Genomic DNA, 72,089 nt, shown 5'->3' with positions numbered 1-72,089 from the left:
TATGTGCATTCAATGCATTCCTGTCCATGATTGAACCTGAGAAAATCAATGAAGTTATGCAAGATGCAGATTGGATAATTACAATGGAAGAAGAACTCGAGTAGTTTGAGAGAATTAGAGTATGGCACTTGGTACCTAGACCAACAAACATGACCATCATTAGCACAAATGGGTCTTTAATAATAAGTTAGACAAACATGGAACCATCTCAAGGAAAAAGGCAAAGTTGGTAGTGCAAGGATACAATCAAGAAGAAGGTATAGACTATGACGAAACATTTGCTCATGTGGCTAAATTGGAGGCAATCAGATCCCTCATTGCATTTGCTGCCTATATGGAGTTCACACAGTATCAAATGGATGTGAAGAGTGCATTTCTCAATGGGTTGCTCAAGGAAGAAGTATTTGTTAAATAACCTCCCGGGTTTGAAAATAGTGACTATCCTGACTTAAGCAATTACCTAGAGCATGGTATGAAAAGTTGTCAAAATGTCTCCTTAGTCATGGATATACAAGAGGCAAAATCGACAACATTTTATTTCTCAAATATAATGGGAAGACCTGCTCATTATCCAGATCTATGTCGACGACATCATTTTTGGACCCACTAGCTAGATACTCACAAAGGAATTTCCTACTGATGAACACGGAATTTGAAATGAGCATGATGGGAGAACTCAACTTCTTCTTAGGACTTCAAATCAATCAAACACCTTCTGAAACACTGATTCATCAGTAGAAATATGTAAAAGATCTATTCAAAAGGTTCAAAATGGAAGAGGCAAAAGCAATTGACACTCCAATTGCTATAGCCACGAAGTTAGATCTGGAAGGAACAGGTAAAGTTGTGGAGCAGAAATTGTACAGGGGAATGATTCTCTCTCTTTTATATCTTACCTCTAGCAAGCCTAATATTGTATTCAGCATGGGGTTATGTGGACGATTTCAAGATAATTCTAAGGAATCTCACTTGAATGCTGCCAAATGAATCATCTAATACTTAAAAGTCACCACTGATCTCGGCTTGTGGTATCCTAAAGGAAGCAATTTTGACGTTGTAGGATATGCTGATGCTGACTATGCAGGCTATTTGGTGGATAGAAAGAGCATGACTGGTATGACTCACTTCTTAGGATTGTGTCTAATCTCATGGGGAACAAATAAACAAAACTTTGTGGCCCTATCTACTGTGGAAGTTGAATATGTTGTTGCTGCCTCATGCTGTATAGAACTATTATGGATCAAACAACAACTTCAACACTTTGGAGTAAACACTAAGTGCGTACAATATTTTATGAAAATACAAGTAAAATCAACATAGCAAAAAAATCCGGTCCAACACAAGCGAATAAAGCATATTGACATCAAACACCACTTGCTGAGAGACAAAGTAGAAAAGGGACTGATTTCAGTGAATTTTTGTACCACTGGTAAGCAAATCCTGATATCTTTACCAAAGCACTAGCAAGAGATCACTTTGAAAGGAATAGATTGGAGTTGGGATGATTAAAATCACATAAGTATCCTCCAATGATTGACTAACGCACATTGTTTGGAAAAGTATCTGTAATGACCTTGAGGGTGATTTTCAAAAATTTGTACAAAACACGCGTGAACAGTAACACGCGTGAACAGTAACTTTTTGGGCAGAAAATGCCCCTTTCTTCCCATTTCAATATTTTTCATCATTTGTTTGAGTTCTTGAACTCCTTGAGGTGATTTGAGAAGAGATTTTTGAGGCAAAGTGTTGGGTAAGTGATTTTTGACCTAAAACCTTCCTTTTTCATTAAGTTTTTGACGATTTTAACTCTTAAATTTTAGTTTCAAACCCCAAAAATCTTTGTTTCTTCCCTAATCCGAATTTAAGGAAAATTGTGATTTCCAACTCGTTTTGAGCTCTATTTTTATGGGTTTTTCAACCATGAGTTCCTTATTACCAATAGAATGGGATTGTTCAATAAATTTCCAGATTTGACCCTTTTCGAAAATAGTTAATTTTTGGACCATTTTACCCCCGGTTCCGAAACCTATCAATATGGGTGTCATTGGACTCCTTGTGACGTGTATGTTTCATTGTTGATAGTGGGTTGTTATTCCGGGCGCTGAATTCGAGAGTTGCTTGTCCGGTGGAGGTATTCGAGTGCGGCTTCGGCAATTGAGGTAGGTTTGGCTATCTTTCTTTGAGATTGAGATGGGGTAATTAGTCATTCATATGTTATAGACTTTGAGATGGGGTTGTAGTATGAGTTGAGAATGTTATATATATTGTGATGTCCGTGTGGAGGCTTATTTATTAATGTGTTGCCGTGACGGGGTTTATTTGTATTACATAGCCCGTGTGGGGGCCTTATTTGCTATCTTATTTGCTTTGAGAGCATGTGAATTATGATTTGCCTAAGAGAGAGGCTTGAGTATATTATTTGACTTGTGATGCCGCCTGAGAGATTGAGTTGGGGGTTTTGAGCATACTTGAGTATTGAAATATTGTTGAGAAAGGGGTGAATATTTAAATGAAAGTGTGTTCTTCCCGTTACTATTTATTGAGGGTGAATATCATGTGTAGGTTAAGTTTTGAGAACTTTGAACCTTATACCACATGTGAGTTGATTATTACTTCCATGCATATGTGTTTTGATGCATTCATCCTCATTCATCATATCATGAAACATGGGAAGTTAAGAAATATGGAAATTCTTTTTGAGAAAGAAAATGAAACACCTTTAAACCTTTGTATCTTGAGTCCTTGACCGAGGCAGTTTTCCGGCAGGGTAGTGGATGCATTGTGATCCCAACCTTTGTATCTTGAGTCCCTGACCGAGGCAGTTTTCCGGCAGGGTAGTGGATACATTGTGATCCCAACCTTTGTATCTTGAGTCCCTGACCGAGGCAGTTTTCCGGCAGGGTAGTGGATGCATTGTGATCCTAACCTTTGTATCTTGAGTCCCTGACCGAGGCAGTTTTCCGGCAGGGTAGTGGATGCATTGTGATCCCTTGACCACGAGGAGGTGGCAAGGATAATGAGATATTGTGATTGAGGTATATGGTCTGCGAGACCCCCATGGGTCCTGCTTGGTAGCACAGCTCGGCAGGTGTATACGACAGGCTGTGCGATAGTCTTGATTCCACCGTACCACCACATCATTGCATCATCATATTGCATTGCATTGCATTGATATCTGTGCTGATTGAATTATCTGATTAATTGTGATTATGAGCTGTTATTATGGGTTTACTTTACTCGCGCCAATATATATATAAACTGGCAGCACCGATGCCGAAGTGGGACTTTTCTGTATGCAGGTGGAAGCGTTCCTTAGTTTATTTCATAGGTTTGATTAATTCCTTATACTCAGTCAGCTAAAACCTACTGAGTACATGTGAATTGTACTCACCCCTACTTCTGTGTCCCTTTTTGATGCAGATACTAGTCGGGGTACCCCACGTGGCAGTTAATATTCTAGCGGATTGTGTATTCTCAGATTAGTGGTGAGGTCCTAGAATTCGGATCGTCACTAGTCTATCTTTATTTTTCAGTCTTTTGTATCATTCAGAGACTTATGTTGTATCTTCAGATTCGAACCTTGTATTAGATGCTCTTTATACTTATGACACCAGGTTTTGGGATAATTTCTTTATTTTTTTTTTCTTTTTATTTAAATCGTGGCATCACTTTCCCCTTTGGGAGTCTTGTATGAGTTTTATTTTTAGGGTTACACATCAGATTGGGTTTTGAGATGTGTGCCATCATGACCTCAATTTTTGGGTCGTGACAATTGGTATCAGAGCACTAGGTTCACCGATCTTATAAGTTAAAGAGTAGGGTGTCTAGTAGAGTCTTGCGGATCGGTACGTAGACGTCCGTACTTATCTTCGAGAGGCTACAAGATACTTAATAGAAGAAACTCTTTCCTTTGATTCCTTTCGTGCGAATTATTCATATTAAGTGTTGTATACCTCTAATCTATTCCTTCCGCATTAAAAGTAACTGTCGGGTTCGAAATAGCGGCTCTTGCTTAAGGATGATTTAGTGATGCCTATTCGAGCCTGATTATGAGTATGAAGATGTGGAGCAACAAAAAAAAGTATGGAAGATGGTCGGTTAGACTTTGATAGTTAGATTTCAAATTTTAGATATCTAATTAGCCCACTTTGGATTCCTTTGAGATCTGTGGTTCCACCTATGTCTTCTAGCGTTGCTATGTTTACTTAGGAGCAAAAGAGATTTGGAGAGATTCGTCAGGGTATTGTCTCCCAAGTTTGAGGTTATCACTGTTGAGAAGGCTTATATCTTTTTGACTAAGTGTCAGGACAGGTTGTTCAAAATTGGGTATCTTGAAGGCACATGGAATGTCTTATTTCTTTTTATAATTGCGGGAATGGCTAAGAAGTGATAGAGGTCTGTTCTTGCTCATAGACCTGTCGGTCCTCCTATGATGAGTTGGGAGTAGTTTACTTAGGTTGTTTTGTGATGGTGAGTTTGAATAAGGGGCAAATATGTGATTCTTCTTCTATTTAGCCAGGGTCACAAGTTGTCTACAATACACCAGTTTTAGTTGTTTGAGGTGCTTTATGGAGTACTCGAGGTGGTGGTTGTAGTAGTTCACAAGCTAAGGGTGACCATTAATTATGCTATGCTATACTAGGTAAATTTGAGGCAGAGGCCTCTGATGTGGTTATTACATGTATTGTTCTAGTTTGCCATCATTTTACGTCAGTATTATTTGACCCAGGGTCTACCTATTCTTATGTGTCGATTTATTTCGATGTGGGTATTGATTATGTGAGTGAGTCCCTTATTGTGCCTATTACTATTTCTACCCCAATAGGTGAATCTTTAGTAGTGGATCGGGTATACAAGGGGTGTTTGGTGATATTTTCGGGTAGAGAGACCCGTGCAGACTTGATTTTACTAGACATGCTTGATTTTGATGTGATATTGGGTATGGACTGGTTATCTCCTTATCATGCTATATTAGATTGTTATGCAAAGACCGTGACCTTAGCTTATCCCGATTTACCTAGCTTAGTATGGAAGGGTAATCCGAGTTCGTATCCTAAGGGGGTGATATCTTATATTCGTACTCGTCGCTTGATGGATAAGGGTTGTTTGTCTTATTTGGCTCATGTACGTGATCTCACCACGGAGTCATCTCATATAGAGACTACGAGGGTGGTGAGAGAGTTTATGGATGTATTTCCTACAGACTTGCCGGGAGTTCTTCCTGACCGTGATATCGATTTTGTGATTGATTTGGAGCATGACACTAAACCCATCTCTATTTCTTCTTATCGGATGGCTCCGGCAGAATTGAAAGAGTTGAAAGAACAATTGGAAGATTTGTTGAAGAAAGGGTTTATTAGACCTAGTGTATCACCGTGGGGTGCACCGGTTTTATTTGTGAAGAAGAAAGATGGTACTATGAGGATGTGTATTGACTATCGACAGTTGAACAAAGTCACTATCAAGAACAAGTATCCTCTCCCTCACATTGATGATTTATTTGACCAGCTTCAAGGTGCATCGGTGTTATCAAAGATTGATTTGAGGTCGGGTTACCATCAGTTGAGAGTTCGGGAATCTGATATCCCGAAGACTGCATTCAGGACTCGTTATGGGCATTATGAGTTTGTGGTTATGTCCTTCGGGTTGACTAATGCCCCGGCTGCTTTTATGGAGTTGATGAACCGGGTATTTCGACCTTATTTGGACTCGTTTGTGATCGTGTTTATTGATGACATCTTGGTTTATTCCAAGAATGAGGCGGATCATGTTAGGCACTTGAGGACAGTCCTTCAGAGATTGAGAGAGGAGAAGTTGTATGCAAAATTCTCCAAATGTGAGTTTTGGCTTGAGTCCGTGACATTCTTGGGTCATATAGTGACCAAGGATGGTATTATGGTTGATCCAGCCAAAGTTGCAGCGGTTCGTGATTGGGTTAGGCCTACTTCGGTTACCAAGATTCAGAATTTTATTGGGTTGGCAGGCTACTATCGTCGGTTTGTTCAAGGATTCTCTTCTATTGCAGCTCCATTGACTAGGCTAACTCAAAAGACCGTGGCATTTCAGTGGACTGATGAGTGTGAGGCGAGCTTTCAAAAGCTCAAGGAATTATTGTCTTCAGCACCTATTCTAGCCTTACCCGAGGAGGGCGTGGCATTTATTGTGTTTTGTGATGCTTCGGGAGTCGGCTTGGGTGGTGTATTGATGCAAAAAGGTAGAGTTATAGCTTATGCTTCTCGACAGTTGAAGGTACATGAGAAGAACTATCCTACCCACGACTTAGAATTAGCAGCGGTGGTGTTTGTTCTGAAGTTGTGGAGGCATTATCTCTATGGAGTGCATTGCGAGGTCTATACTGACCATCGTAGCCTTAAGTATATCTTTTCTCAACCGAATCTGAACATGCGGCAGCGTAGGTGGTTAGAGTTATTGAAAGACTATGACATTACCATACTTTATCATCCGGGCAAAGCTAATGTGGTAGCGGATGCCCTGAGTCGCAAAGCATCTAGCATGGGTAGTTTGGCCTTTCTTAAGGCTGTGGAGAGGCCTTTGGCATTGGAGGTTCAGTCATTGGCTAGACAGTTGGTCCGACTTGATATTTCTACACATCATGGTATTTTGGCCTTTGTGGAGGCTAGGTCTACTTTGATGGACCAGATTCGTACACACCAGTTTGAAGATGAAAAGTTGAGGGTCATTCGAGACAAAGTGTTAAGTGGTGAAGCAAAATCAGCCTCTCTTAATTCGGAAGAAGTTTTGAGGATTAATGGTCGCATTTGTGTGCCCAAGGTTAGTGAATGGGTACGTATGATATTGGAGGAGGCTCATTGTTCCAAATATTCGATTCACCCGGGAGTGGCAAAGATGTTTCATGACTTGAAACAACACTATTGGTGGTGTGGCATGAAGAGAGACATTATTGATTTTGTGGCTAAGTGTTTAAATTGCCAACAAGTGAAGTATGAGCATCAGAAACCGGGTGGTCCTATGCAAATGATGCCCATTCCTGAGTGGAAATGGGAGCGTATCACTATGGACTTCGTGTCTGGATTACCCATGGCATTGGGTAAGTATGACTCTGTCTGGGTGATTGTGGATCGATTGACCAAATCAGCCCATTTCCTTCCGGTGAAGACTAGCTACAATGCGGATCAGTTAGCTAGGATCTATCTTCGTGAGATTGTTAGGCTGCATGGGGTGCCTATCTCTATTGTATCGGATCGGGGTTCAGTGTTCACCTCTCACTTTTGGAAGGCATTACAGCGTGGTTTGGGTATGCGGCTAGAGATGAGTTCAGCATTTCATCCCCAAACCGATGGTCAGTCCAAGCGGACTATTCAGGTGTTGGAGGATATGCTTAGGGCCTGTGTGATTGATTTTGGTGCCCGATGGGACCAACACTTGCCCTTAGCAGAGTTTGCCTATAATAACAGTTATCACTCCAGCATTCAAATGGCACCATTTGAGGCATTGTATGGTCGTAGGTGTCGATCACCCATTGGATGGTTTGATTCTGTTGCGGTTGATGCATTGGATACTAACTTACTTAGGGATGCTGTGGAGCGGGTACGTTTGATTCAGGGTCGACTATTGACAGCTCAGAGTCGTCAGAAGAGTTATGCTGATAGGAGGGTTCGTCCCTTAGAGTTCATGGTGGGTGATTGCATGTGGCTTAAAATATCGCCCATGAAGGGTGTGATGAGGTTCGGAAAGAAGGGCAAGCTTAGCCCAAGGTTTGTTGGCCCGTTTGAAATCCTGAGGAGAGTAGGTGGAATGGCGTATAAGTTGGCCTTACCCCCTAAATTGTCAGCTGTCCATCCGGTGTTTCATGTTTCCATGCTTCGCAAGTACATACCGGATGAGTCTCATGTGATTTCTTATGATGCGGTAGAGTTGAGTCCGGATTTGACTCATGAGGAGGAGCCAACAGTTATTCTAGATAGGCGGCTTCGTAGACTCAGGACCAAGGAGGTCGTTTCGGTCAAGGTGCAGTGGCAGCATCGGCCTGCTGAGGAGGTGACTAGGGAGTTAGAGTCTGATATGCAGGCTCGGTACCCTCAGCTTTTTGAGACCCCAGGTACTTTATTTTATCTTATGTTCGAGGACGAACATCTTTTTTAGTGGTGGATATTGTAATGACCTTGAGGGTGATTTTCAAAAATTTGTACAAAACACGCGTGAACAGTAACACGCATGAACAGTAACTTTTTGGGCAGAAAATGCCCCTTTCTTCCCATTTCAATATTTTTCATCATTTGTTTGAGTTCTTGAACTCCTTGAGGTGATTTGAGAAGAGATTTTTGAGGCAAAGTGTTGGGTAAGTGATTTTTGACCTAAAACCTTCCTTTTTCATTAAGTTTTTGACGATTTTAACTCTTAAATTTTAGTTTCAAACCCCAAAAATCTTTGTTTCTTCCCTAATCCAAATTTAAGGAAAATTGTGATTTCCAACTCGTTTTGAGCTCTATTTTTATGGGTTTTTCAACCATGAGTTCCTTATTACCAATAGAATGGGATTGTTCAATAAATTTCCAGATTTGACCCTTTTCGAAAATAGTTAATTTTTGGACCATTTTACCCCCGGTTCCGAAACCTATCAATATGGGTGTCATTGGACTCCTTGTGACGTGTATGTTTCATTGTTGATAGTGGGTTGTCATTTCGGGCGCTGAATTCGAGAGTTGCTTGTGCGGTGGAGGTATTCGAGTGCGGCTTCGGCAATTGAGGTAGGTTTGGCTATCTTTCTTTGAGATTGAGATGGGGTAATTAGTCATTCATATGTTATAGACTTTGAGATGGGGTTGTAGTATGAGTTGAGAATGTTATATATATTGTGATGTCCGTGTGGAGGCTTATTTATTAATGTGTTGCCGTGACGGGGTTTATTTGTATTACATAGCCCGTGTGGGGGCCTTATTTGTTATCTTATTTGCTTTGAGAGCATGTGAATTATGATTTGCCTAAGAGAGAGGCTTGAGTATATTATTTGACTTGTGATGCCGCCTGAGAGATTGAGTTGGGGGTTTTGAGCATACTTGAGTATTGAAATATTGTTGAGAAAGGGGTGAATATTAAAATGAAAGTGTGTTCTTCCCGTTACTATTTATTGAGGGTGAATATCATGTGTAGGTTAAGTTTTGAGAACTTTGAACCTTATACCACATGTGAGTTGATTATTACTTCCATGCATATGTGTTTTGATGCATTCATCCTCATTCATCATATCATGAAACATGGGAAGTTGAGAAATATGGAAATTCTTTTTGAGAAAGAAAATGAAACACCTTTAAACCTTTGTATCTTGAGTCCTTGACCGAGGCAGTTTTCCGGCAGGGTAGTGGATGCATTGTGATCCCAACCTTTGTATCTTGAGTCCCTGACCGAGGCAGTTTTCCGGCAGGGTAGTGGATACATTGTGATCCCAACCTTTGTATATTGAGTCCCTGACCGAGGCAGTTTTCCGGCAGGGTAGTGGATGCATTGTGATCCTAACCTTTGTATCTTGAGTCCCTGACCGAGGCAGTTTTCCGGCAGGGTAGTGGATGCATTGTGATCCCTTGACCACGAGGAGGTGGCAAGGATAATGAGATATTGTGATTGAGGTATATGGTCTGCGAGACCCCCATGGGTCCTGCTTGGTAGCACAGCTCGGCAGGTGTATACGACAGGCTGTGCGATAGTCTTGATTCCACCGTACCACCACATCATTGCATCATCATATTGCATTGCATTGCATTGATATCTGTGCTGCTTGAATTATCTGATTAATTGTGATTATGAGCTGTTATTATGGGTTTACTTTACTCGCGCCAATATATATATAAACTGGCAGCACCGATGCCGAAGTGGGACTTTTCTGTATGCAGGTGGAAGCGTTCCTTAGTTTATTTCATAGGTTTGATTAATTCCTTATACTCAGTCAGCTAAAACCTACTGAGTACATGTGAATTGTACTCACCCCTACTTCTGTGTCCCTTTTTGATGCAGATACTAGTCGGGGTACCCCACGTGGCAGTTAATATTCTAGCGGATTGTGTATTCTCAGATTAGTGGTGAGGTCCTAGAATTCGGATCGTCACTAGTCTATCTTTATTTTTCAGTCTTTTGTATCATTCAGAGACTTATGTTGTATCTTCAGATTCGAACCTTGTATTAGATGCTCTTTATACTTATGACACCAGGTTTTGGGATAATTTCTTTATTTTTTTTTCTTTTTATTTAAATCGTGGCATCACTTTCCCCTTTGGGAGTCTTGTATGAGTTTTATTTTTAGGGTTACACATCAGATTGGGTTTTGAGATGTGTGCCATCATGACCTCAATTTTTGGGTCGTGACAGTATCTGATCTAAATTTACTACTCAATTTTTATACAAAACTTATATGTCCCTACATTATCCTGAAATCTAAAATACTCCTGGACTATAACTTAGTATTTTGTATGTCACAAGGAGGACAAAATCAGGAGCAAAAGGTCAGCATAATCAATATAAAAGGTATGTACATAACATTGGTTGAAAAATGAAAAATCTAAAATTCTAGCACTTGAACCTGTCCCTTACATGTTCTATAAAAAAGTAATTATGCATATCCTATAAAATCAACCTACTGTCGGTTTCTCTTCAAAAGAAAGAATCCTATCAAAACTTACATAAGTGTCACATCACACTCTTTTCAAACTAAAACTCCTCAGCTTAAAGGACTTTCCAAATGGATCTCCTATTAAATATCAATCCTCTCCCATTTAAATCAACTCTCCGTCTCTCCCAAAATCTCAAGAACCCTCCATTCTCTCCAAAATTTCTACAACCTACTCTTCTCCAATTTTCCACAAATCTCAACCATGGTCTTCCCGCCTACCACCCTTGAACTATCACCGCCAGGTTCTTAAGTACTTTCTCTCGTCCTCTTCAAATAAAAGCTCATTCGGATCACCTTACCATCAGTAATTCTCATTGATACTCTTAGTGTCTCGCATCTGGAAGGGTTTCCACCTATCACTCAGGGGGAATCATGTATGGGGGTCAACAAGGAAGCTTCGGGGGATGCACCTCGTGAGGGAGAACACACTAGGTACCCTACAGATGATACTAATTTGAATGACCGGGTCAACATTGGGGCATCTAGTGAGGGGGAATTTTTGAGGTTGTTTTCTATGCTTGCCACGACTGAGAAAACTTCTGCCAGTTTCAGGTCAAAGGAACACGATGATGGTTCTAATGCTGAAGATGATATCCCACTTGCGAAGATGATACCCAAACGTCTAAGGTCTCGCCCACGCAAATCCTTCGGCAAACCTATGGTCATATCAGCTGATGAACCAGACTAGGTTGCCTAATCTACACCATCAGTCGTTGTTCCTGTTCACATAAACAGATCTGTCAAAAAGGTTTTGGATGAGGGTCTTCTTGCCTTTTCATCCAGAAAATTGAAATCTGCCAAATGTGAGCTTGTTCCTCCTCTTAACCCAATATACATTGAGGATGACGAGGTTAGTAAATCAGAGAGGAAATGAAAAGGTAAAAATGTTGTTCCATCCACTCGTCTACAGAAATGGTTTAAAAACCTGCTCTTCCCATGGGGTCTGGCAAAACTAGGCTAGTTGTTGAACCCATCGATGAGGGTAATATACATTCCTCTGAGTCTGTTGGAGACTTGAACACTAATGAAGAGGGCCCTGGGATGACATCAGAGTTGATAACATTGGTGATGATATCGAGGACAGTCTTGATTCCCGTTAATCTAGAATTATGAACTTTGGGTAACGCAATATGCTTAGAAGGAGATTGATCACTGGGTTTGGTGGAGTTGAGATGGGTGAAATTCTACTTATCTTGAATGCCTAGGGTTGGACTGACCTATTCCTTCAAGGTGACACACGCCACAAAATTGGTAGAGAGGAGATCGTCAGTTCTATGCGACAGGTTCATTGTCCTCCGTTACTAGTGTGGTTAGGGATGTTTCTTTTACTCTTACCCCTAATGTTCTTGCTACCATATCGGGGGTTCCGAATGCTGGTTGGTGTCACTATGTGAAACGAGATTGGCCTCCTTTGGATGGATTGCCTTCTGCTTTGGATATCTCCCGAAGGTTCTCGAATGATCCAACACTAGAGACTCATACTTGAATTGACAAAGGTGCCATGCTCCCTCTGCATAAGCTTCTTTTTATGTGGTGCACAAAATGGTGTTGCGCGGGCAACAAAAGCATACTGAGGCGAATTTTATGGATCTGACACTAGTGGAGCTGTTAATTTCCCAAGTTCAAATAAACCTTCCACAGCTCATCTTGTGTCATATGCATCGTATTTGTGTACTGGAAAAAACAAGGCACGCATTTGGCTATGGCTTTTTGTTGGGGAAAATCTTTGAATATTTTGGTGTCCCTGTCAAAACATGACAGTTTCAAACTAGGAAGGATGTTGTGAATGAGGCTACTGTACCTGCTCTTCAAAGGAGGGTTGATGCACCAATGCAACGATTGTGGGCTATTCTAGCTGCTAGCTGCTAAGGATCATGAAATTGCTGCACTCAAAGCTTCTCACTTAGCTGCTCTTGATCAATTGCACATTTCCTATGGACTTGAGCATGATGGAGTGGTCGAAGAGAACTCTAGCTCAAGGCTGAGCTCGCTCTAGCTCATGACACATTGGAAAAGGAAAAGTCGACTAATACTGCTACTTTGAAGGGACTTTATAAGCTGCTTAAGAAAGATCCTCCGTCCACCTCTCAGGCGACTCGTCCTCCATCCAAAATTATCTAGTCCTTTCCAAAACATTGTCTTTTGTATCCACTTGTGCTAAGTTCTATGGTTGTTCATTTTAATTCATGTTGTGGTGTACATGTTTTGTTAGCTGACTATGTTGGCTTCTTGCTTTATGTTTCACTGTCTATCTCCTTGCTTATGCGCTTACTCTGGTATAGTTAACTGAGTGTTTTGTATTTAGGTCACTGTGGCCTTGAATATTAGATTTATTCATTTGCTTTGCTATAGTATTTTATGATGCCCAAAGGGGAATTCTTGCTTATGTGTTATTTATAACCCAGTTAGTCTAATCTGGGCCTTTAATGTGTTTCTCTGAGTGTTCTCTATTTGAGGAACAAAAGCTTAACAAGTTGAAATTTTTGCACACAGAGTCGAGTTTTGTCATCATCAAAAAGGGAAAAATTGTTGGATCAAGAATGATTTTTATGACAGACAAAAGGAACAGTAGAAAGGAACGAGTTATTACTATGTGTTTCTATCAAACCAAATCCAATTGGGATTAGAAGAAGCGGATATATGCGGAAGAAAAAGATCCAAGGCAGTGAATGAATATGCAATAAAGTTTCTTTCCCTTAGAGCAGTCCTACAAGGAAAAGGGAGCATTAAAAAGAAACAGACTTCGACTCAAAGAAGGGGAAGTCTTGAGCCTATAAATACAATAAGGTTCTCACAAAGAACCTTGCGCACTTACAGAGAGAGTATCAAATAGAGCAAATTCAAGTAAGAGACAATTCATATTTGGGAGAGTTCTGGTTGAAGTTTCAGAGTACTGCGAATACAAAGAAACAAGATTGAAGAACCTGTTCCATAGGATAAACAATTCTAGTTCTGAGTTTAGTTTGTTTGTATTAATGGTTATTGAGTTGTAACCATTGTTGGTTTATAGTATAGGTTATTCTTCGAGTTGAGGGCAACTTGGAGAAGGGTTCAATAGTCAAGGGTGATTGTTGATAAATAGGAATTAGAATTTGTAATTATTTAGGTTTGTAATCTTAAACAATTGTTGAGACTCAGAGTTTAGTAAAGTGGAGTTAAATCTTATAGAGTTGTATGTCGTGATTTTTCACACTTTTGAGCCAGAATTTTTCATGATAAATCGTTGTGTTATTATTGTATGTCATTCGTAAAACAGGCTTAGTAAATCCGTAAGGAACAGACGCAATAGACTTGTTCCTTAGGGAAATTAGGGGGGTTAGTATTCTAACATCAATTATTACCTATGTTGTTCAATTGTTTTATGACCGGGCTAGCAAGATTTTACACTATTAATTTCCATTCTAATTATGTTGTTCAATTATTTACAAATTTTGTCAAATTGGCAAACTTTATGTGTTGTTAACCTTTTCATATTTCAATACATTCTTTTCCACTTTTGTCTTGTGAGTCATCTTACTATTTTCAACTGACAACGTCGATATTGTTTAATTACTCACAACGATCAAATAAGTCAATTGCTTGCGGAGAAGACGTGTTTGGAGAAAGAGGCGGTAGCCTATTTTTGTGAAACAGAAAGTTAAATATCAATTGAGTATATGATAGTTGTATATATCCTTTAATAATTACATAACTCATTATCAAAGGTTGACAGGATAACTCATTATGGCGTGCTGCTTCCGTCTACACAGCTGAAGTATTGTCAACAATACAGTAGCTTACTGGAAAGGGGGGGGGGGGGAGGGGGAAGTCACTAGTAGAATACAATATCAAAAGAATTTCTTAAGATCATCTCATCTCTTGTTAAAATGTCTCGAGTCTTCACACTATTCTATATATTAGCCTAATTCTGGAAAAAATCCTAATACTCCCAGAGGAAATATGACAATCTTTTACCCTCTGGAGCTCAAGTTTACAAGTTATTGGCTTCCTATTCTGAATTTGATACTCATTCATCACCTCATTACAATATACGCGTCATAGGTATTTTTATGGTTGCAGAACAAAATTCATCAGCACATCCAGCAAATAGGACTTTGACCACCCTCCTTTTAATCATTCAATATATATACACAAAGCTAAACGACATTCGACTTGGTTTCTTGCACTCTCCTCAAAATTCTCTCTTCTTCTGAGTAAGTGAATGTTAGTTATATATACCTAAGCAACAGCAGGGATGCTGCAGCTGCCACGACAATTGAAACCTTCAATCCTCACAGGAGCTGAATTGTTCCCAAACTTCAACCGAACGCAACCACGACTGGAAGAGGAGAAGGGTGCTGCTGATTCTGGAATTGGTGTTATAGGTACAAAGTTGTCGTTACAAAAGTTGACATCTTGAATTAGGGGATTTGAAGCCCTGCTAGGCGGAGACCCACAAAAATATGGTGGAGATGAATCCAACTGAAAATTGGAATACTCAACATCATACCTCCCTCCCTGATCACAGAAAAAACAGAAATTCTCAGCTACGCTACTTGAATTAAGTAGTTAACACTAGAAGTAGCTAAAGAAACAGGCTGAGTGAAACCACTTCGTTTTGTAAACTTGCACAAGTTTCAAAAAATTCAATTTTTTTGTTATAACAACTTTTCATACTACAATATGTAAATTAAATTAAAATAGCTCGAGCTCTGCTCCCAAATCTAATCAAGAGGACTATAAAAAATGTCATGAGTGAGAACTTACCTTGGTGAGTATCATATCCAGAAGCTCAGTTCCAGCTTTCAAATCGCAACCCCCCACTTCTTGACTGCTAAAACACCCAAATAAATAAACGCAAATAGAAAACAATCAAATAAAAAAAAAAGGAGACGAAAAGAGAGACGTACTTGATTTGCAGCAATGGAGCATTTGTGGTAAAGGTTTCATTAACCTGAACTGAGGCAGAATTGAATAGCCCACTCCTCCGGGGCTTGGGGCAAACTATGCCTTTAGAGACAGCAATCTCTCCAAAACCCACCAAGGCATTTTGACGATAGGCAAATTTGTTCATTTTTGTTTTATTGTGCAAAGCCTGGAAAACAAGAAAGAAGAATATTATCAATATTTATTTGATATCGGTATCTTAATACCCACAAAAGTAATTAACATATACAAATCAAAATTACTAAATCTAAACATAGAGAATGTCATGGTGGGAAGAAATTTTCGGCAAATAATTTGTTGGGGAAGAAGATGTACCTGGTGGGTTTAATTGGTGGATGATGTGCGTGACTGGACGAGAGAGAAAGAGGCAAGAGGGAGATTTTTGGAGAGAGAGAGGGAGATCAGATTATTTGATGCCAAGGCAGATTATATATATGGAAGAGGAGAGAACAGAACCGCGTGAAAATTAATGATTTGTCGGTTGATGGGGTTTAGGTTGTGATTTAGTACTTACCATTTTGTGTAATGCACGTGCACTTGGATGCACATGGAAGCCCCACTTGAAATATTTTTTAGAAAATACGTCCTTTAAATTGTCCACCAAATTTTAGTTTAATGCTGAAACTGTCTTTGTTTGTAGGGGAAATTACTTAATTAGTTTAATACTGAAACTTTGTGTCTTTGTTTGTAGGGGAAATTACTTAATTAAGCAAACATCATACTAGTAATTATTTCCAATAGTTATAGTTAGAACTAATTATAATTTCTAGCTACTGTTTCATCCGGATGGCTATGAGTCTTATTCCGTCAATTTGTATCTAACTATAACTCGTCTCTCTCTTGTCAGCAGGGGCGGACCCAGCATGTATCTAGGAGGTTCATCCGAACCCCCTTCGGCGAAAAATTATATTATTTATATATGATTAAAAAATATTTTTTATGTATAAATAGTAGATGTCGAACCCCCTTCGATTAGTTCGTGTGTCTACCTTTTTAAATTTTGAACCCCCTTATTAAAAATTCTGGTTCCGCCACTGATTGTCAGTCTTCCCTTTTATACAAATTACTTTTTCTCTCTCCATAAGCTTTTTACTTTTTTTTTCCCTTAATTCACTTAACACCATCAGATTTCAAAATTTAAATTTTCTTCTTTTTCTCTCAAATAGTGCTTCCTGATTTCTTTTGATTTTTCTATTTTCACATTAGATACAATCAAAATCACGGATGAAGAAATACCTTTCAAGAGAATCACTAAAGGTATACAAATGAATTCACTAAAGTTGGATGATTTTCCATCTTTCTCTTTAGGTTTAACTCAAGTTTTTCAAGAAATTTCAGGATCTCTTACTAAATCTCGAGTTAATCAACAAAAACTCAGATCAAAGTGCCGGAATGATCCAGTGAAGAAGTGTAACATCCCCTAAAAACGTTGTATACGATGTTTCAATTTTCGCCTATACATGATACAGCCTCTGTATTTTGGGCATAACGTTTCATAAAAATATCCCAATTGAGTGATTCAACTTTCTGAGTAACCACACAATCATTAACTACAACTTTTATGAAGACTATATTTTAAGATTCGGAGGTTAAGTAGGTCAAATAAATTAATTTTTGTAAGGTAGGATGCTGTGACGGAAATGAGTATTTATAGAAGAAAAATCATATGTCACTGTAGGTTTATCCAAATTGGTTGATTCCTAAACGATATGAAACTAGACTTCTATATCTACAATTCTTATGAAGATACCAAATCCTAATAAAGAATTTATCTTATTCAAACGCAGCTCCCCAAAAGAGTATTCTGTCAAAGATAACTCATTTCACCTACCATAGAAAGATCTAGATACATTTGACATCACTCATGACATAAATTGTCCTCCATTTAACATCATCCATGACATCAATATATTCCACTAAATTTTCAGATTTTTCTTTATAATTATTTTATTTATTGTTAGGTCCCCCTTTCCCACCTATAAATACCCACCTTATTTCCTCATTTTATCCATCAAGCTTTCTCAAGCAAATCTTCTCTCTATACACTTCTTTACACATTCTCAAATATAGTTTTAGTTCTTATTAGTGAACAAATACTATTCCGGTGATTCATATACTCCGGATAGTACACAAAACGTTCCGGCGAGGAGAGAAGCTAGAACTCAAGAGTGTTCATTAAGTCTTTCGGTACAAACTAAAGCTTCGGTCTCCAGGTATGTAAGGTTTCAATGAGAGTATTCCTTCCACTCTCATGTCTAAATTATTTTGATTATATGATAAATTATGTTTATTTTCTTTAAGCTTTACTCTAAGTTATGTGGGTGTTTATCCATGGGTTCTTCCACTCATGTAGTCCAAAAACTCTTTCAATTAAATATCTTGATTTCAAGTAATATTTTCTTATGTTAATTCTTAATTTTACTTAATAGTATGAATCATGGTTAAACTAATGATTATTGCTCTATTTTGATGCAACATAATTTCATAGGTATGAATTGATGGTTTACAAGTAATTCTTTTATTTATCTATTTAAAGGTTCTTGAAATTCATGGTGGGTTGTTTAAAACATGATTTTTAATTAATGGATTTCAAAGTATTTATGTATATTTATTTACATACATATTTGCAAGTTGAAGTGATTTGAACCCACCTAGTTTTACAATATTTTTAACAAAGTTTGACTTGAAAGCTTTGACTTCAAATAAATATTTATGAAAGCAATATCTATGATCAAAAAAGGAGTCTTATGAAATGAAAGAATAATGAAATGATATGAATCATGGATTCTTTATGCAATAAGGACAATTCTTGCATATTTGAATTATCAAATGTTTTAATGAGTTATTCTACCAAATATGATGTTTGAATTCTTGTCACGACCCAAATTCGGGTGTGATGGCACTCATCTCAATCCACCGAGACAAGTCAGCCTAAAACTCAACGGAAAGTAAATGCGGAAGTAATTGAGATAAAACAAGGTTCAACTTAGTCAAAAATAAATAAATAATCTCCAAAATCCCCCAAGACTGGTTGTCACGTATACAAGCCACTAATATATTACCGAAGTACGAAAGAAAATATAGTCACAATGTCTTTGTCTCTAGAGTAGGACTAAAACATAATAAAAGAGTAAGAGGTGTCCGCTAGATGGATGTAACAGCTACCTCGACACTCAAAATTGATAACCTCGGCTGTAGTGGAAAACAGTATAAGATCAGGCAGGTCCGGGCTCACAACCTACACAAGTGTGGAAGCAAGGGGTGAGTACCAAACAACATGGTACTCAACAAGTGGATAGCTAAAACTAAGAAAAGCTTAATAGATACAAGTACTCTTATCCTCCCAACCGAACCTCCTTAACTACAACCTGCATAAAATCAGCCCAACTCTACACTTGTACAATAACAATAGTAATACAGTCCACAAATACTCATCAATAGTCTCGTCAATGAATCATACCAAGTCAAGTTCAGCACACAGAGCAATATGGGGGTAAACACAAAGTCACAAATATCAGAAAGGTGCAATGCAGTGCAATGAAATGATGCATGTCTGTCCTATCGGTACACATCCGCTGAATCACAGTCCGAAACCCATGGGGGACATTTCTGTCCATGTAACCTGCCACGGAGCGTGTGGCCCGTCCCCTCAATACATATATCCTGCCACGGAGCGTGTGGCCCGACCCCTTTATTTCATAATACCTGCCACGGAGCGTGTGGCCCGACCCCTTTTGTTTCATAATACCTGCCACGGAGCGTGTGGCCCGACCCCTTTTGTTTCATAATACCTGCCACGGAGCGTGTGGCCCGACCCCTTTTGTTTCGTATCATTTTCAGTCTCACATAATATGTCAAAACCAATGCAATCAATTTATGTTCATATAATTCACGATAATAATATGACAACAATAATAATTTTTCCTATCTCACATCAACATAGTCATTTCACATGTCCAAAATAAACCCATAATCACAACATATCAATTCCACCAATACATGTCATTAGATCACCATTTTATACCCCTCATCTCCATTTTTAAGGCCAATCATACAGTCAATAACCCAGTCCAATTCTCATTACTTCCTAGTACACATAACACGGAAATACAAGCATCTACAAGCTTAAACTGAGGTTTAGAAATTCACTTGCCTCAAAAAATATTAAGCAATTACTCCGAGACCTGAGCCTTCCCCTTTCGCTGGGTTTCTGAATCAATGTAATCTAATCAAATAAATAACCATAATAAGATTTCGAAACTAACAACACCCATATTATTATAATAATTTGCTAAATCCCCAGCCTAGGGTTAAACCTTAAGTCCTCCAAATAACCTAAATCTAATGATATTTATATAATACAATACTCCTAATATTTAATTACTTATACCAATATATATCAAAATGTGGATTATATATGATAACATATCAGAAACCCTAACATCGAGATCGAACTTGAATGATCATTTCCACTCATCTGGGACTTTCACATCATGACAACAAGATATGGCCAGGGGAAAAGATGGAAACAAATTATATTTAAGTTCAGGACTTTTAGGAGAGACCAGAACAATCCGAGCTTTTCCATCAGTTCATGCTGCATCCCTATTTATACTATCACAGTACTTTATGAATAATTTCCTTTGCCACCCATCCTTATCACCTTATTGGCCAATCAACTCCTAACATTAGTCATCAATATGTAGGAATTGTGATTCAAACTTATCTTTAAACAATACATTACCTATCATGCTATATACTACTTCACAAAACAATAAAATAATCATAATAGGATTTCATCAAATACATATATATCTAATTAGCTATAGAAATTCTAGGATTAGGCATTGGTTTCTCTTACCTTAACTGAAGTGCGGCGAGAGCTTCCCGTCGTCGTCTGCAAGGTAGGGTTTTTTTTTCATTTCTTTCTTTCCAAAGCTCTTATGTATTAGAAGTAGCAAATACCCCTAATTTATTTTAATAAGATGATATAAGTAGTATAGGGTGTTAAATAAATTACCACTTTAGCCCATTAATTAAATTAGTTATCTAAATTCACCCCTCAATTAAATAAATATAATTATCGAATAGTCCAAAATTATAATTTTTTTTTTGGAGGAAGTATTTTATGAAATAGAGATGACTCATTTTTAAAATGACCAAACGGGTCATTACATTATCCACCACTAAAAATTATGTTCGTCCTCGAACATAAAGAAGGAGAAGAAAGAATAGCCGACGTTACCTAAAGCTTGAGTTATTATATTCTAGAGTAGGTGTTCATCCCTCCAAGTGAGCTCCTCTTTAAGACCATTCCATCAAGATCAACTACTAAAAACTGAATTTTTGAATCAAACCTTGGTAGATTTACAAATCAGGAGTGATTACCAAGCCACAAACTAACCCATGAATTCAATCTGAATCGAAACCTATTGAATCATAGCACAACTACCAAGGCGAGTCTTTTCTCACATACCTACGATGAAGTTCTAAATTAATACCGGCTACAACCAGAAATGAACTTGAACAACCACCATATACTCATAATGTGCAAACCATCACAGGTTTTGTCAAGATTTCATTATCACAATCTCCCTTAAGTTATAAAATTTTGATCTTTAGACATCGGGTATTCATCATGGGAAAATCAAACTTATCTAATCTAAAGAAGGAAATGATCGAGTAACTTCCTAGAGAGCAACACCCCCAAGCATACAAAACCTTTAACGACACTATTGAAAATGGTATATCAGTAGTTGTGATTGTAAACAACCCTTAAGAGCGGTAACACTAGACCCATTGGCCGCCCATATTCTACCATACATAGCCAGAACGAGACCCCAACGAGAGTTGAAACTTAAGACTGTCGGACCACTATAAGTATTCATGGTAGCTCTTCTACAAATTCTTATAAAAAGAATTATGCATGTAAAATCACACTATTATACTTCAACAATTCCTAACAACACCAAATCTATCACAACTGAAATAACCAAGTTTGCAAAAGCATCCTACCCTACCAAAAGGGTATCGCAGGATCGGTACACCGATCAACCACTAGATATCCATCCACTGAAGTAGAAACACTTGTGGGCATAGGGAGCGAATCATACTTCAAATCATGTCCGAAACAAAATAGGTAGTTATATAAGAATGTACGAAATCAAGATCGAATAACACAAAATACTTCTCCCAGAGTGCTTATATCAAACATTTTCATTCATCTGACTCCATCACTTTGAATTTTTTGCTACCCACAATCAACCAGTTTGTTCCCCATACCAAAACTTAGAGAAATTCTTGGTCACCTAAATAATTCTATATACTGTGAGCACATAGCCTCTATTTACCCTCTAGTGCCTATGTAACGCATCACAATAGTTCGTATAACTCATTAACAGAGTAGTATCAATCCAATTTGATATTCTAAATAACCATAAAGAACTATATCCCATCTTGTAGTGCATCCATAAGTCACCTATCATAATTTGAGAGTCTAACCTTACATAGACACATAATCTTCGACACCTCACTATTTGTCATTCAAATCAAAACCAAACCTTCAAAAAAGTCGTTGTTACATCCCTCATAAGTCTGTGTCGAGCCAATCGACATTGTATAGTCATATCTGAACACAAGGGTGAGAATTCATATAATCTTCAACTTTGAACTAAGATGTACACATGGTATTTTATTTTTTTATCATTTCTTAGATGCTTTCCATGAAGCAAATTCCAAATACCTTGAACTATTTAATATACCAGACTCTCATTCCTTTTGCTAACTCATTTACCAATCTTATTCTTTTGAATCAAAATTTTAAGTGAAGCCCTTTCTTAGGCCTTTTAATGATCAAAAGTAACAACGTGTAAGACCCAAACTCTACACAAGTATTTTCAATTGCTCAAGATCTGATGTGATCGATCATTTCTCAGCTTACTAATCTATACCTTGACGAAATCTACTGCCATAATGTATACTTAAAATGAACAGCTTGAATTTCGAATTCCATCCATGTAATCCAATCCCATTATCTATCAACATTAGCTCATATATTGAAGACCTTTATTAATTCACGTATCTTAGATATCATTGATCGCCTCTCCATTGATCTTACTGTATCCTTCGTTAAAATTTAATTATACCAGTTACCAAACTCGAAACCACAAAAGAACTTATTACCATACTCGAGTCAAACGCCTATAGAGTTATTTCTCAAATCTTATCCAATAATTGGTAACCCATATGAATAACACATAACACTGCCACCATAAACAGAACCAAATGAATAGAACCACGTGTCACTAAATTTAATTCTCCACTCTCTCTGAAGATACATTCGGCCCTTACAACCAGAGAAAATATAATTGTTCTCGCCTTGTTTCGAAGGCTAAACTATTTTTTACTAATTATTTTCATTTATGAATCTAGATTCTTTCAATTCTATTTGAGCGGTGTCTCAACACATTCTACGACTTTCCATACAACCACGCCACTCATCAAATAGTAGAAAATCGCAATTTAGATCCCTGCAAATCATTATTATTATATTGAATCTATTTAACCCAAAATCCTTAAAGTATGGTTATGCCCTGATCATAATCCATCACAAATTCTTATTACCGTTATGCTCAATAACTATTATCATCATCTCGAAGTCAACCTCTCAATCGACAAAACACCTTAAACCCAGTTATACCAACCAAATCCAATGGAATAACCCAATTTTATGCGCACTCTCACTAAAATTCTTAATTGCATTCACACAAGTATACTCACTGCTACTTTCTTTATCCATAAGCTTATCATTCTGATCTCAATCCACTCCCTTGGAGTTTTCGGTTAAGTTATAAGTCCTCAGTTAGAATTCTAGGGATACACTTCACAACCTAAACGTATTAATCATATCCAAAATCCACCACTAAGACCTTTCTTATAGATAATGCTTACCCCAAGCGTCCCTAGTAACAAATTGGTTGGGTTGTTTTTCAAATGTGAATGCAACATCAAATCTCATCATATGAGAAGATGATACAACTGATAATTCCTTAAGTAGTTAGTAATCACACTTGATAATCGATGTATTTGTTTTTGTATACCAATAGTACCACACCATAAAAGTTTGATAAATCCACCACTAGAATACATCATACCCACTATAAAGATCATATCTAGATAGTCTACACCTTTCTATCCATTGCGTAACTGTCATACATTACCAAGGCATTTTAGTCTCCACTCAAAATTGATATCACCCTTTAGTAGGTAAGGTCAATAGCAGAAGTAACACAACCAATAACCCTAATTAATCACAAGTACCACGGTAGTAGACTTATAATAACCCTTTCTAATATACATCTACCCTATCAAACCGCTGTAGAGATTCTTAGCTCAATTAGCGCAAAATCATCCTCATCACACACTATGTAACTCATTCTTTCACGACGAACTTTACAGTCTGTAGTCTCTGAGGGCACAGTGCTCATAAAATAGTCATTTCCCTAACTATACCATTCTCAATTGTAGAACCACTTTAAATATCGGGTAGGCCAAACAAGCATCATTCTCGATTCTTAACCACTATCCAGAAATATAAGACTCATATAATCCTCCATACCATTGTTCCTCTTCTTATACTATATCCTCAAATTACACTATTGAACCATAACCTTACTTACTCTTTTAAAATCGTCGTGCATTACAAATCTCACATAACACCCTTTCTATAAGTTTATTACTTCCACCTCCAAATTAGACCTAGATCACATGATGACCTTTCAACTACACGCACATAAAAACAAGTAAGAGTCACCACTATATGTGAGAGAACGGAGTGAGGCAATAGAAAATAGATCGGATCAAGGACGCACGATAGAGAATCAAAAAGTGAAGATATTTCCTAAAAGTCTTCATAGCCTCTCAAAGATAAGTACAGACGTCTCCGTACCGATCCTCAAAACTCTACATAGACTCGGCTTGTATACACGTGAGACCTATGAACCCGGGGCTCTGATACCATCTTGTCACGACCCAAATTCGGGTGTGATGGCACTCATCTCAATCCACCGAGACAAGTCAGCCTAAAACTCAACGAAAAGTAAATGCGGAAGTAATTGAGATAAAACAAGGTTCAACTTAGTCAAAAATAAATAAATAATCTCCAAAATCCCCCAAGACTGGTTGTCACGTATACAAGCCACTAATATATTACCGAAGTACGAAAGAAAATATAGTCACAATGTCTTTGTCTCTAGAGTAGGACTAAAACATAATAAAAGAGTAAGAGGTGTCCGCTAGATGGATGTAACAGCTACCTCGACACTCAAAATTGATAACCTCGGCTGTAGTGGAAAACAGTATAAGATCAGGCAGGTCCGGGCTCACAACCTACACAAGTGTGGAAGCAAGGGGTGAGTACCAAACAACATGGTACTCAACAAGTGGATAGCTAAAACTAAGAAAAGCTTAATAGATACAAGTACTCTTGTCCTCCCAACCGAACCTCCTTAACTACAACCTGCATAAAATCAGCCCAACTCTACACTTGTACAATAACAATAGTAATACAGTCCACAAATACTCATCAATAGTCTCGTCAATGAATCATACCAAGTCAAGTTCAGCACACAGAGCAATATGGGGGTAAACACAAAGTCACAAATATCAGAAAGGTGCAATGCAGTGCAATGAAATGATGCATGTCTGTCCTATCGGTACACATCCGCTGAATCACAGTCCAGAACCCATGGGGGACATTTCTGTCCATGTAACCTGCCACGGAGCGTGTGGCCCGACCCCTTTATTTCATAATACCTGCCACGGAGCGTGTGGCCCGACCCCTTTTGTTTCATAATACCTGCCACGGAGCGTGTGGCCCGACCCCTTTTGTCTCATAATACCTGCCACGGAGCGTGTGGCCCGACCCCTTTTGTTTCGTATCATTTTCAGTCTCACATAATATGTCAGAACCAATGCAATCAATTTATGTTCATATAATTCACGATAATAATATGACAACAATAATAATTTTTCCTATCTCACATCAACATAGTCATTTCACATGTCCAAAATAAACCCATAATCACAACATATCAATTCCACCAATACATGTCATTAGATCACCATTTTATACCCCTCATCTCCATTTTTAAGGCCAATCATACAGTCAATAACCCAGTCCAATTCTCATTACTTCCTAGTACACATAACACGGAAATACAAGCATCTACAAGCTTAAACTGAGGTTTAGAAATTCACTTGCCTCAAAAAATATTAAGCAATTACTCCGAGACCTGAGCCTTCCCCTTTCGCTGGGTTTCTGAATCAATGTAATCTAATCAAATAAATAACCATAATAAGATTTCGAAACTAACAACACCCATATTATTATAATAATTTGCTAAATCCCCAGCCTAGGGTTAAACCTTAAGTCCTCCAAATAACCTAAATCTAATGATATTTATATAATACAATACTCCTAATATTTAATTACTTATACCAATATATATCAAAATGTGGATTATATATGATAACATATCAGAAACCCTAACATCGAGATCGAACTTGCATGAACATTTCCACTCATCCGGGACTTTCACATCATGACAACAAGATATGGCCAGGGGAAAAGATGGAAACAAATTATATTTAAGTTCAGGACTTTTAGGAGAGACCAGAACAATCCGAGCTTTTCCATCAGTTCATGCTGCATCCCTATTTATACTATCACAGTACTTTATGAATAATTTCCTTTGCCACCCATCCTTATCACCTTATTGGCCAATCAACTCCTAACATTAGTCATCAATATGTAGGAATTGTGATTCAAACTTATCTTTAAACAATACATTACCTATCATGCTATATACTACTTCACAAAACAATAAAATAATCATAATAGGATTTCATCAAATACATATATATCTAATTAGCTGTAGAAATTCTAGGATTAGGCATTGGTTTCTCTTACCTTAACTGAAGTGCGGCGAGAGCTTCCCGTCGTCGTCTGCAAGGTAGGTTTTTTTTTTCATTTCTTTCTTTCCAAAGCTCTTATGTATTAGAAGTAGCAAATACCCCTAATTTATTTTAATAAGATGATATAAGTAGTATAGGGTGTTAAATAAATTACCACTTTAGCCCATTAATTAAATTAGTTATCTAAATTCACCCCTCAATTAAATAAATATAATTATCGAATAGTCCAAAATTATAATTTAATTTTTTTTTTTTTGGAGGGAGTATTTTATGAAATAGAGATGACTCATTCTTAAAATGACCAAACGGGTCATTACAATTCTCAAGTTATATGCTATGAATATTTTGAAGTATTAAACTATTCCGTGGAATTGACTTAGCACCGAATGAGGCATTGAGGTGAGATTCGGTAAGGGAATCCTAGTAGCAACCCCTTGTCTCATTAACTATGTGCCAACATAGGAGCCCTTGTAGGCTTAGGCTAATGGATCCATGAAAGCCCTTAAAGTTAAAGTTAAAGAAATGAATGAAGTTGACGGAGTTCTACCTGGCAAGTAGTCTCCCCGGCCAACGTAGGGGGTTATGTTAGATTCCATGTAATAGCTCGCATGGTCTTAAATGTCGGTTATGGTTAATTTCCCACAAAATGAATATTTTAAAGGATATATATATGATTTATTATGCATACATTAAATTATGTTCCATATTACATAAACTTTTAATGTTTCTCCAATGTTCATGCATCCTTACATACTTAGTACATTCAAAGTACTAACGCATACTCTTTTTCCTACATGATATACCATGTAGGGATCAATGCTCCTCCTCGTTCTCCTCCACGTGGCTAGTTGATATTCCATTGAAGACTACTTTGGTGAGTTCCCATGTTCCAGGAACAATACTCCTTTATCTTTCTAGCTTATGATATGTTAAGATATTTTACTATGACATTTCTTCTATTATGATTGAGGGTGAGCTAGGGACTTGTCTTAGCCCCGTTAAATCTAATAGTTAGAGGTATTGTTGGACATATGTAAGTTGAAGATTTACTATTATGATTTCCGCTTGTTTATTTATCATTATTATCTATGTAAGGCTAAAAGAATGCTAAGAGGCTTGATTGAGGTACTTTTGGGTTCCTTATTCGCCATATCACGTCTAGGCCCTAGGCTTGGGTCGTGACAAACTTGGTATCAGAGTCCGAGGTTTTAAATGATCCTTGGAGTCCAACATACCGCGTCAAATAGGGTCTTGTTCATGGTTGTGAAGCGCGCCACAATTATGAATAGGAGACTATAAGGCGTTTAGGAAAAATTTTCACTTCTTTCAAATTCATGTCGTGCCTTAGAGCATCCTAAGCTTTCCTTTAACTAACGACCCATTTTGTGTGCTCTAGATAATGACTCGTGGAAGACCACCTCGAAGAGCAAGGGTTGATGATGAGGACCAAATTCCTCTAGTTCCCAATGCCCAACATCATGAGGATGGGGTAACCCATGCTGAGTTTCGCAGTATTATTACTTTGTTAGCTCAAGTCGTAGCCAACCAAGGGAATCTAGGTGTTCTACCTCCCCAAATACAAAATCCAGCCTCTAGGATTCGGGATTTCCAAAGGATGAATCCGCCCAAGTTCGATGGTTCTAAACTAGATGAGGACCCTATGGAATTCATTAATGAGGTGTACTGGATTGTGGCTATCATGGGTGTGCCACCAAATGAGAAGGCTGAGCTAGTGGCCTATCAACTCAAAGGTGTGGCTCCAGTGTGGTACGAATAATGGATTGTTGAGAGGGATGAAGAAATAGGGTCGATAGAATGGGAAGAGTTCAAAGGTGCCTTCCTAGACCGCTTCTTCCCATTGGAGCTAAGGGAGGCCAAAATCCAAGAGTTCATCAACCTCCGTCAAGGAAGTATGAGCGTGAGGGAGTATGCTCTCAAATTTACTAAGTTGTCAAAGTATGCTCCCTTCATGGTCTCCTACCCAAGAGCTAGGATGAACAAGTTTATTTTTGGTGTCTCAAGCTTGGTGTCCAAGGAGTGCAAAACGGCCATGTTGGTCAAGAAGATGGACATCTCTCGGTTAATGACTTACGCAGAACAAATCGAAGAAGAGAAGCTTAGAGAGAGATCAAGGGGGTTCAAAAAGGCTAGAATGGATGGTGGAGGGTTTAACCCTCAAAGGTCCGATCATGGTAACAATGGCAAAGGCCAAGGTGGGCAATGATTTGTGGGACAAGGTTCCACTAATACTCCTCCTCCAAAGTTCAACAAGGACAAGAGTGGTAAACCAATGATTCCAAGAGAGAATGTTGCTACTCAAACTTTCCCCACTTGCAAGAAGTGTGGAAGGACTCACAAATGGGAATGCTTAGCCGGCTCTAATGCATGCTTTAAGTGTTGCAAGCTGGGCCACCTTGCTAAGGATTGTAGAGATGGTGGTGGTAGGACTCAAGGACAAATTGCTCATGGTCAACAAGTCCAAGGAGGTTTCCAACGCACCAACCACTTTTATGCCTTGCATGAGAGATAAGAGGTTGAGGATGCACCCAATGTCATTATTGGTATGTTAAAGGTCTTTTCTTTTGATGTGTATGCACTATTAGATCCGGGTGCAAATTTATCTTTTGTTACTCCATTCCTTTCTAATAGATTTGATGTTTTACCTGAAATGTTATTAGAGCCTTATTTGGTGTCTACCCCTGTTGGTGAGTCAGTTATTGCTAGAAAGGTCTATAGGGGTTGCCTTATGTCTATCTTGCATAAAGTTATTCCTTGTGATCTCATTGAGCTTGATATGATAGATTTCGATATCATTCTTGGGATGGATTGGTTACATGCATCTTATGCTTCCATAAATTGTAGGAATCATCGAGTCAAGTTCCAATTTCCAAATGAGCCTGTTATTGAATGGTAGGGTCGTGATTCGGTGGTGAAGGGTCAGTTTATTTCTTATCTTAAGGCTCGCAAAATGATTTCTAAGGGATGTATTTACCATATTGTGAGGTTTAGGGATGTCAACTCCAAAAGTCCTTCTCTTGAGTCAGTTCCTATAGTCAATGAATTCCCCGATGTCTTTCCTGATGACCTTCCCGGTGTCCCTCCCGAAAGGGAAGTTGATTTTGGTATTGATCTCCTCCTTGATACCCAACCTATCTCTATTCTTCCTTACCGTATGGCCCCAGCGGAATTGAAAGAGCTGAAGGAACAATTAAAGGACTTGTTAGAGAAGGGGTTCATAAGACCAAGTATTTCGCCATAGGGTGCTCCCGTTCTATTTGTAAGAAAGAAGGATAGGTCATTTCGAATGTGCATAGACCACCGGCAATTAAATAAGATGACCATTAAGAACAAGTACCCACTCCCTAGAATAGATGACTTATTTGATCAATTACAAGGGGCAAGTCACTTCTCCAAGATCGACCTTCGGTCCGGCTACCACCAACTACGGGTAAGGGAGTGTGACATTCCCAAAACAGCCTTCCAAACAAGGTATGGTCACTATGAGTTTGTGGTTATGAGTTTTGGGTTGACGAATGCACCGGCGGTGTTTATGGATTTGATGAATAGGGTGTTCAAACCTTACCTTGATACCTTTGTAGTAGTCTTCATTGATGATATTTTAATTTACTCTCGGGGTGAGGAAGAACATAAAAATCACTTGAGAGTTGTGCTTCAAACATTGAGGGATAAACAATTATTTGCAAAATTTAGTAAGTGTGAATTTTGGTTAAAGGAGGTAGTATTTCTTGGTCACGTAGTGTCCGGTGATGGAATCAAGGTTGATCCTAAAAAAATAGAGGCAGTCAAAAATTGGCCTAGACCATTATCTCCTTCAGACATTAGGAGCTTCTTAGGTCTAGCCGGGTACTATAGAAGGTTCGTCAAAGGCTTTTCTTCCATTTCATCTCTTATGACAAAATTGACCCAAAAGAAATCCAAATTCATATGGACAGATGAGTGTGAGAAGAGTTTCCTGACCTTAAAAGATCGACTTACCTCTGCTCCTATTTTGACTCTCCCAGAAGGATTAGAAGGGTTTGTAGTTTATTGTGATGCTTCAAAGATTGGTTTAGGTTGTGTCTTAATGCAAAAAGGCAAGGTAATAGCCTATGCTTCTAGGCAATTAAAGGTGCATGAGCGCAACTAACCTACCCATGACATTGAATTGGCGACCATTGTTTTTGCTCTGAAGATTTGGAGGCATTACCTCTATGGGATGCATGTGGATGTGTATACTAATCATAAGAGTCTTCAATATGTGTTCACCCAAAAGGACCTTAATCTAAGGCAAAGGAGGTGGCTAGAACTCCTTAAGGACTATGACATGAGTGTGCACTATCATCCGGGTAAAGCCAATGTGGTTGCTAATGCACTTAGTAGAGTGTCTATGGGGCGTGTGGCCCATGTAGATGAAAGGAAGAGGGAGTTGGTGAAAGATGTTCACCGATTGGCTAGATTAGGGGTAAAGTTGGGTAGTACTAATGATGGGGGTATGGTTGTTCAAAATAGGTCTGAATCCTCTTTGGTGGTAGATGTTAAAACAAAGCAAGATCTTGACCCAAAGTTTATTGAGTTAAAAAAGTTGGTAAAGGAAAAGAAGATAGAGGTCTTTTCCCAAGGGGGAGATGGGGTTCTATACTACCAAGGTCGGATATGTGTTCCAGATGTGGATGGCCTAAGGAGTTTGATCTTGATGGAGGCTCATAATTCTAGATACTCCATTCATCCCGGTTCAATGAAAATGTACCGAGACTTAAAAAAGTTGTATTGGTGGGGTGGCATGAAGAAGGACATAGCAAGGTTTGTGTCCGAATGTACAAATTGCCAACAAGTGAAGGCCGAACATCAAAGGTCGGGTGGACTAGATCAAGACATTGAAATCCCTACTTGGAAGTTGAAAGATGTGAATATGGATTTTGTAGTGGGTTTGCCTCATACCCGGAAGCGTCATGACTCGATTTGGGTAATTGTTGATAGAATGACTAAGTCAGCTCATTTCCTACTGATTAAAACTTCCTATAGTGATGAAGACTATGCTAAGTTGTATATTCAAGAGTTGGTGAGGTTGCATGGTGTGCCATTATCCATTATTTCGGATCGTGGTACCCAATTCACTTCACACTTCTGGAGATCATTTCAAAAAGGCATCGATACTAAGGTAAAGTTGAGCACAGCATTCCATCCTCAAACGGATGGGCAAGCCAAAAGGACGATTCAAACACTAGAGGATATGTTAAGGGCTTGTGTGTTGGAGTTTAAAAGGAATTGGGATGATCATCTACCTCTCATCGAGTTTGCCTATAATAATAGTTACCACTCAAGTATTGAGATGGCGCTGTTTGAGGCTTTGTATGGTAGACGATGTAGATCACCAGTTGGTTGGTTCGAAGTAGGCGAGATGACCTTGTTGGGCCCCGATTTGGTACTTGATACTTTAAAGAAGGTGAAGATCATTAGAGAAAGGTTGAAGACGGCTCAAAGTCGTCAAAAGTCCTATTCTGACACTAGAAGAAGGGATCTTGAGTTTAATGTGGATGATTGGGTGTATCTGAAGGTTTCACCCATGAAAGGTGTGGTTCAATTTGGCAAGAAAGGGAAATTGAGCCCTATATATGTAGGGCCTTATAGAATCGTGAGACGTGTTGGTAAGGTTGCATATGAGTTGGAATTACCATTGGAAATGGTCATGGTTCATCCGGTGTTTCATGTATCTATGTTGAAAAAACGTGTGGGTGATCCTAGTTCCATTGTACCTATGGGAGTAGTGAATATTGAAGAAAACTTGACCTATGAAGAAGTTCCTGTGGAAATTTTAGACCGGCAAGTTAAGAGATTGAGGAACAAAGAAGTTGCATCTGTTAAAGTTCTTTGGAGGAATCAACAAATAGAAAGTGCAACATGGAAAGCGGAAGCAAATATGATTAAGAGATACCCTCATCTTTTCCCCTCTACCCAAACCTAAGGTATTAAGTTGCCCTTGCTCAATTACTTGAAATCTTTACATCTCAACTTTTCTTGTCATATGCTTGCAAAAATATGAAATATATTTTAAATGATATTTTAAATTACACTGTTGCATTAATGATAGGTTGTTTGTTAACACTCTACTCTACTCATGCTAAGTCTTTTCTCATTCGAAGACGAATGTTCCCAAGGGGGAGATAATGTAACATCCCCTAAAAACGTTGTATACGATGTTTCAATTTTTGCCTATACATGATACAACCTCTTTTTTTTGGGCATAACTTTTTATAGGAATATCCATATTGAGTGATTCAAATTTCTTAGTAACCACAAGATCATTACCTACAACTTTTATGAGACCATATTTTAAGATTAGGAGGTTAAGTAGGCCAAATAAAATAAATTTTGTAAGGTAGGATGCAGTGATGGAAATGAGTGTTTATACAAGAAAAATCATATCTCACTGTAGGTTTATCCAAATTGGTTGATTCCTAAACGATATGACACTAGAGTTCCATATATACAATTCTTATTAATACACCAAATCCTAATAAGGAATTTATCTTATTCAAACGCAGCTCCCAAAAAGAGTATTTTGTCAAAGATAACTCATTTCACCTACCATAGAAAGATCTAGATACATTTGACATCACTCATGACATAAATTGTCCTCCATTTAACATCATCCATGACATCAATATATTCCACTAAATTTTCAGATTTTTCTTTATAATTATTTTATTTATTGTTAGGTCCCCCTTTCCCACCTATAAATACCCACCTTATTTCCTCATTTTATCCATCAAGCTTTCTCAAGCAAATCTTCTCTCTATACACTTCTTTACACATTCTCAAATATAGTTTTAGTTCTTATTAGTGAACAAATACTATTCCGGTGATTCATATACTCCGGATAGTACACAAAACGTTCCGGCGAGGAGAGAAGCTAGAACTCAAGAGTGTTCATTAAGTCTTTCGGTACAAACTAAAGCTTCGGTCTCCAGGTATGTAAGGTTTCAATGAGAGTATTCCTTCCACTCTCATGTCTAAATTATTTTGATTATATGATAAATTATGTTTATTTTCTTTAAGCTTTACTCTAAGTTATGTGGGTGTTTATCCATGGGTTCTTCCACCCATGTAGTCCAAAAACTCTTTCAATTAAATATCTTGATTTCAAGTAATATTTTCTTATGTTAATTCTTAATTTTACTTAATAGTATGAATCATGGTTAAACTAATGATTATTGCTCTATTTTGATGCAACATAATTTCATAGGTATGAATTGATGGTTTACAAGTAATTCTTTTATTTATCTATTTAAAGGTTCTTGAAATTCATGGTGGGTTGTTTAAAATATGATTTTTAATTAATGGATTTCAAAGTATTTATGTATATTTATTTACATACATATTTGCAAGTTGAAGTGATTTGAACCCACCTAGTGTTATTATGTTTTTAACAAAGTTTGACTTGAAAGCTTTGACTCCAAATAAATATTTATGAAAGCAATATCTATGATCAAAAAGGGAGTCTTATGAAATGAAAGAATAATGAAATGATATGAATCATGGATTCTTTATGCAATAAGGACAATTCTTGCATATTTGAATTATCAAATATTTTAATGAGCTATTCTACCGAATATGATGTTTGAATTCTCAAGTTATATGCTATGAATATTTTGAAGTATTAAACTATTCCGTGGAATTGACTTAGCACCGAATGAGGCATTGAGGTGGGATTCGGTAAGGGAATCCTAGTAGCAACCCCTTGTCTCATTAACTATGTGCCAACATAGGAGCCCTTGTAGGCTTAGGCTAATGGATCCATGAAAGCCCTTAAAGTTAAAGTTAAAGAAATAAATGAAGTTGACGGAGTTCTACCTGACAAGTAGTCTCCCCGGCCAACATAGGGGGTTATGTTGGATTCCATGTAATAGCTCGCATGGTCTTAAATGTCGGTTATGGTTAATTTCCCATAAAATGAATGTTTTAAAGGGTATATATATGATTTATTATGCATACATTAAATTATGTTCCATATTACATAAAATTTTAATGTTTCTCCAATGTTCATGCATCCTTACATACTTAGTACATTCAAAGTACTAACGCATACTCTTTTTCCTACATGATATCACCATGTAGGGATCAGTGCTCTTTCTCATTCTCCTTCACGTGGCTAGTTGATATTCCATTGAAGACTACTTTGGTGAGTTCCCATATTTCGGGAACAATACTCCTTTATCTTTCTAGCTTATGATATGTTAAGATATTTTACTATGACATTTCTTCTATTATGATTGAGGGTGAGCTAGGGACTTGTCTTAGCCCCGTTAAATCTAATAGTTAGAGGTATTGTTGGACATATATAAGTTGAAGATTTACTATTATAATTTCCGCTTGTTTATTTATCATCATTATCTATGAAAGGCTAAAAGAATGCTAAGAGGCTTGATTGAGATACTTTCGGGTTCCTCATTCGCCATGTCACGTCTAGGCCCTAGGCTTGGGTCGTGACAAACTTGGTATCAGAGTCCGAGGTTTTGAATGATCCTTGGAGTCCAACATACCGCGTCAAATAGGGTCTTGTTCATGGTTGTGAAGGGCGCCACAATTATGAATAGAAGACTATAAGGCGTTTAGGAAAAATTTTCACTTCTTTCAAATTCATGTCGTGCCTTAAAGCATCCTAAGCTTTCCTTTAACTAACGACCCATTTTGTATGCTCTAGATAATGACTCGTGGAAGACCACCTCGAAGAGCAAGGGTTGACGATGAGGACCAAACTCCTCCGGTTCCCAATGCCCAACATCATGAGGATGGGGTAACCCATGTTGAGTTTCGCAGTGTTATTACTTTGTTAGCCCAAGTCGTAGCCAATCAAGGGAATCTAGGTGTTCTACCTCCCCAAATGCAAAATCTAGCCTCTAGGATTCGGGATTTCCAAAGGATGAATCCGCCCGAGTTCGATGGTTCTAAACTAGATGAGGACCCTATGGAGTTCATTAATGAGGTGTACATGATTGTGGCTATCATGGGTGTGCCACCAAATGAGAAGGCTTTTTAAATACTTTTTAGACCTTATTTGTATATTTTCAATAATTTGTATACAATTACTTCATTTGTATTTGTATATGGCCAGCAAGTATACGTTCCAACTATTATTTGTATAATTCCAGTATTATTGAGGTATTTGAAAAAAAAAATTATATATTTTTTGTCATTTGTATTTCTACGAATACACTTCACATTTGTGTGTGATATATACAAATGCCGAAATACAATTTCAATTGCCTATATATTCATTTGAAATTGTATTTCGGCATTTGTATATATCACACACACAAATGTGAAGTGTATTCGTAGAAATACAAATCACAAAAAATATACAAATATATATATATATATATATATATCACACCAAAAGCAAAATTCAACCCCCAAATCAATAAATTCAAATTGTATATTTGATTTTGTATCAATTGTACAAATTATACAAATATAAATCACTAAATGTATCAATTATACATATCATCATAACTCCAGGAATACAGATATAATTCGATACAAATACAATTCAATCATATCTTAATATTTTGTAGAAAAAAATACAAATAGAAAATCAAACGATACAAATAAAAACCAATCATATCTTAGTGTAATTTTGAAGCACAAAAATACAAACAGAAAATCAATCGATACAAATACAATTCAATCTGATCTTTGTGTAAATTCTTTTAAAAAAATTAATTAATATGAATACAATGATTGATTCATGGGATTTTTTCCTTGATTCTTGGAATTTTTTCCTTGATTCATGAGATTATGCATGATTCATGGAATTTTTTCCAAAATTATCCCGTCTATCATAATTAAATTGAGAGTCATATTAGTATAAATATTTAATAGTCACGCGAGATATACAAATTGCAACCTGGATAGCTACTAAAACTCTAGCTATGTTATGTAATTAGAAAATAATAACTATTTTAACCTTATTATGTTTCAAGTCTTGGCTATTTTTGAAAGTTTCCCTTGATTATATACCCCACTTATTTTTGTTTGAAGTGAAATAATTACAAAACACGTTTGGGTTTACATCGGGATACATGATATCTGACTTGCACTTCACGTGTATCTAATATACACCATGCCTATCTCCCTCTCTTGCTCCTCTTTGGCTTAAATTATATGCAGTCCCTTAAAGTTGTTCGCATATTTCACTTAGACATTTCAACCTAGCCTTATACATATTGAACACTTTAATCTTAACAAATTTATACCTGTTTGACACAAAATGACAATCAATAAAAAGACAAATATGTGTGTATCTCAAATGCATATACACAACAAATGAACCAATGAAATGATGACATGTGGCGATTGGATTAATTTTTTTTAAAAATTCTATTTAAATAATCCAAAGGGAATTTTAAGAAAACAAAATTTTAATTTTGAATTAACCCACCCCCATCCCACACTTCTTCTTCTTCTTCTCCATCGGACCTTAGTTCCCTTTCCACTGGGTTGTTGCGCCTCAACCTCTAGTAAACCATCGCCTCCACCCTTCTTCTTTTTCTTCTCCGTCGGACCTTGTTTCCTTTTGCATTAGGCCGCTGCGCCTCAATCGTCAATAAACCATCACCTCCAACCCTTTCTTCTTCTCCAACGGAATCTTATCCTTTTCACTGGTGCCGATAATACACCATTGTTGCCCACCTAAGTTAACCCCCCATTCACCTAACACTCTAATAGCATTAAAAACATCCACTCATTGTCCTCATCTTCTTTCCACTAGTAATTATTTTGCATCATTACAAGAAAAAATAATAGACTTTTGATGAAAAAATTAATCAATTCAAATTATTTTCATCAAAAATAATGGAGCTTCGCCAGAATATTTGAGACTTTAATTAAATCTACATTAAAAAGAAGGAAGGAAAAAGTAGAAGAAAAATTGGAGAGGGAGAGAGAAAAAGAGAGAGAGAGGTGGAGGGGGTGGGGTGTGTGTAAAGAGATGATGGAATAGTTGTAGTGAGGAAAACATTGAGATGGGAAGAAGGTGTTCCTTCCTCTTTTTTTTTTTTTTTTAAAATTATTATTATTATTATTATTATTATTATTATTATTAATTTTCTTCTTCTTCTTCTTCTTCTTCTTCTTCTTATTATTATTATTATTATTATCATTATCATTATTATTATTATTATTATCATTATTATCATTATCATTATTATTATCATTATCATTATTATTATCATTATTATTATCATTATCATTATTATCATTATTATTATCATCATTATTATCATTATTATGATCATTATCATTATTATTATTATCATTATTATTATTATCACCATTATTATTATTATGATTATTATCATTATTATTATTATTATTATTATCATTATTATTATCATTATTATTATTATCATTATTATTATCATTATTATTATTATTATTATCATTATTATTATTATCATTATTATCATCATTATTATCATTATTATTATTATTATTATTATTATTATTATTATTATTATTATTATTATTATCATCATCATCATTATTATTATTATCATTATTATTATCATCATTATTATTATTATCATTATTATTATTATCATTATTATCATCATTAGAGTACCTTACGACCCAACATAAACTATTGGTCATGGACTTGGAGATAAGAAGGAAGAAGAAGATGAGGGTCGTGGATGACCGACCGAGGATTAGGTGGGGTCGTTTGACTCCGTCTAGTGCCCTAGAGATGGGGGAGAAGCTGATGGCTATGGGGGCGTGGGATAGTAGGGGGGAGGCGAGCAGTATGTGGGATAGGACGACCAGCTGCATTAGGGAAACAGCTAGAGAGGTGTTGGGGGTCTCACGAGGCCGCCATGGCGGGCACCGAGGGGATTGGTGGTGGAATGGAGAAGTCCAGGAAAAGGTAGAAGCAAAGAAGCAGGCATATGCAAAGTTGGTATATAGCAAGGATGATGAAGAGAAGCGAACGAACAGGAAAAAGTATAAGTTAGCGAATAAGGAGGCGAAGATGGCAGTTTCGACGGCCAAAACGGCAGCCTTTGAACGCCTTTATGCAGAACTAGAGGAAAAAGGCGGGGATAAGAAGCTATTTAAGCTTGCCAAGGCGAGAGAGAAGAAGTCACGCGACTTGGATCAAGTGAAGTACATCAAGGAAGAGAATGGTCAAGTACTGGTACAGGAATCCCGCATTAGACAGAGATGGCAGTCATACTTTCACGAACTCTTGAACGAAGGAGGGGACAGAGACTTTGTGTTGGGAGACTTGGAACACTTGGATAGGCGTCGTGACTTTGGGTATTGTAGGAGAATAAAGGTTGAGGAGGTTAAGGGAGCTGTTCGTAGGATAAGCAGGGGAAAAGCGACCGGACCTGACGAGATCCCTGGGGAATTTTGGAAGAATGCAGGTAGGGTAGGATTGGAGTGGCTGACTGCGCTGTTTAATGTCATTTTCAGGACATCGAAGATGCCGGAAGAATGGAGGTGGAGTACAATCATTCCCGTGTACAAGAACAAGGGAGACATTCAAAGCTGCAACAATTATAGAGGTATCAAGCTGCTAAGTCACACTATGAAAGTGTGGGAAAGGGTGATAGAAATGAGAGTGAGGAGTAGTGTGTCTATTTCAGAGAACCAGTTTGGATTTATGCCGGGGCGCTCGACTACAGAAGCCATTCATATCTTAAGGAGATTGGTAGAGCAGTATAGGGAGCGGAAAAGGGACTTACACATGATATTTATTGACCTAGAAAAGGCCTATGACAAAGTTCCAAGGGAGGTCCTATGGAGATGCTTGGAGGCGAAATGTTTACCTGTGGCATACATTAGAGCGATTAAAGAGATGTATGATGGAGCTAAGACCAGGGTAAGGACGGTAGGGGGGGGACTCGGAGCACTTTCCTGTTACGATGGGGTTGCACCAGGGATCGACTCTTAGCCCGTTTCTATTCGCCCTGGTGATGGATCAATTGACTAGACAAATACAAGGTGAGGTGCCTTGGTGTATGTTGTTCGCGGATGACATAGTCTTGATTGACGAGACTCACAACGGAGTTAACGACAAGTTGGAGGGCTGGAGACAGACGTTGGATTCTAAAGGATTTAAATTGAGTATGACCAAGACAGAATACTTGGAGTGCAGTTTCAGTGGACTGCCGCGTGAGGCTGACGGGGAAGTGAGGCTTGGTACCCAGGCCATTCAAAAGAAAAGAAGCTTCAAATACCTTGGGTCTATTATACAGGAAGATGGGGATATCGACGACGATGTTTCACACCGCATCAGTGCAGGGTGGATGAAATGGAGGCTCGCCTCCGGAGTGCTGTGTGACAAGAAAGTGCCACCAAAACTCAAAGGCAAGTTCTACAAAGTGGTGGTTAGACCGACCCTATTGTACGGGGTGGAGTGTTGGCCAATCAAGAAACTTCATGTCCAGAAGATGAGAGTCGCGGAAATGCGAATGCTGCGGTGGATGTGTGGGCACACTAGGATGGATAGAATTAGGAATGAAGATATCCGAGACAAGGTGGGAGTGGCATCGGTGGAGGACAAGATGCGGGAAGCGAGACTGAGATGGTTTGGGCATGTGAAGAGGAGAGACACAGATGCTCCAGTGCATAGGTGCGAGAGGTTGGCTATGGACGGTTTCAGGAGGGGCAAAGGGAGGCCGAAGAAATATTGGGAAGAGGTCATTAGACATGATATGGCACAGTTGCAGCTCTCCGAGGACATGACCTTAGATAGGAGGCTATGGAGGACTCGGACTAAGATAGTGGGCTAGGTGGCCGATCGGTTCTCCATAGTTGTCGTAGTCGCGCTCATCTGTCTTAACATATGATTTTGCATGGGATTACTGCTTATATTAGTTGGCCCAGTCTACTTTGGGTATCCTATTTTATCTATAGTAGTTAATGCTCCTTTATCCCCGATCTTTCCTACCCTGACTTTATCGCTTTATCGCTCTCATTATTCATATCTTTATATTATCTGTTATATGCCTGGCTTTACTGACCTATGTCTTGTTTTTCCTTGTTTCTCCTCCCTTGTTTCTTCTCTCTTAAGCCGAGGGTCTTTCGGAAACAGCCGCCCTACCTTTTAAGGTGGGGGTTAGGTCTGCGTACACTCTACCCTCCCCAGACCCCACATGGTGGGATCACACTGGGTTCGTTGTTGTTGTTGTTGTTGTATTATTATCATCATTATTATTATCATTATTATCATCATTATCATCATTATTATTATTATTATTATTATTATTATTATTATTATTATTATTATCATTATTATCATTATCATCATTATCATTATTATCATTATTATCATTATTATTATTATTATCATTATTATTATTATTATTATTATTATTATTATTATTATTATCATTATTATTATTATCATTATTATTATTATTATTAGTATTACTATTATTATTCTGGACCCCCTCTCCCCGTTGATATCAGAGCCATGATAGATGTTAAAGACGTGAAAGTAGATATTACACAAAACATGTCAACTTTAGATATAAAGATTAAACAAGAAAGTAGTGAAGATAAATTTGATAGAATAACTAACTCACTAAGGTGCGATGAAATTTTTTAATGATATAGATATAGAATGAAAAGACATCCTACTTTTGCAGATATAAAAATAGATAATAATTATTTATGGAAGTTTAGAAAACACTTAAAAGATACCCAAAAAGGTAAAGAAAAATCCAAAAGATTGTTACGTTTAATGTTAAAAGATAACAACGAAGAAACAAAAGATTCTATTATTAGGACAAAACAAATTTTAGAAGATTACGACGATGTCATAAAAGGATTAACGGATAATATAAAACTTATTAAAATTGAGATTGAAACTCATCCTTCAAGTATAGGATAATGAAACGACAGCCCTCCTTCGCAGAGATAAGGGTAGATAACCGATTATATTGGACATCTCAAAGAAATTTAAAAAATGCTAAGATAAAAGACGAGACTCTTAAAAGATATTCAGAAAGATTAGATCCTACCATGCCCGAACAGATAAAGAGAGTATAAGAAAAAATACTTGCTAATAATGAAGATATAATAAATGAAAAATATAATATAAATTTACTAAGAAACTATTATTTCAAAAGTCAGATAGCTAGTTTAGGATAAAATGGAAAATAAATTGTAACGACCCATTAGGTCGTTTTGAGAACTAGAGCTTTTTATTTCATAAAAGACTCATCCCGTAAATTTTTAATGGGTATTTTGGATTATTCAATAACTATGATTATTTAGTTGAGGGGTGAATTTAAATAACTAATTAAATTAATGATTTAAAGTGTTAATTTAATTAATACTATATACCAATTATTAAAGGAAAATGATAGGGTTTATAATTTTTTTATACATAATTAGTTTTAAAAAAAAAAAGAGAGAAGAGAACAGCGACGCAGAATGTAGAACGCAGAGTGCAGAAGCTGGAAAAAATATACGGAGGAAGAAAGAAAAGAAAGGAGAAAAGAAAAATAAAGGAGAAGAGAAAAATAAGGATTTTCATTCCAAAGCATCAAGGTAATTATTCTCATCCTTTCCATTAAATTTTAATGCGATTATGAACATATATTTAGGGTATATTGGTGGAGAAATAATGCTAAAATAAGGAAATATGACCCTAGGGTTCTTCACATAAAATCTTGATTTGGGGGTCGAATAACGATCCGTTTTAGCTGAAATTTGACATGTGAATTTATTTTATCATGAGTGAACATAATCGAAAAGAAAATTTCAGATTTAACTTCAATGACTCGGAATGACTTTTTGACCTAATTTTTTTATCCGAAAATAAATATAGCTATATGGGTGTCATTGGATTCGTATTCTTATGAAGATTATGTATTTGAACATATTTTGATAATTCGGAAGCGTTACGAGAGGCTCAAGTTTTAAAGTGATTATTTAATTTAATTAAGGTTTAACCCTAGTTTTGAAATTCATAAAATATGGGAGTTGGCATGTTAAGTGACATCAAGATTAGAAACATGTTTATAGAATTGAGTGAGTTAATGGGGCTAGGTTAAACATATATATAATATTGGTGTTTACGGATTAGTTTACTTATAAATATTATATATTTGATAGATTGAGATTGGTCTGAGGCATTGAAGAAGGGGAAAGACATTAGTGGATTAACTTGCTTTACTTTGGTTCTTCGATTGAGGTAGGTTATGGTTTTTTTACTCTATATCATAGATAGACTCTTAATAGTGATTGATAGTCATTGAGTAATGCGTGAAGTTTACTATGCATTTAATTATTGTGGTTTGGATGATTGATATGTTGTTGTGATTGGTCTGAAATCCCGAGGCCATGAAATCCATAATCTTGAACTTGCCCTATCAAAAATGGCGCCTTGAATAAAGAAGGTTTGATGAAATATTGTTAATGAAGTGGAATGTAATCATGAAGAATGATAAATTAATTATATTTGGATCGGGTGTCATGTTCCGACATGGTATATTTGGATCGGGTATCACATTCCGATATGGTATATTTGGATCGGGTGTCATGTTCCGACACGATATATTTGGATCGGGTGTCACGCTCCGATACGATATATTTGGATCAGGTGTCACATTCCGGCACGGTAATATTAAAGGAAAATAAATTAAAATGACTTAATACTAACCAATCTCTAATAACTCATTTTCCAAAAGGGTGTGATATGGAGGTTTGAGTCCTCATGTGTGATCTTAATATTGTTGATTGGTTATGAAATTTTTCATTGTGTTGTCACTTGATCTTGATCTTGTTGGTTGCCACCTGTTAAGTGTTACGGTTGATTTTCCGCTATTACTTATTGCATATTGATTCCTATTTTGAGTCGGCCGATGATATCTACTCAGTACGTATTGTCCTGTACTGACCCCTACTTGTATCTTTTCTTGTTTTATTTTGTGGGGTGCAGCGAGTGTTCCACCGACTTCGACTCGACCTCAGATCTAGTCAGTCTCCAGTTAATAAGATTTCAGGGTGAGCTATTCTTTTAGCTGGCGATAAAATCCACATTTAGAGAAGGATTAGATACCCCAATAGATTTAGCTATTATAGATAATAGGATAATAAACAGGAAAGAAGCTTGCTTAGGAATACTACGAGGAAATTTACAATATGGAAAGATTAAATTTAATGTTTATCCTAGAATTTCATACCATCTTCTAGATAAAAACTTTGATAAAACTTTAAGCTTAGTACAAGATTTTAAAAGAAAAGATTTCTTTCATAAATACAATAGACCCTATTCGATAACATATGTAATCTCATATGCTATTTCTAATACACATCATTCTGATTGTTTTGCCATAAAAGAAATAATAGATTATCCCCATCTATTTGAGGAAGTCAGTCAAATACAAATGCCTAGTATAACACAGATACAAGAAATAGAAGATACGCCGTTAGATTTAGATTTACAATCTAAACCTTTGTACAATCAACAAGATTCCACATCTCGACTATCCTTTGAGGAAACTCGAGTCATAAATCCTACAATGATGATAAGAAGAACACAATCGGAAAGAGTTAGACAACCTATCTTAGAAGCAAAAAATGACGAAATAAAAAATTATAAGATAAAAGGAGAATATTTTAATGGTATACAATTTATTCCCATCAACATCCTATTAGATACAGGAGCTAGTGGAAATTACATTAGCCTTAGGCTATGTAACCATCTCTAACAATATAAACTAAAAGATAATCATCTTTATAGTGATTTTAATGAAAAAAGACATGAAATAAAAAATATGATAGAAACCATTTTAAAATTCAAAGATAATACTTTACCTATAAGACTATTGGTTGAACCAGAAGAAAATAATGATATGTTAGAAATACTGCTAAAAACCACTTTTCTAGATAGTGTAAAACTATATGATATACTTGATCATGATATCAAGATTACTTACGGCGATAAGATAATTTTCATATCAAAATGACAAGCCCATATAGTATTTATATACCAATAGGAATAACTTATAAAGATTATAAAGAAGAATATTTTGCTGCCTATATAGATAACGGATCAAGAATATGTTGCTGTAGACTAGAAGTATTCCCCAAAGAATACCATCAACAATTACCCATTACTAAGAGAAAAGATATATCTAATAATATCATAACAATGTCTAAAGGCATTGCTCAACCGATCATACTACTAGGATATTTTCTAATAAAATGTCCTCCATTTTATTTCCATAATACCGGACAAGATATTCTATTAGGAAATAACTTTTTAGAAATATTTCATGCTGTTTTATATGATAGAGTTTTATTTCAAATAAAATTCAAAACTCCTTGCCAACATATTATTGTGGTAAAACGATTTAAAACTGCTTACTCCAAAAGATTACATATTCACTTTAAACCCCGCACAATCCAGCGTGGTGATATAGGATATCAAGATAAACCGATTTTTCCAAAAAGTACTCCTTTACTTCAATACGATACGGATTGGGACAACCCTCAAACAATAAATAAACAATCTAACAACTTGTCAGAATATCAAATAACTTTTAATAAATTAAAAGAAAGTTTAGACATGATTAAACAAAAGCTAGAATAATGTTTTTTCAGAAAATCCTTTAGAATTTTGGGATAAAAATAAGATAGAAGCCAAGTTAGAAATGAAAGATAAAGATAAAGTTATTAGAGTAAAACCAATGAGATACAACCCCAATGACCAAGAAGAATTTCAAAGACAGATTAAGAAATTATTAAGTCTTAGAATAATAAGACCTAGTAACTCTCCTCATAGCTCAGCAGCCTTTATGGTTAGAAACCATGAAGAGATAGTACGAAATAAATCAAGAATGGTTATTAATTATAAAAAATTAAATGATAATACTATATTTGATGGATATTTCCTACCACATAAAGAAAGCCTAATTAATAGAACTACTAACAAAAAGATATTTTCTAAGTTTGATTGTAAAAGCGGATTTTGACAAATAAAAATGAATAAAGATAGTATTCATTATACTGCATTCTCTACCCCGCAAGGGCAATATGAATGGTTAGTTATGCCATTTGGATTAAAAAATGCCCCACAGATATTTTAATGAAAGATGGATAATATCTTTAAAGATTATGATTATATATTTGTGTACGTTGATGATATTTTAGTTTTGTCTGATAGTCTTAAAGAACACCTGATACACCTAAATAAGTTTACTAACTTATGCTTAGAAAATGGATTAGCACTTTCTAAAAAGAAAACAAGCTTATTAAAATATGAGATAGAATTTTTAGGAATGATAATTGACGGACATGGTATAAAATTACAAAGCCATATTGTCGAAAAAATATCTGTTTTCCCAGATAAATTAGTCGATAAAAAGCAAGTACAAAGCTTTTTAGGAATACCCAACTATGCTTTGGATTATATTCAAAATTTGTCTGAACTAAGAAAGCCATTTCAAGAATTATTAAAACAGGATAAGAGCTTTGAATTTAATGAAGTCTTAATGAAAAAAGTAAAAGTTATTAAATTCCTTTGTAAAAACTTACCGAAATTACAATTACCAAAAGATAGTGATTATTTAATTTTTAGAAACAGATGCTTCGGAACAGTGCTGGAGCAGAGTATTAAAAAGGATAGATTATGATCTTAATAAAAATAATATAGGAGAAAGTTTATGTAGATATTGTTCTGGAACTTTTTCAGATACACAAGCGAGATATCATATTAATGAAAAAGAATTGTTAGTCGTAGTAAAAAGTTGCCAAAAATTATATTACTTTTTACTATCAAAATGATTTACTCTTAGAATTGATAATACTCAAGTGAAGGATTTTGTTCATAATAATCTTTCATCAAAACCGGAATATAAATGATTTATTAGATGACAAATGCTTTTGTCCGAATACTCTTTTGATATTGAAATTATTCGTACTGACAAAAATGTTGCAGTAAATTTTCTTACCAGAGATGAAAGAAATAAAAACCCACCTCCAAGAAATTGATAAAGGCTTCTCAGATATATAAACAACTATTTCTGATATAATCGAAATAGCCAACTTCGATTGCGACCAACTGGTTGTTGATAAATTACTCAGCATATGTGCTCGAATAACTTCCAAGATAGGTCACTGTAGTGAAGCACATGATACTATTACAAATTTGATAAAAATTCAAAAAGATGATACCTCTACGACAGAGACACAAATTGATATGTATAATAAAATGTCTTTCAGACCCCAGAGACCTCAAAAAGGAATTACATTGAGAACAATGAAAGAGAAGTTTGATAAATTACTCCCCTTTGATGGTGAAAACCAAGAAAAGATAATGAGAGATTTATTTTCTCTCAAGATGATACCAAATCGATACATTGATTGTACTGGAATATATCCCAGAATTAATTATCTACAAGATTCTTCTCCTCAGGAGATTAGATATTGGTATGATTTCGAAGCTGTTAATTTTATTTATTTAACAACACCCAACTTTCCCAAAATTAGCCGATTACCATCTTGGGTTCAAGATGGCATAAAAGATTGTTATTTGAATAATCCCATGATTACGATGAAAGATATACTGGTCCTTAAGTTTATTTCTTCTGGACCTGATTATTATAAAGAAGAAAGATACCCTTCATATCACTTTATGCAAATTGGCAAAACCGATGATTTTAATATTATTAATAATTATCAAGAAAGATGTTTTGTATGCTTCGCAGAAAAAGATGTTCATTACCGACGAGCAATCGGTTTAAGTATAGTTCTTCAAAACATGGAACATAGTTTCAAAAGAGGATTCAGGACCTATGGAGGAACGAAAATACACTCCTCCATTATTATTGCCCCTGCTAAAACTACACCACCATCGGCAAAAAGATATATGCAAACCAAGATAGACCTGATTAATAAGGGAATTATTAGATCAAGTCCGTAGGCACAACAACAATTATGTGATATGCGAAAGCACGCCAAAGGGACATGTGGATTCTGCTCTCCGAGAAAGGAAAAGATAATTGAAGATGCCATATCCACATCATCCGAATAAAGTTCTAACGTGTGGAAAAAGAGATAAGGATCAAGATGTAGAAGATAAGGATTCATTTTGGTAAGATAGAGACAAATTTGTCATTTTGTAATAATGTTTAAAAAGATAAGTATGCATAAAAGATAAAGAGAATATTTATTCATTTTTTGTTTAGGTATAATGTCATTGTCTAGTACTATTAGACATGTAAAATTAAAGTTTGAAGTCCGGATAGATTTCAAGTCCGTAGTTGAAGTCCGTCTCCTTCATCTATAAAAAGAGACAGTCTGTAAACGAAGAAGGCATCGAGAAAAACATCAACCTTCTTTTTCTTTTGTACAAACATCTTCTCTATGAATAATAACTAAAACGTTTGTGAGTATTTTCTGGAGAAAAATTTTATTATTTCTGTTATAATTACTTTTCTTTTATAAAAAGAATAGTCTCCCCTTCCATATCACCCTTACACCTTAGAGTAGAAAACGAACTAAGGCTGTGCTGAGTTATGCTGAAGGAACGTCAGAGAAGTTACCTATTTTCAGGTTGGAATTGCAATATCTGATAAAAGTCTCGACGAATTCCCGGTGTAATTTTTGTCAAAATGGGACAGGTATGGAAGCGTGTTGGACCCTTATCTTTTTATTCAAGTTAAGATATTATGCTGTTATAATATTTTATTGCTCTAAAAAATTATTCTAATTCAAAAAATTATGGTAATTTTAGACATAACATATTCCTCCTCAGGAGGCCTTATTTTACTTGTTAAACAAGATAATTATATTATTAGATATGAAAATATACCTACCCAAATACTTGACTTATCGAACCAATGATTTTCTAGACCCCCTCTCCCCATTGGTATCAGAGCCATGATAGATGTTAAAGACGTGAAAGTAGATATTACACAAAATATGTCAACTTTAGATATAAAGATTATACAAGAAAGTAGTGAAGATAAATTTGATAGAATAACTAACTCACTAAGGTGCGATGAAATTTTTTAATGATATAGATATAGAATGAAAAGACATCCTACTTTTGCAGATATAAAAATAGATAATAATTATTTATGGAAGTTTAGAAAACACTTAAAAGATACCCAAAAAGGTAAAGAAAAATCCAAAAGATTGTTACGTTTAATGTTAAAAGATAACAACGAAGAAACAAAAGATTCTATTATTAGGACAAAACAAATTTTAGAAGATTACGACGATGTCATAAAAGGATTAACGGATAATATAAAACTTATTAAAATTGAGATTGAAACTCATCCTTCAAGTATAGGATAATGAAACGACAGCCCTCCTTCGCAGAGATAAGGGTAGATAACCGATTATATTGGACATCTCAAAGAAATTTAAAAAATGCTAAGATAAAAGACGAGACTCTTAAAAGATATTCACAAAGATTAGATCCTACCATGCCCGAACAGATAAAGAGAGTATAAGAAAAAATACTTGCTAATAATGAAGATATAATAAATGAAAAATATAATATAAATTTACTAAGAAACTATTATTTCAAAAGTTAGATAGCTAGTTTAGGATAAAATGGAAAATAAATCCAATTATAAATTACTTAATGAAGATCTTCTAAAAATAGAACAAGATTTGTACGAAATACAAAAAATGATAATTTACTTTGGAAGTTTAATAGTTAAAGAAATTCAAACTTTGAAAGATATACTAAATCAAAAAGAAATAATTGTTGATAAAGAACCTATAAATAAAACCTTAGATATAATAGGATCCCATATTTCGAAAATAAAAATATCCGAAGGATATGGAGGAAATAATCTAAAATGGTAAGCTCCGATTTAGAAAATTCAGAAATAGATAGCCTTATAGTAAATATAAAATGGATACCGTCAAACCAGAATAAGTAGATTTTAATGCTAATATTATTGAGCTCCCTACGCAGGCTGGAACCAGTCGAACAAGTTTTAATAGACCCACTAGGGCTTATGCAGGTATAAATGCTGCATTAAGAACAAAAGATAGGCACACACCCATAGGATCAATGAAAAGTGAAGCGATTAATCCGTTTGGAATATATCTAGCTTTAGATTGTATTAATAATACTGAGGAAGCTATAGATAAATGGGAAACTTCTTTAAGGATATCAGTAACAGTAAACAAAATGGATTACGATACCACTAAACATTTTATAGAACGAAATCTATTAAATAGTGTGTTAAGATTTTGGCAAAACTTAAATGATGCCACTTGAAATGATATTTTTGGTGCCGATGATAATATTGCTAATTTAATTACAAGAGCTATTGAAGCTATAAGATTTGAATTTGCCAGAGAAGATAATATTTTAAAAGACCCTGCAACGATTAAAAAATACGAAATTGCTTTGTTACGATTACAATTATGTGATATGTGTGAAATAGATAAATATATTTGTGTCTTTCAAGATTATTATTACTATGTTTATAACAGAGTTAAAAATACAGAAATGTATTTACCTATGTTTTTTACTAAGATACCAAATCCTTGGGGTAAAAAGTTAATAAATACTTATAATCCCGGAACAGCCGATACTTTAGGAAAAAGAATAACTCATTTAAAAGATAAGCTTAGTACATGGTGTGCAGATGCCATATTAGCTAAAGCAACAAAAGGATTAAGACAGAAAGTAAGTCTATGTTGTGATAATCCTAAAATGCCTATAATGATTGGATGTGAAAGTCCCTATTATTACAAAAAGATTAAAAAAAATATAAGAAAAAGAAACTCTTTAAGAAAAAATATTTTAAAAAGAGAAAGGCTAGATATTACAAAAAAAAAGGATATACACGATATCAAAAACCTTTTTACTACAAATTTTTCCATCAGGATTTTGTGTGTTGGATAGTTTATATTTTATATTTAAGGCATGACCGGATGCAGATTTAACCGCATGTGTTATTTTTTCAAAATATCTGGAAGGAATTAATCCTTCTTGAATACAACTAACATCTGCTCCGCTGTCAATCATAGCTGTGTTAGTAATAGTAAACTCATTATTAATTAAAATGGTACATTTAATATACCATCTATGCGCAGTTACAATCTGTAGTATTTCTAAAAATGAATCTGGTCTAGGGGTTTTAATAATTTCTTCTATGTATTATACCACTGTAAGAGATACTTCTTTGGATGATTTAAAATTTGAAGTTGGAAAACTTAAACAAGAGATTAAATCTCTCAAACAAAGTCAGATTATTCATAATCATCGGATTTCTCAATTAGAAAACATTGATCATATAGTAGCAACACCTTCTACTGATAAAGAAAAAGATATTCTTAATGAAACATCGCAATCAGGATCTAAAAGACTGGCGGTAGTCCACGCGGTCATTCAGATCTTGCTTGAAACTATATCCTTAAGCTTATAGTTAGCAAGATTAAAATCAAAATAGCATAAAATTTTATTTAGTTCATGACTGTATGGAAGCTTTTACCTGAGCAAAGGGTCTGTCAGATATTCCGATACATACTATTATTAACTCGGCAACTAGCAGTTCTAACAGTTTGAAAATATGCCCTTTTTATCCTTTAACGGGGACTTACACCACTACTGCTTGCTAGGGTGAGGTAACATAGTAGTGTCGGAATCGACTGTACCACGATCTCAGAATCAAGTCATGGAACTATGATAAATTCTTCTTATAAGTTGATTGAGTCTAAGTCTTTCATATTACATATATCATATAACTTTATATATCTAGCATAGATATGAAGGTTCTTAGCCGGACATAGTCTCGGCTATGAATAAGAGAAGACAATAATTAAAGTAGAAAGTAAAGAATGTACCTTGCCTTAAAGGCTATTCCAAATTGCAAACCTTTATGAATATCTTACAATAGATTATGCTTACAAGAGACAAGGGAGAGAAGATAGTAGTAGTGAGAGAAGGGGAGTAAACAAACTCTGCCTAAGAAGTGAAATGAAATGCCCTTTATATAGGAGGGCTAAGGAGACACACAAAAAGAAAGGTAGTCTTCATATGGGTCCCTGAATAGTACAAGTGGGTCCCTTATATAGGTTTCTAAAATAGTATATTTACTGTATACATACAGTATTTCTACTAGGGTTACAAATATAATTTATATCCATTTGAAATTGGTGGGGATATATCCTCGCATGGCCTGCCATCTTTTCAATCTCTTGATAGTCTTTAGTGGCCGTCTCATTCTGCTTTTTCTTTTCCTTTTATATTTGTACGAAGGAATTCTTCCTTATCTTGTAGAGATTCAAGAAATTCTTCTACCTTCTCAAGTTCACTTTCTGACAATATAGGTCGAGGCCCATCAGACTGAGCATCAACGATATCATCACTTGTGTCAATTTTCATGGAAATGTCTGATTTATCATATTGTGTTAGGGTCTGAAGTAAATTTCTTTTGAATTCTTCTAAATAGTCATTAATTAGTTTAGTTTTATCACCTTGCTGAACTAAAATTCTTTGATCAATATGTTTGACTGAATTGTCAGCCACCAAGTTCTTTTGAGGATGCTCAGTATATTCTTGGAGCTTTACTTTAATAGTATCAATGAGTTCTTGACCATAAGGTTGTTTAGTTTTGGGATCATTTCTTGTTATTTTATCCCAAAAATTATTATAATACACACGATAAAGACATGGTATTTTTTCGTTTGGGGTATATCCCACTTCTGGAAGCCATTTATGGATCCATGGTATAGAAAACTCAATAAAGAAATACATCTGATCGATTTTATCGAGATTGCTTACATGATAAGCTAAGTATAATTCTATTAAAAATGGAGAAATCTTTGTCCATTCTTTATAGAAGTTAATATAGATATGCGGTAAAATCTTTACCGTGGGACCGTGGAATGTCCACCATCTTATGAACCTGTTTGGAATTGGTCCTTCAAAAACCTTTGAACAAACCTTTATGAATCAGGTGTGTTTATCTTTATCATTGTTGTAATAGAAAACTTTATAAAAAGCTTGGATATAATCCCAATAAGTAAGATTGATGGTCATGTTATTAAACCAAACCTATCGTTCGTTCATTGTGGATATTCCCCATTCTTCAACAAATATAATCTGTCTGATAATGACTTTTAAGAAGTTATAAACGTTCTCTTCTGTGGTAAAATGTTGGAAGTCAGCGTTTTCTGTTTTAATCAAGATTGTTTCATAATATGTTCTAGTTTTGTATGACTCTCTTGGGAAATATAATCCCGTACCAAGTATCGCTGAAAAATCTTCTAGGGTTCATCTTGCCTCTGAATATCAGAATTTTCTAAAAGAAATATTATTTCTTTTGTGGGTACTTCTTCATAATTCTTGTTATCATCGATTTCTTTTGTTATTGTAGCAAAAGTATCTTTTTGCTTTTTTGACTCCAAGTATGCTTTCAGTTGTCCATATAATGGATTTTATTCTAGAATATCTTCCAGATCGATTGAAGAAATATCTTCTTTTGGGGTTGATGAAGAGGTTTCACCGACTTTAGAGTTTATCAAAATCTTGTTACCCATTCTTAGAACAGGAAAATTGCTAGATGATGATGATGATGAGCCATATGATGGCCTTTGTGTAGGGGCCGATCTTCCCCTACCTCTACCTCGAGTAGTATTTTTGCTTCTGATTATAGACCACGGTGGGTCTGCCATATCTGCAAATATAAATTATTAATGATATTCAAAGAAGTCATCTGTATCAAGATAGTAGGGACCTTCATCGTCCTCATAGGAATGAATAGAGAAATAAAATAATTCCATTTCTTCTTTGATAATATTTTCTATGATTTTATTCAGAATCTTGGTTTGAATATCTTCTCCTAAAGGTATAGCCTTTAAGATTGTTATAAGAGTTTTGTCTTCAAAGAAAGCTGCAAAATAATGCATGATTAATTTGTTAAGTATTTCCTAGATAAAAAATCTGGTAAAGAATTATCAATTCCCTTTTTATACTGAATATCAAAGTCGAATGGGGCTAATTGAGCCTGCCACCTAGCAAATATTAATTTTGAAGCATCATGCTTAAAATCTTTATCAAACATATATTTTATCGATTGGGCGTCTGTTTTAATCAAGAATCTTTGATTATTTAAATCATCCTGAAATTTTAAAATACATTTAACTATACATAACATTTCATGGGCCACTGTTGCATATTTGCGTTGGGCCTCGGTCCATTTACCTGAATGGAATCTTATAAGATATTCATGTTTATCGTTGGGATTTACTTGTTTAAGCATTCCTCCATAACCAATATTAGAAGCATCTATTTCGATAATCTTTGGCCAAGCTGGGTTAGCCAATGTTAAACAAGGTAAGGATTTTACCCTTAGTTTAACTGCTTTAACGAGTTCTGTTAGACTATCAGTCCAAGGGAGTTTATGATTCTTTTTTAACCTTTCATATAATGGTGATAAGTCTCTAGATAGATTTTTATAAAATGGAGAAATATAATTTAAACTTCCCAAAAATCTTTGAAGCATAGTTCTATCCGTAATTATATCAGGAAATTTTGAAGCAAAATCAATTGACCATTGAATAAGTGTGATTTTACCTTAACAAATATTATGTCCAAGAAACCTAACTTCTGTTTGAAATAGACTTATTTTGGGCCTGGATATAACCAAACCATTTTATATTACAATTCTTTTGAAGATATTAAGATGTTTAATATGAGTTTCAAACGTCTTTGCGTAGACTAAAATCATCAATATAAACAATGATAAAATCCAGATAGGGATTAAAAATAGCATTTATTATTTTCTGGAATTCAGATGGGGCATTTTTTAACCCAAAAGGCATTACGTTCCATTCATATTGCCCAAAAGGTACATTAAAAGCAGTTCTATAAATATGCTTTTTAAAAATCCGAATTTGCCAATATCTAGATTTTAAGTCAAATTTTGAGAAAATATTGGCTTCATATAATCTAGATAATAAATCTCTTTTATTTGGAATAGGATATCTAATACATTTTAAATATTTGTTTAATGGTTTGTAATTTATTACTAATCTAGGCATACCACATTTTTTTTCAATAGCATTATTAACATAAAAGGCAGTACAAGACCATGGTGACTGGAGGGTTTAATCAAACCCTTTTATAACAGATTATCAATTTCTTTTTTACAAAATTCCACTAACTCACTATTCATCTGACAGGGACGAGACTTAGTGGGAATATTATCTTCACTGAAATTATGTTCATATGGAAGAGTGACAATATGCTTTTTTCTATTCTAGAAAGCACTAGGATGATCAGTACAAACATCAATTGCTAATTGTTTAGAAATTAATTTAACTTTTTCTTGTACCTTAGTAGGTTTTAATGTATCCAGAATATTTAAACTGTAAATTTTCAGTTGTAAAGAATTCACATGCTTTTGTTTCATATCAATTAAAGCATTAATATCTCTAGTAACTGATTCAATTATAAATGAAAATGAGATATCCTTGTTTTTATAACTAGCTGTAAATCCTTTGGAATTTATTTTAGAAAAAGGATATATAGTATTAATAAAAGGAGTTCCAAGTATAATTGGAGGATGCATTTGATCTTTTACCAATAAGAAAAAAATGAGGAATACAGACTTTATTCTGACAAATATACGTGTTGGATAGTTTATATCTTATATTTAAGGCATGACCGGATGCAGATTTAACCGCATGTGTTGTTTTTTCAAAATATCTGGAATGGAATTAATCCTTCTTGAATACAACTAACATCTGCTCCGCTGTCAATCATAACTGTGTTAGTAATAGTAAACTTATTATTAATTAAAATAGTATATTTAATATACCATCTATGCGCAGTTACAATCTGTAGCATTCCTAAAAATGAATCTGGTCTAGGGGTTTCAATAATTTCTTCTATGTATTCTTTTTCATTAAGAATATCTTTTCCTTTATCAATAGAAGGTGCTGATACTATATGATCAATGTTTTCTAATTGTGAAATCCGATGATTATGAATAATCTGACTTTGTTTGAGAGATTTAATCTCTTGTTTAAGTTTTTCAACTTCAAATTTTAAATCATCCAAAGAAGTATCTCTTACAGTGGTATTAGTCTTTGTATCAAGACGAGCCAAAACTTCTGTTAGAGAGTATGGTTTTGAATCAATATCAATTTTTGTTTTTGTTTTATTAGACTGGAAGCTGGTTGCAGAGGCCATATTAATGATTTTGCTCCTAGTTTCTTCATCAGAAATTTCTTTTAGTAGTTCAATCACATTCTCAGAAGTGATAGTATGCATATTCAAATCTTGAAATTGACACTGTAGTTTATAAAACTCATAAGTTTTGCAAGAACAATTATTACCTATGCAATTAATACCACATTTAAGAGAAGCTTCATTCTCATTATCAGAGAAATCAATAAGAGTAATTTCACGTTCAGATTCTTCAATACTTGAATCGGTCTTAGAGGAATAATCTGATTCTGAACCCGAAGTATATAATAAACCATAAACTTTATCATAAATATCATCAGCAAGGTTTAAGCTTTTTAGTTTTTGTAATTTACAATTTGGAGCAATATGCCCATATTGACCACACTCATAGCATTTTATTTTGCTAAGATCTTTTTTAGAATAATTTTTTGTAAATCTAGTAGATTTACAGTGAGTTCTTTGTGCCTCACATTTTTCCTTACTTCGGCGATATTTATAGGGTCTATCTTCCCTAGAACGATGATGTTTTTTGAAATTTTTACCCGATTTATGAGAAGGGCCTGCAACAGCAAATTGAGTATAAAAATCTCCTAATTGAGATTTCTCTGTTTTGCTTTTTGCCTTTAATTGTTAAGCTAGTTTAAGCGCATTGCATAGATTTAATTCTTCTTGAGTGCAAGTGCCAATTAACTGTCCATAAGTGAAGATATCATAAGGGATAGCAGAGTGAGTTCCTCGTAGAGTTTTTCAAACTCTTTATGCAAATAGAGGAAGGCCATCTATAAACTTAGTCTTCCAATGAATATTATTACTTTCAGGCAAGTCCATTACTCGACTTAAAAAGGTTTTATACCACCTAAATTCACCTAAATGTCTGTAATGGAGTCCATTTAGAAGTGTTGTAAGAGTCTCATTTGGGTTGGTAAATCTACCATTAAAGTGTTCTAATATGGTTAAAACCAAAGAATAAACAACATCTTGTGGAACATTTTTGACTGATTTTTGAGATGTTCCTTCTTCAGAGATGACGGTCTCTATTGTTACTTCTCTTTTTACTAAAGAAGTGATAGCTGTATGAGCTTCGTTTGTTAAAAGATTATTCCACCAGCCTCGTAATTGGCTTGTAAATCCTGCTACTATCATTTTACAAGTGGTATGGTCATTATTGTAATTTGTGGATTTTCAAATGGTGGCGTACATTAACATTCTATGTAGAAGAATGGAGACCTTCTATCAGTTAAGCCGTCAACATTCCATTCATATATTTGATCACCATTATAAGATATGTTGGTTTGGATCCAATCTCTTTCCTCTATAAGAACATCTTAAGGAGTTGGGCGAGGATAATAATAGGTTAGCATAGAAGGTTTAGTAGCATATCTACTACCTGATTTGAAATTAGAATTCATTTTAGTGCCTTTGGATTTAAATGGCTTAAGTTTAGAAATATCGTATTCAATTGGAGGGTTGGCTATCATGCCAATAGGTTTAGCATTTAAGTTTGCCAATTTCTTTTCAAGAAGTGCTTCTAAATTGGTTAATGACTTAGATTTAAAATCTTTTACATCTATAGGACGCTGGATATGAGTAGGAGTCTGGAAAAGCTCAAGTTTAGCATCAAGAGAACTAATGTGTTCACCAATGACCTTAACATAAAGACTCAAATAATTATTTTGAGCAATCAAATTATTAATTTCCTTTATGCTAATTTTTGCGACATCATTTTCAATAAAATTTTAAAAAGTCGAAAAGGTGAGGCCTATATTATTAGGCAAGATAAAAGGGTTTTGAGGCGGATAAATAGCCTTAATAATATTACCAATGCTATCTTTAAAAGTTCATTGTTCTAGAACTTTGATATATAATGGTAAATAGGTGGTTATAAACCATGGAATAAAATATATAATTTTATTATGCAGTGCACAAAATTCATAGAATTCTTGGGAAATATTGTGTAAATCATCTTGACTATAAGTCTCAAAAAACCAAGTTTTAAACTTGTTCCATTTATTTTGATGAAATTATTTCTGAATATGTTATCGTGCCAGGGATCCTGGACTAAAATCTATTTGGTGTGTCATCATAATTCAGAGTTTATTTCTATCAATACCCTCAGTAGGGTCAAAATCCATTTCTGATGCAGTTGGATCTAAATCAGACAATTTTTCTGTAACTTGTACAATATTAGCGACAAGGTTAATTTTAACTCTTTCAACCTGTTTTTCACTCAAAGTATCACTTAAAGTGTGCAAAATAAAGCTCTATTATGGTCTGGACCATAAACAGGTATTTCTGAAGAAATAGGAGAAATATGCTGAATCTCAGGCAAAGATCTATATCCAGAAAATGACCTTCTGTTATATAGAGGAGTTTTATTATCAGAGAACTGGATACAAATTTTTCCATCAGGATTTTGAGTGATGTGAGAATATTCACTATTAGTCAAGTTATTGGTAACTTGATTGGATGCTATAACTGATTCTAGAGTCAATGTGGTTGGGAAATTAATTTCTTCCCACCTAATAGGTCTTCTAGTAGTGACTTTTGATTTTGTAAAATTAGTTTCGACTAATATAGTCTGATTAGATGTATTATATAATTTACATCGCGGATTTAAAGTGGATAATAGTTTGAAATAGATTCTATAAGATAAACATATTAACTCAAAACCTGGAACATAGTTATAACCATGTGTTTTAACATTTAATGTTAGAGCGTCAAGAATATTAACATCTGACAGTGATAATTGAAGATTAGGTTGTGTATTGAAATAAACTGGACTGTACGCTACAGTTGATTCAATAGAACCCATTAAAGATTGTCTAAAATTTAAATTTCTAGCATCTCTTAGTGCAGCTAGGAAAGTTTCTGGTAACCCTTTAAGAGTTAATGGTTTGAAAGCAACTTGAACCATTCCTATATGCATGAAATTGTATTTAGACCTATAATGTTCAATGTCTCTTTTATTTAATAAAAAAATAGTTTGTTCATTTGAATTAAGAGCTAAAGATTGTTCAGTTGTTTTTATTAACTGTTTAGTTCAAAATTTATCAAATCATCCATAGTCATATGTGGTTTTAGTATCAATTTTTGGAATAGTACATTTGTTTAATAAATCGAGGTTTTGAGGTACATCTACCTCTTCTAATCTAGTACTTTTAATACTAGTTTCTCCAATATCCATAGAAAATATAAATCATATCTATGCCAAATATTGCAGATACATAATTTATGTATTATGAAAGTTTCTACTCCTCAAGATGTTCTCATAGAGGAAAGAGATTGGATCCAAACCAACATATCTTATAGTGGTGATCAAATTTATGAATGGAATGTTGACGGCTTAACTGATAGACAGGTCTCCATTCTTTTACATCAAATGCTAATGTACGCCACCATTTGTAAATCTACAAATCACAATAATGACCATACCACTTGTAAAATGATAGTGGCAGAATTTACAGGCCAATTAAGAGACTGATGGGATAATGTTTTAACAAATGAAGCTCGTACAGCTATCACTTCTTCAATAAAAAGAGAAGTAACAACAGAGGCCGTCATCTCTGAAGAAGGAACATCTCAAAGACCAGTCGAAAATGTTCGACAAGATGCTATTTATACTTTAGTTCTAACCATATTAGAACACTTTAATGGTAGATTTACCTGAAACTCTTAGAACACTTCTAAATGGACTTCGTTATAGACATTTAGGTGAATTTCGGTGGTATAAAGACACCTTTTTAAGTCGAGTAATGGACTTACCCGAAAGTAATAATATTCATTGGAAGACTAAGTTCATAGATAGCCTTCCTCCCTTATTTGCAGAAAGAGTTCGAAAAACTCAACGAGGAACTCACTCTGCTATTTCTTATGATGTCTTCACTTATGGCCAGTTAATTGGCACTTGCACTTAAGAAGGATTAAATCTATGCAATGAGCTTAAACTAACTTAGCAATTAAAGACAAAAAGCAAAACAGAGAAGTCTCAATTAGGAAATTTTTGTACTCAATTTGCTGTTGTAGGCCCTTCTCATAAATCGGGTAAAAAATCGAGAAAACATCATCGTTCTAGGGAAGATAGACCCTATAAATATCGTCGGAGTAAGGAAAAATATGAGGCAGTAGTAGTAGTAGCAGTAGTAGTAGTAGTAGTAGTAGTAGCAGCAGTAGTAGTAGCAGTAGCAATAGCAGTAGCAGTAGCAATAGCAGCAACATCAGTAACAGTAGCAGTAGCAGGAGCAGTAGCAGTAGCAGTAGAATAGTAGTAGTAGTAGTAGTAGTGGTGGTGGTAGTAATAGTAGTAGTAGTACCTTAGAGTAGATTTTGAAAAAACCTTGATGTTAGGTCTTCAATGGAAAACTTGAATCCTTGATTGTTTTTGGCAAATCTTGTTGGAGATGATTTGGAAGAGAGGAGGATAAAGATTAAGGTTCTTTGGAGGTAAGAAGACTTCAAAAGTGATCCCAAAATGTTCCAAGTTCGTATATATAGGTGTTAGGAAATTTTCCCAAAATACCCCTAGAAAATCTGGAAATTGGCCAAAGTTCGCTGCAGGTCCTCTCTGTTCGACCAAGCATAACTTTTGACTTCGAACTCAGAAAAATACAATCTTGGTGGAGTTGGAAAGAAGACTCAAATACCTTTAATTTGAGTTATGGGCCACCCAATTTGTTATATTTTAGGAGATATGGTGGTTTGAAGTTGACCCTTATACGAACTCATTCGGAAACTTAGCCGAGAGGAATTCTTTGAACTTGGCTTGATTTTTGGGATCCCTTATGACCCTAAATCACATCTAATATACTTTAAATACTTATGAATCAATCATAGATCATATATACAATTTGAAGCCTTCGAGTTCAAGCCTATATGCATACGAAGAACGGTCCGAATCTTAGCGTAGAGATTTTGAGGTGTCACAACATATCTCATATTTCAAAGAGGGTCATTTGCAAAACAACGCCTAACTGATTAGGCCAGGATTGAAACTCAAGGATTGAAAGATGGGACTCTTCTTCGATTAATTCAAAAATTCAAATAAATTAGCAATTATAGTTCTCAAAACATTGTCTAACAAGTATTAAAAACAGGGATTTAACACAAATTTGTCTACCAAGATTAGAAATAACTAGGGGTGTGTGCATAGCGATATGAGTTTCAACTTGAAAGGATGATTAATCTTAGCAAAAGAGATTGATATATGGATAGCGTTTGGTCTAGGCTACGTTCAAATATTCTCAAACTATCAAACGTATGTCTCTTGGTTTCTTTCGAACACCAAGACATTTCAAACAAAACACCAAACATTGCTTGAGTAGATAGATTATTCCTAGATCATATCATTAAATGAGAAATTACTCAGATTATCCAATCCTTGGTTCAATCCCATAGAGTAATTTCAACAAGTCCTTATTATTGAGTCTTACCCAACTCCATTTTACTATTTCAAGGCAAAGTGGGTTAAAGAGCTCAATAAATGTTTGCAACCATTGATTTCTAGGTTAAAACTTCAAGACAACAATAGATTCATGCCATACAGTCAATTTTAGAGAAGATTAACCAAAACCTATTCAGGGGTTTTACACTCATCTAGCACACACACCCTTAGCTATGAATTTAGCTACTCATAAAATAATAAGTAAAGACAATACTCAAAAAAGGGATCTTCATTCCAAGCTAAAATGATGAACAAAATATGAATCCAAGATTTGGATGATACAAATTTAAAGTTTCTTAGTCACTAAGCTAAGAGTTCTTCACTATGGCTATGAGTATTCTCACTATCTAGAATATTCACTCTCTATCTCTAAAATTGGCAAACTTGGAATTGAGAGTTATGATACATAATTGCGCAAATCCCCATTTAGGTTTTTGAAACTTTTCAAATGAAGCATAAAATTCCATAATTGCATTTTTGTCCAATCAGCTTCTGCATCGAGACTTGCATTGTGTCACGATCCAAACTAGACCCTAGAAATGACACGACACTTAGAATCCCGAGAGACCCTAAACAAGCCTCTTAGAATACATAGCATGACATAAGTTAACATGAACTAAGAATAAACTTAAAAGTGGAAGATAAGTTTCAAAAGTAGAAATCTCGATAAAGGAGAATCCAAATATAACATCTGAAAACAGGGGAAATCATACTAGTCTAGTTTGACAAGCCTCTACTAATGATGGATAGGGGCATAGAACAAGCCCTAGCTCACCCAAACATAATAAAATAACATGAATTTGAAATGAAAGATGACATAAGTGGTTACGCCCCTCGAAACATGAGGACTCACCAAAGCAAGCAACTCTGAATGGAACCTGTACTAGCCACGAGAATGAGTAGGAGTGTGGTGAACTATATTATGAAATAATATAGGTAAAAATATACATTAGTACATGAAATATACTAAGCATGTTAGAAATATGCATAACATAAAACATGATATCATAGTGAGCATAAACATGAAATGCATAACCAAAAATCCTTTAAGAGCTTGAAAGTAACTCATAAATCATGAGATAAGGTCAATGCATCATTAAAAGACATAGTGAAAAGCTTTATGGAAAACATAGTTCATTTTTTGAAATATTAACCATAATCGATAGTAAGACCATGTGAGCTATAATATGAAATCCGGTGTAACTTCTACACTGAAAAAAGAGAGGCTACTTGCCAAGATAGACTCCGTATTATTTCATTAATGCTATTTGTGGATTCACTAGTTAAGTCATTTAAGACAGCCTATGGGGACACATAGTTTGGGACTAGATGTTGCTACTAGAGACTTCCTTATAAAGTCTCCACCTCAAGCCCTCATGGTGCTAAGTCAAATTCATATGGAATATATAAGTCAATTATCGAAACATAACATTAGGAAAGGCAATGAATATTTACCAATCCACATCATGAAATCATATAAGAATAGCTCCTTTCAAATCATGACTCATAAACATAATTAATATAGACACTTACCTTTTAAGCATCTAAATCATAATTTCTTTCATATTGTGTGAAAATCTTTCACAATTCATTGATACTTATTCAAAAGCATCCTTAAAACATACTTCATATTTTTTTTTATATAAAATATGCATAAATCCTTCATAAAATTCATGATCATAGTTCATAGTTCATAGGTGAAATTAAAAGCATAATGCATGGGTCCATATGAAATCAATTATAAATCATGTATTTTAGTCAATTAATGCATAATAAAGTATAATAACATTAATTAAATCATAATAAGAAAGACCCATGAATATTTGACATAAACCCTAATTGAATTGGGTGGAATGGAACTTGAAGAATTAAGATCTTTTCGGACCCAATGGATGAAAGAAATCCATTGTGAATCCCACATACCATGAAAGTCAAAGCCTAAAAACAATGGAGATTGAACCTGAAACCTTAGCTTGATGAAGAAGAAGACCCTTGAGAGAAAACCTTGAGTTGCTTGGGTGATTTTACGAGAATGAGAGAGAATGGGGAAGATTTGAAGTATTTGGGTATTTATAGGACGTTCAAATCACCCAAAAATGATGTAGTTTAGGAGTTAAAATAATGGAAATTATCTAAAATAACCCTGAATTAAATCTTTCGGAGTGACCCTATGGACGGGACCTACGATTTATAAGGTTTGCTATGGGTCGTCAAAGGCATCCATAGAACCTGTGTCCAAAATTGGAGGCTACTGGAATTGCACTTAAATCCTACAACCAAAGTCTATGGATCGTAGACTCCCTCACGGGTCGTAGGGACATTTCGTCCTGCACACTTTTGAAAACCCAAAAATCCAACTCTCTGAATCTTACTCTACTAGTCATCTTACCACCCGTAGAACTTTCTACAGTCCTTAGGACTCCTCATAGAACTTTACCTTAGCTATTGGAAATTTACATTTATTAGTACCTTTCCTACAGTCCCCTTCTACAGGATGTAGGACCTTTTATAGTCCGTAGAATCCACCCATAACTCGAACCCAACACTTAGCCAATTTTCCAACTTCCAGGGCTTACCTATGAGACTTTCCTAAGGTCCATAAGACTTCCTATGACCTATAGGTCAGCTCGTACAACTTGAACCTGATCACTTTTCTGCAACTTTTCTTTTTGTTTTGACTTTCTAGATTTTGGGGTCTTACACGTTGAACCGATGAACCGTCGATCCGCCATTATAAGATACCAGTTGCTGCCTCACTTTAACCTTTAGTGCTTCCATGATATTCTATGCTGGGACCGGGGAACCGTCATTCATCCATTGTACTACACCGATTATAGCTTAGGACTAATACAACTTGTGCTGGCGAGATGGCTATCAATTTCAATGAGGCGCCAATTCCTTCATTGGTCCGCTTTAGTGGTTTTTTGCTCCAAATACTTTGAAATTGCTTTTCTAAGGAATGCCTACACATAAGAGAACTAGGGCCTAACACCCCTTCAATTACCATTACAACATGATAATAATAAATGAATTTGAGTCTAATGAGTTGGTAAAGTACCAACTCATCAACAAGTCACAACAAAATATTTGAAGCTTAGAAATACTAACTAGTGACAAATAATTGAATGGAAAAATGTAATGTCCCAGTTCTTGAGAAATTACTTTTTAATGTGAAATGACCATTTTGGCTTTCCCCTTATCATTTTCATGCTGTTTTTGTGTTGGGCGATGGTCGATGCGGTTCCTGATGCGATCGAGTGTGATTTTGATGATGTGAGATCATGAGTGGAGTTTTTATTGAGATAGTTGACATTGGTCAACGTATTGAGATTCGAACATCGAATAGAAATTCTGTCAGTTATGTTGCATACAGAACGTCGATTTTGGTTTAGTTGAGTGTTTACTTAGAGCCTCAAGATCGGAATTTATTTTGAGAACTTAGGCTAGAAGTTGAGTTTTAGGCCTAAAAGGGGCCCGGGAGGGTATTTTCATCATAACAATCTTTTTTTCGATATTCGATGATTTCTTTAGTTCTAAAACATGTTTTATAATCGATTTGCACTATTGGTTTGTGTTTATAGGGTTCCGAATGAGTTTCGAAGGTCAAAAAGATATTTTGAAGGTTGTTGATGCAAATTTTAAACAACCAAAAATAGACTTTTAGAGACGGAAAATGGCTTTTAACGACGAAATCATTGTGTTAAAAATCTATCCGTACCCATTTCGTATTTTTGACATTTTGAAAGCTAGAAATATTTGTTTGAGGTGATTTTTGATGTGTTTTTCTCCTATAATTATTGGGTACATATTTCTAACCTTATTTTACTCATTTCCCAGAATATCTCTTTCATAATTCTTGTTTTTTATTCACAAAATAGAGATTTTAAGCCCCAAAGTAGAGAAATAAAAAATTATTGATTTGAATGTCGATTTGGAATGGGTTTTCATTGATTTTGGGATTTAAGGTCCTTGTATTGTGGGTAAACTGATTTTGACAAAGGTTTTTCAAAATTTCTCATTTTAAATCGCATTACAAATGTGGATTTTGGTGTTTCTTCTCCAAGTTGGAAAATTAGTAATTCTTTGATTTGGAGCTTTATTTCTATTCGATTTTGATGGGGTTATCAACCACAAAATTCTTTTTACTTGTAGAATATGATTTTCAAATAGAATTATAATTTTGATGCACTTGATTTCGTAGATATTTTTGGATGATTTTGACCCCGATTGTAAAACCTTGTAATATGGGTATCGTTGGACTCCTTCTAATGAACACTTTCCATTCTTGACAGTTGCTGATCATTTCGGAGTCGGTATTTATGAGTAGAGCTCTGGTTATAGTGGTCAGGCTAATTTTTGTCCTTCGAGGTAGGTTTGACTATCCTTTTTGAGACTGAGATTAGATAATTAGTCATTCATATGTTATAAACTTTGGAATAAGGTCTTAATGTGAATTGGGTCTGTTGATTATATTATGATGCCCGTGTGGGGGCTTGATTATTACTGTGTTGCCCGTGTAAGGGGCTTATTTATGTGGTTTAGCCTCTGTGGGGCCCTTATATGCTATTCTACTTCCTTTGGGCGCATGTGATTCATGTTTTGCCTATGAGAGAGGCTTGTAACATTATTTGACATGTAATTCCCATGTGAGAGGTTGATTTGGGGTTTTTGATCACAGTTGAGTAATGAAATGCTTTCAAAAAGGTTAAACACTTATTTCAATGTTTTTCCTTCCTATTACTATCTATTGAGGGTGTATATCATGTTTAGGTTGATTTTTGAGAACTTTGAACCTTATATTACATGTTGAGTTGAATGTTTCCTCCATTCCGTATGTGTTGTGATGCATTATCCTCATTCATCATATTATTGATCTTGGGAAGTTGAGTAATGTGGAAATTCTTTTTGAGAAAGAAATTGTGACACATTTTTATATCCTTGACCACGAGCTATGTGACAAGTTGATGAGATATTGAGATTATAATTTAGTATATGGGCTGCGAGTCCCCCATGAGTCCTTTTCTAGAAGCCTTAGCTCAATAAGTGTATACGAAAAGTTGTGCGACAATCTTGATTTTGTCGTACCACCACATCATTGCATCATCTCATTGCATTGCATTGCTGTTTGGATTATTTGACTTATCTGATTATATGTGATATTGAAATGTCCCTATGTGTTTACTTTACTCACGTCGTTCTATATTAATTAGCGGCACCGATGCTGGAATGTGACTTTTCTTTATGCAGGTGGAAGCATTCTTTAGTTTATTTTATAAGTTCGATTAATTCCTTATACTTAGTCAGTCAAACTTACTGAGTATATGTGGATTGTACTAACCCCTACTTCTGTGTCACTTTTGATGCAGATTCTAATCAAGATACTCCTTGTGGCGGTCGATCATCTCTAGTGGATGGATTATTTCAGACTAGTGGTGAGATCCTGTGTTCCAGATCACCATTAGCTCCATCTATCTATGTCGGTCTTTACTTTCGATTTCAAAGACTTGTGTTGTATTTCAGACTTGAATGTTTTAGTAGATGCTCTTTATGCTTATGATACCAGGTTTTGGAAAATTCTTTGTTGCATTTTGTATTTTTTTCATTATGGTCTGACTCTATTCTATGAGTCTCATATGTGAGTTGATCTTCTCTTTTTTCCACAATCTTTGAGTTATCTCTTCAGTTAGAGAGTCAGCCTTACAGACCAGGTTAGGGTTTAGGGTGTGTGCCATGATGTCCTCAATTTTTGAATCGTGACAAAAATGTTGAACTTTATTTGAACAACAGAATTACAGAAAGTAAAGCTGGTAGGTGATGAAACTAGGAGATAAAAATTATTCAAAATGAAGTTCTAGATTCTTGAATGGGGTTATCCAAGGCAATAGTGTCAAACTTGGCGAGGAACTGTTGTAGTGGAAACTTGAGCAATTGGCTTATTAACTATGAAATTAGGCCATTCATAGAGTCCGTTTCTATTCCGACCGGATACTACGAGAGCCTGCATTTTTCAAGTCCTTCACAAATAAAGAAAATGTGAAAAATTCAATGGAGGGCAGATTATCTTGACATAATTTAATACAAAAAGAATATTTTGTTTGATAGCAGGTGCACACAAAGTATCAGTTAGTCTAAAAGTATTATTTTATGCAACTAATTCAGTAGATCCAAGGTGAGTAATTGAGATTCTTTTACCATCGCCCATAGCTATGCCTTCTGAACCATTATATTCTTCAAGATAGGTCGGCTCTGTTGTGACATGATGAGTAGCAGCCGAGTTGATAATCCATTGGTTTGCTGAAGCTTGATTACATGAAAGAAAATTTGCCTTTGCCTCTAAATGATTGCGAGACTGTGACTTGCAAACATTGGCAGTATGATCCTATTTGTTGCGTAACTGACAACGAACAGGGTTATTGGTGTAATGCCCTTGCGTAGGAGCATTTGTACGATTGTTGGAATGCCATTGTGAATTTTTGTTGGGTCAATAAGCAGTGCAATTGTTATAATTGGTGTATCTATTGTGAGTTACCATAGCAATAATGATTTCACCAGTTTCTTTCTTCAATTCTTCATGTTTGAGGAAGAGTTCATAATCAATTAGTTTCACATACAAGTGATCATACGAGATGATGGGAGCTCCTGCTCGAATTACAGCGGATATCTCATGAAAATCCCAAGACCACTCAGAAATTTCACTACCAACTCATCGTTAATGATATAGTATTAGCAATGGTGAGTTCTTTGCAGATAGAGCACACTTGATGGAGATAATCCGCTACTGGGCGGGAGTCCCTTGATAGTCGTGTGAGTTGGCCATGAAGGCTGAAAATTCAATTTTGGGATTTGTTGGCAAAAGCTAGGTACCTGGAGTCCTAAGAAAGTTTAGTAGTGGAGGCAACAACCATGGTTGAAGCAATTGTCGGATTGACAGAAGCCATTATATCATTCTAGATCAATTGATTTTGGCGGAACCGAATGTTATATTGTGGGTTTGCCACTTCTCTTCTATTTTGTGTGACAATAGTAAAAGGAGCGGGAGAAGAGCCATCAATATGGCTGAAGAGATTGTGCCCAGGTATAGGCTTTCCATGTAGAAAAGTTATGGTTGCTAACAAACTTTATCAGCGGTTGTGACACGGGATTGAACTGGACAACTACTACGTTAGAGTTGCTGTCAGTGGAATCCCCAGTCCATACGTTCTCAGGCATGTTAAGAGTGAGCCTTCTCTGGTAGACAGCGGATCGGAAAGAAAAAAACTCGGGAGAGTTAAGAAGCTGGCTCTGATACTGTATAAGTACTTGAGCAAGATGAAGAAAAAGATTATTTTATTAATGGATTAAGAACTGATATATATACACAAATTAAATAACAAAGTCTCTGTGAGAGAGTTCCTCCTACGGTGGAAACTAAACCTGTACACTAGGAAAATAAGCTAACAAACTCCTAAAATGGTGGATACAAAGCTAACAACCTATGGAGTAAAACTAGTAAACCAGTAAACAATAACAACACTCTAATAAGTAGGTGCCATCATGACTTGAAATTTTGGATCGTGATGGATCATGACACTTTCATTATGACAAATGTGCATGTTTCTTATAATGTTCCAACTGCCGATGTAATTGCAGACCCACCGTCGGATAAGTTGATTCATTCATTAAAACATGCCCCTTTTAAGTTTCTATCTTGTGTATGTTTTGTTTACATACACCTAATTATTTTTGTATATTGCTGAAGGACAATAAAGAAAGAAAAGGGAATGATAACAGGGATTTCAATCCAAAAGAAACTGTAGGATAGTGACAATGGAAAGTTGAAGGTGATTATCCCATCAAACTATAGCAGTGTGTCCTGGAGCTAATAATTTTGTCACCGATCTCTGAAGGAAAGTTCTCCATAATGCTAGACATGATGTAAAGAATTGAAAGGGAGTTTATGATCTAACAGAAGACATGAGTGTTGCTCATATGCTGGTAATTCACTTTGTTTCTATTAAATTAATAATCTTTTTTGGTCCTTGAATCAATAAAAATATGAAACTCAACCAAAACACTTGGTAAACCAAACCAGAGAACAGTTCCGTTGATACAAGAGAAAGAAAATGAGACTAATGAACCGCAGGCTACTCAGATTAACAAAGCAATATACATTTCAGGATCTTGAATTCCCGGTGAAGTTCTTTTTTTCTTAATCTTACTATCTTGGAGGGGGGTTTGGCAGGACCCCTACTCGTGGAATATAACCAGTACAAAATTGGTACACGGGAGAAGGGGGCACAGACCTGACTTCTCCCAACTCAAAGAGGGATGAAAAACCAACCCCGTACAATTTTGAAACTTAGCGGTTCTAAATTTAGGAAGTCTAAGCTACACAAAAAGACTATACATAGTCTGAGAGAAGGGGTTCTTAAGTAACCCTTCTCAGTAAAAGTAGACCAGCAAGACCTGTTAGTAATTTCTATTTTATAAATTCACGTATTAATATATTTGTATATAAATATGCTATCAATAAAAGTAACTCATTATTTTGATCTTATAAAGAATTATATATATGAGATTAAAATATAAATATCTATTAGTATGAGTTTAATTATAGATGCGTTAAGCCTTTTCTTATAATTATGATGAAAACTTATAATAAAAAATACATTTTATGGAAAGGTATTATAAGAAAAAGTAACTTTCATTAAAAGACATTCTAAGTAAAGGTACAATTTCAACGTGAAAGACATCTCAAAATCTATAAATAAACATGGTCCCTAAATCAGAAAATATGTTCTTTTATTTTTTTCTCCATTTTAGATAAGGAATAATACAAAGAATTATCTTCAAAGTTTAGAAAATCAAGTTCTTCAATCAAGTTATTTACATGAATAAAGGTTAGTGTTCTTTTTTCATTCTTATTAATTTATAATCTCTGTCTAATGATTTACTTGTGATCCTGGATGGATTGTCTATAAAGTTTTCTATCAAGTGGTATCATCACACGAACTAGTTTGATCATTAGCTATGATATTTAATTTTTTTAGGGATCAAATTTAGTGATTTTTTGTTATTGTTTTGTTTGTTTCTTCATATTGCCGAAAGAGGCACTCAATCAAAGCGTGAAGAACCTTTTGAGGCACCTTTTCATATTTACTGTTAATGGATTTTTTTTTTAAAAAAACGTTTGTTTGTTTTTTTATTTTTTTAGATCAAATTATGTTGAAATAATTTATTTATTTATTTATTTTTGGAAGTGGGACTACTTTTCATGATATTTCATCATTCCTGTCAAGATTTTTAGGGCAATATATTATTTTCATTTTCTATATAGCATGAACCATTGAGATTCGATTTTTATTATTGAGTATTTAAATATTAAAACATATATTATCTTGTACATTATTTGTTTAAATAATGAATACTTTTGTGGGTTTGTCAACATTTAATTAAGTCAAACAAGAAAAGTTTTTAAGAAGTATTTTATTCTGCAAATCTTAGGACGCCATTAGTTTGCGAATTTTGGGAGAATTTTTTTCTTGACAGTATTTCCTTAAATTTTTGACGATAAAATCATGTTGTTTCTTCCTTTTTAAGATTTGTATTTTTTTGTGCCATTATTTTATTTATGTTTCTAGTTCATAAGTAAATAAATTGAAAACAATAAGTTGCCAAAGTAATCTCTATTGCGTAAATTCTATGTACTTTGAACATGTAAATATGTTTTATTTGTGCGAAATAATTATCCCAAAGGAAGATTATTTTGGCTAGATTATTGTCACGACCCAATTTCTCAGGTCATGATGGCGCCTACTATGACCCACCAGTAGGCAAGCCAACCCATATCCCGAAACTGCGAGTAATGGGATGTCAGGGTAGAAGACTAGCAATACAATCTAAAATAGTAAAGAAATAATATGAGCATACATGAACGGGCGAAAGCAAATAAATATATACAAATCAAAAGATCCCTCTCAAAACCTGGAAGTCACATGTACAGAGCTAGTAGTAAAAGAGTACAAGTTTCAAAAGTGGACCACGAAAATAGAGCTGTCTCAAAAGAAAAGGAAAGGCAAAATGTATATATAGAGGGAGACGGGTAAATCCAAGACGTAATGTGCTCACCATCGCCTCCGATCACGATCGCAGCTAGCTCGAATCAACGTCGGTAACCAGTACTCAGACATACATCACGAAAACAGATTTAGAGTATAGTATGAGTACAAAAACAACAGGTACCCAGTAGGCATCATAGGCCGACTGAGCAAGATAAGCAAAAGTAAACTGAAGAGCGAGTAAATGATCACAACCAAAGACAAGGCAGAAGTGAATGTAGGTATGTACACATGCGTACTTAACAAGCAAAAAGGCAAAGTCCAACTAAATCCGTCGAGCTCCCATAAACCCGACGGGTACGCTCATGCACAAGTATAAGATAGAACCTGCACGGACTCCCATAATCCCGATAGGTGCAAGAAAAGCTGAAGTAAAAAGAACGGAGCCAAAAGGATTTCAATAATATCACCATTTCCCGAACTTGAACCGAACCATCCCTAAACTCTCATATCGTAACCCAAAGCTAAGGGCAGATGAAGACTTAAATTGAAGATTCATCAGGAAATCATGAATTGAATCACGTGTAAGCTAGACCACGGACTTCAATTGGATAACTGTAGCTAATGAGTTGACACAAGTACGCTAGACCATAGACTTTAACTGGTAACTATAGCCAAATAGATGAACACGGGTAAGCTAGACCTCGAACTTCAATCGGGTAACTGTAGCTAAGGATCCTAAACACAAGTAAGCTAGACCACGGACTTCAACTGGGTAATTGTAGCCAAGGAATCGAACACAAGCAAGCTAGACCACGGGCTTAGATCGGGTATCTATAGCTAAGGGATCGAACCGGATTAGAATCAGTGACCAACCGAGCGTCATTGGGA

At 35.4% G+C, this 72,089-nt stretch overlaps 1 protein-coding gene and 1 pseudogene across 2 annotated transcripts; both read right to left on the bottom strand.

Moving 5' to 3' along the window:
- Positions 1–14,288: 14,288 nt before the first annotated feature.
- Positions 14,289–15,967, bottom strand: LOC129888402 (uncharacterized). Of its 2 annotated transcripts, none has more exons than XM_055963382.1 (4): positions 15,884–15,967; positions 15,532–15,716; positions 15,389–15,455; positions 14,289–15,139 (listed from the first exon to the last, which is right to left on the bottom strand). In XM_055963382.1, exons 2-4 carry the CDS (start codon positions 15,693–15,695, stop codon positions 14,861–14,863), a joined length of 510 nt encoding a protein of 169 aa, XP_055819357.1. In that variant the 5' UTR covers positions 15,696–15,716; positions 15,884–15,967; the 3' UTR covers positions 14,289–14,860. The 2 variants fall into 2 exon arrangements, with proteins under 2 accessions (XP_055819357.1, XP_055819366.1); XM_055963391.1 differs by having other exon boundaries at positions 14,290–15,139; positions 15,389–15,452.
- Positions 15,968–52,969: 37,002 nt separating this feature from the next.
- LOC129893475 (uncharacterized) lies at positions 52,970–59,285 on the bottom strand (annotated as a pseudogene).
- Between the last annotated feature and the right edge of the window lie 12,804 nt (positions 59,286–72,089).

This window comes from Solanum dulcamara, chromosome 1 (genome assembly GCF_947179165.1).
Source record: "Solanum dulcamara chromosome 1, daSolDulc1.2, whole genome shotgun sequence".
Lineage (NCBI taxonomy): Eukaryota > Viridiplantae > Streptophyta > Magnoliopsida > Solanales > Solanaceae > Solanum > Solanum dulcamara.
The sequence above is the reverse complement of the archived record's forward strand: the minus strand, read 5'-3'. Positions and strand labels throughout refer to the sequence as shown.

Excerpts from the sequence above, each read along its gene's own strand:
- LOC129888402 (XM_055963382.1), bottom strand. The coding sequence starts at position 15,695 with ATGAACAAATTTGCCTATCGTCAAAATGCCTTGGTGGGTTTTGGAGAG. Across the intron at positions 15,456-15,531 it reads GCTCCATTGCTGCAAATCAA|CAGTCAAGAAGTGGGGGGTT; the intron begins GTACGTCTCTCT and ends TGGGTGTTTTAG. Across the intron at positions 15,140-15,388 it reads TGGATATGATACTCACCAAG|GGAGGGAGGTATGATGTTGA; the intron begins GTAAGTTCTCAC and ends TTCTGTGATCAG.